Genomic DNA, 72,089 nt, shown 5'->3' with positions numbered 1-72,089 from the left:
CTGTTGCCTAAAATACAGAAACTTATTTTTTTTAAAGATTTTATTTATTTATTTGATAGAGATAGAGACAGCCAGCGAGAGAGGGAACACAGGCAGGGGGAGTGGGAGAGGAAGAAGCAGGCTCATAGCGGAGGAGCCTGATGTGGGGCTCGATCCCATAACGTCGGGATCACGCCCTGAGCCGAAGGCAGACGCTTAACCGCTGTGCCACCCAGGCGCCCCCAGAAACTTATTTTTAAAAAGGGAGGCAAGAATCAACTGCACCCTTCCATGCCACCCCAAATATTTCTCCTAGAAGGAAGGGTGGCACAGCAACTTCAGGAAGCTATTGCAAAGCTACGTGGCCTGGGAGAAGCTTTCACACCTGGCTTCCCCCTAAGGCAGCGGAACATACTGCTTAAGCACACAAACGCAGCAGCCAAGGCTGTCTGGGCCACTCGTCCTACCTGTGCAACCTTGGGCAAGACACTCAACCTCTCTGTAGTTAGTTTGAAGAGTCCTGATGAAGATTCACTGAGTGAACATATGGAAGGCTAAACAGTGTGCCTGGTATTCCTTAGAGGAAGCACACAGCAGTAATTTTATCTTTCCACTTAAAAAAAAAATCTCTTAAAGTAATCTCTATACTCAATGTGGCGCTCAAACTTATAAGCCTGAGATAGAGAATCATGTGCTCCCCGGACTGAGCCAGCCAGGCGCTCCTCTTTCCCTTCCAGTATGGAAGTTCTCACCTCCTCCCATCCAGACCCTCTCTTTGCCTATTCTGCCAGATCATTTGCTGCACTCTGGTTTCATCTTACTCCCAACAGAGCCTGGACTCTTGAACATTCACCAACAGTCACCAGCATTCCCCCAAAGACTTCACCCCTGGTTATCCCACACTACCTTTCTAGGCCAGTCCTCACTCAGCCTCAAATGAACCCTAACCAACTGCATTCTTCACCATGACTGGCTGGAAAAAACCTGCAAGGCCAAAGATCGCTGCAATTATAAATGAAGGATTTCTCTCTTAGCAAAGTCCTAAGAGCTGGTAGATGTTTCATGGTTTTCTTCCTTTTCTTTGGTGGTGGGGGTGGGAAGGCTGTTCCAAATGTTTTATCTCTTTATGCTCCCCTTTATCTGCTCAGACCTCATCTTCTGTTTTACAGAGAGGAGTGACTCCCATTCAGAGGTGAATGTCTCTCAAGGGAACTCCCTCAAATGTTCTTCCTTCTATTTCCAAATTTACTCTTCCCTCTCCAAGGCTAACCTGTCATATACGCAGCAAATCTCTTCCCACATCTCAGTTCTCTTCTTAGACCCTCCCCCCCATGTTCAAGTCAACTAACTGTACCAAAGGCCTACTGGGTGCCAAGTTCAGTCTGTGGATGATAAGGATACAGAGCTCATCTTACACTTTCAACCATTACCTCTCCACCTCCTCCTTCTCCTTAGCCTTCCGAATCATGCTTTAGGATGTAATCCTACAAGGGGAGGGATTTTTATCTATTTTGCTCACTGCTTTATCCATAGAGACTAGCATAGCTATTAGAACACATCAGGCACTCACACTCAATAGGTATTTATTGAGTTAATCCAAGTCATTCTTTTTTTTTTTTTAAATAAGATTTTATTTATTTATCTGACAGAGAGATTGACAGCGAGAGAGGGAACACAAGCAGGGGCAGAGGAAGAGGAAGAAGCAGGCTTCCCACTAAGCAGGGAGCCCGATGCGGGACTCGATCCCAGGACCCTGGGATCATCATCTGAGCCAAATGCAGATGCTTAACGACTGAGCCACCCAAGCGCCCCAATCCAAGTCATTCTTGATTCATTTCTTCATTCAACAAATGCTCAGAGAAAAGCAAAAGACCAAATAATCTGATCAAAAATGGGCAGAGGACCTGAATAGACATTTTTTCAAAGACCTACAGATGGCCAACAGACACGTGAAAAGACGCTCAACATATCTCATTATCAGGGAAATGTAAATCAAAACCACAATGAGGTATTACCTCACATAAGTCAGAATGGCTAGTATTAAAAAGGCAAGAAATAACAAGTGTTGGCGAGAATGTGGAGAAAAGGGAACCCTGGGGCACTGCTGGGAATATAAACTGGTGCAACCATTGTGGAAAACAGTATGAGGTTCCTCAAGAAAATAAAAATAGAAATACTCTACAATCCAGTAATTCCACTACTTTGTATGTTACCAAAGAAAACAAAAACACTAATTTGAAAAGATATATATATATATATATACACATATATATATATATATATCCCTATGTTTATTACATTATCTACATATCTGCGAAGATATGGAAGCAACCTAAGTGTCCACTGACAGACGAATGGATAAAGGTGTGGTATATACACAAATGTGGAATATTGCTCAGCTTCTAAGAAAGAATGGGATCTTGGGCACCCGGCTGGCTCAGTTGGTAGAGCATGTGACTCTTGATCTCGGGGTTGTTAAGTTTGAGCCTCATAATGGGTATAGAGATTACTTAAAATTAAATCTTTAAAAAAAAAAAAAAAAGGAATGAGTTCTTGCCATTAGTGAAAACATGGATGGACCTAGAGGGTATTATGCTAAGTGAAATAAGACAGAGAAAGAAAAGCACCACATGATTTTACTTATACGTAGAATTTCAAAACAAAACAAAACAAAAAACGAGAATCATAAATATAGCAAACTGGTGGTTGCCAGAGGGGAGGGGGCTAGGAGGATGGTGAAATAGGTGAAGGGGATTAAGAGGTACAAACTTCCAGCTTGAAATAAGTAAGTCATGGGGATGTAATGTATAGCACGCGGAACACAGTCAATAACATTTATAATAATGCTGCATGGTGACAGATGGTAGCGACACATATCATGGTGAGTATAGCATCAAGCATAGACTTGTCACATCATTACGTTGTACCTAAAACTTACACAACATTGTGGGTCAACTATATTTCAATTAAAAAAAAAAAAGGTGCACTGACCACTTGCTGCATGTCACAGTGCTGGGGTTTTAGAAGTGAGCACAACTAGTTTCTGGCCCACAGCTGCTCACTGTATTGACAGAAAAAGACCCCCAAATACATGGGGGAGACTCCTCAATGTGACAACAGGGGCAAACAGGATGACAAGTGCTGGGGCTGCTGGGCTCAACGGAGCCCTGAACCTGATGCACTGAGCTCCTCCAGGCCAATCTAGCTACCCAGATTCAGGGCTTATCTCGACTGACCCCCTGATGACTATCCTTCAGTTCCCTAACTCTTTCCTGTCTGGGTTTCTCTTGCAGCACCCTTTTTTCCTATCTTCACCTACTCTTCTGACCTAAGGGAACAGTCACTCTCATGGCCTAGATGACCATCTCTAGATGTAAACTGATGTCTGGGAAACTCTCTCATGCTCCAGACCCTTATTTCTACCTGCCCAGCTATATTAACTGTCCAGCAAACTCCTAAACTATGTCCAAAGCAAAACCACAACCTCTCAGACCCCATCCTCACCCTACTACATACTAAAAACCCCTCTTCTACCCACTGAACACCCACGCCAACTGATGGCATCACTCATTCTCCCAGCGTGGGCCTTACCTACAACTCCTCCATTTCTGATCATATCCAATGGATTGTACTTCAGAAGTGTCTCCAAAATCTGGTCTTTCCACTTTTACTATCACTGCCTTAACTTTATTTTCCGATTGCTCCTCTTGCATTGACTGGCCACAATCTCTCCCCCCTCATCACATCCTCAACCTGGAGATCAAGTGAGGCAAAGCTGATTTTTTAAACTGCTTTCTACAAGATGAAATCCAAATTTCTTAAAATACTCAAAGGCCAACCAAGCCTTCCACTCTCACCCAGACAGCCTGCCCTCGTGTCCTGCTAGTGTCTCACCATCTCCCACCCTCGCCCAGTCCCTAACTCATCTTTGCTGACGCTCTTTCTTCTGCCTAAAATGCTGACAATAAAACTAATGAAAACGGTAACTAACACTGACTCCAAGCGATATGCTGAACACTTAAAATGTGTTCTCATTTAATCCTCATAACTATTCTTTGAGGTAGGTGCTATTATTACTCCTCATTTTACCGGTGAGAAAAGCTGAGGCATACAGATAATACTTGCCCAACACTGGGCTGACCTAAGCACATGGCTGTCCGGACTTTAGAACCTGAGTTCTTAACCACTACACTACAGTGCCCCTGATTTACTGACCATCCTTTCCACCAAGTGGTTCCTAATTACCTCTTAAGACACAGCTCCAATGCTCCCTCTTTGGTGAGACTTCCCCAGTGCCCGAGGCCTCTCTTCCCATCCTCCAGGGTCCCCAGGCATCATGCTTTTATCTTTATTACAGGCAGCTTCCCTGGTTGAGTCCCAAAGATAAGTCAGGTTGTTTTTATCTTTGTATTCCCAGCACTAAACAGTGCCTGACACATAAACACTTAGGTAATAAACAAACTCTTCCATGTGCATAGAACCTGCAGTATCTCCTGCTCAAGCTCAAGTCTACCCTCCAGGTTACTGTTCCCAAACACCCTCCACTGTTAACAGCAACCCCTCCCCTTATCCTCACCCACCCCAGGCCTCCTCCATGCTGAAGAGGCAAAGCCCTTGCTGGGGCTGCCACTCCCACAACCAGCTGATAGCATTATCACTGCCAAGCAGGGCCAGTGAGCTGCTGGCCATGCACCCCTTGATTACAGAGTAAAGTGCACCTAAGAAGCACTTTCTCTGGCTGAAGAAAAGACAGAGGGGACATTTGATGTGGGGCTGCCAGATTTAAGGTCTGGGTCATTTAAAATGTACAAGTGGGATGGTGAACATAAAAATGTACATAATAGGGCAAAATGTGTCATGGCCATTGTTAATAACTGATAAAGAGCCAACAGGCTGACAAAAATGTACATAATATTATTTAGCTCTGTGATCTACCTGCCACTTTTACATAATCACCATCATTATACATTTCATTAACTCAGATAAACTTTGCTACAGGTTTTGATTACTTTAGATTCTACAACTGCTCAACACCTAATGGAACTGGCTTGGTTTCTTTTCTTAAAGTAGAATGGTTACTTGCTTACAGTGTATGCCGAGGGAACAAAGTAATTTTTTAAAAAGTAGGAGTCAATGAAATCATCACCACTGTAGCCAGTAAATAAGAATGAAGGAAGGCAGGGGCGCCTGGGTGGCACGGCGGTTAAGCGTCTGCCTTCGGCTCAGGGCGTGATTCCAGCGTTATGGGATCGAGCCCCATATCAGGCTCCTCCGCTATGAGCCTGCTTCTTCCTCTCCCACTCCCCCTGCTTGTGTTCCCTCTCTCGCTGGCTGTCTCTATCTCTGTCACATAAATAAATAAAATCTNAAAAAAAAAAAAAAAAAAAAAAAGAATGAAGGAAGGCAGTCCCAGAACTTGAAGTAAGGTTTACTCCTATGAGTGAGGCTAATAAAAACCAGGAAGTACACAGTTAATTGTAACACATGTTAAGAGATGGTCTATAATTAGGATGTGGTTCCCAAACTCTGAACTTTAGTACCTGTGCTGATATATATTTCATGTAATGGTTTTCATAAACCTATATTCAACTTAATGAGATGTCTCTTATTCTGAGACCTTCCATTCAACTGTTTGTTAAAATGTTTTTTTCTTTGAAACAATGGTAATAAATGGTGAGTTTAAAAAAAAATGCCTTTATCTGGCAAATTTAAAACTGGTAAACATGTTGGCTCCCACTACTGCTTTTATGTTACAGTTCCCTGCAACCCAAGTCTGGGAACCACCATGAGAGAGGGCCTGAAAGGACTTGGGCCAAATACAGCTTGTGTGACTAGGCCACAGTTTTAGAAAGGAATAACTAAAACTGAAAGCTAATGATGCATTTCCTCAAACTGTGTCTAAAAAAACCAAAAACCTGGTACTTTAAGATCTTATATATACACATTACTTAAGATTCCCCAATGTACATTAGCATCTTAAAGACTCCAAGTCCTATAGTGAGCAAAAACCAGTTTAATTCAGAATCAGGAAAGAACTTTTTATTTTTTCTTGCAAGCAAAGCTATCAGTGCCCCAACAAACAGTGGGAAATCCTGAACTTATAAAATGTATTAAAGTGTGTGTGAAAACAGAATGTGTTAATAGCGGAAATACATCTTTATGAAACCTGGAGAGGGGGCAGGGAAGTGTCCCCTGCCCCCTCCAAAGATGAGTATGGTAGTGTTTTCTGTGGGGCTTTTCCAAGAGAGAATATATAATCTGGTAAAAGGGTGTTTTCTACTTAAGCTTCTCTAAAATCTAGAGGAAAATCATATCTCCATTCTTCAATATGGATGGTCAACTCCTTTTTGATCTGAATGGAATGCTCTGGGCAGGGAGGACAACATTCTGGTCATCAAAAATATCCACCTCCCACACATTTGTTACTTCAAGTAACAAATTCAAGTAACAAATTAACATTTTAAAAAATCGCTTATGAATATGGTTGGTATGATAAACTGAGTGAACTGATACGTTTGATTCTCAAAATCAGCAAAACTGGAATATGATGTGTCACGTGTGGTTCCCTAAAACCTCTCCCAACCTCAGTGAGACAACCCTTAGTGGATCATTAAATCAAATTAGTGGGTTGGGATCAGCTTTTTTGGTTTGGGGTGTTTTTCTCTCTCTCTTTTTTTTAAATGATTTATTTATTTATTTAAGAGAGAGAACGCACGAGCAGAGGGAGGGGCAGAGGGAGAGGGAAAGAATCTCAAGCGCACTCCCTGCTGCTGGATCTCAGGACTCTGAGATCATGACCTGAGCCAAAATCAAGAGTCAGACACTTAACCCACTGCCAACCAGGCACCCTGGGTTGTTTGTTTGTTTGTTTTTAACAAAACAGACCTGAATATATCAGAATACATTACACATAGTAGCAGGAACTCAATAGTTTTGATTCTGTGTATACATTCACGTACGTACAGAGCCTCAACGCAAATGGTTTCTTACTGCAGAGCCAAACAAAAAGTTTGAAAGCCACTGTTTCAAGTTACCTAATTATCTATCTAACTTCAACTTATAAATAGGAATTTCTTGGCATAAAAAGAACAGCAATTATTTTCTGTAAGCAAAGGAGTAAAAGAAACAATGGCACCGAGAGGTTCAAGATGCTGCCCCGGGCTCCTGGGAGGGAGCGGGGAGGGGTCTTCAGCTAGGTCTCTGGCCTTATTACAGCAGTCTAAGGCATTACTTAAACCCACCACTGTTCAGTCAGGTTTTTACAAAGGCATAAATGGATAACCGAAATGCTCTTCTAAAGGAAAACAAAAATGTAAGGGATTAATTTCCATATTGATTAAAAACAAAACAAAACAGGGCTTCACAGAATAGCTGACATCTCAGACTCTTACAGGGCACTTCACAGAAAAATAAGCTCCCTTATGTCTGCTGAAATGAAACTGCAGCAACCAAAAACCACTGCTTACTCTCCAGTGTGAGCAAGGTTTGTCTGGTTCCAACCGCAATTCAAGATAATTTCTATCTTTACTGGTTATTACTTAAAAGGTCTAATTAGTAACTACAAAGCAATCTAAATCAATGAGATGATTAAATAGAAATCTTTGAACCTGCTTTTTACAAACCACTCATATTTAGTAAATATTACACTAGCCCAGGATGGCAAGAAATACAAAATGAGTATAAGAGAATTAAGGCCTAACAGCCTGCCTATCACTGAAGTGAGATACACGCACAAAATATTAGCCCTTTGGCTCTCCTTTCCCCCCTCAAACACCTCTACCTACGCTAGATGGCTGGGACCAATGACTGAAAGTTTCCAAGAATACTCAAATTCTAATTTCATACCTCCCTGCCTGGAGCCACCACCAACCCACTAACTCCAAAATTCGACAAGGTCAAAAAGGGGGCAGGAGGACTCCCATCTCTTCAACTGAATGAATCTGCTTTTCAATGTAAGTCTCTGCACCTAGCAATTCTGAAATACGACACAAATTGGCGTGTTTAAGAACTTCTACCAATATACCATCCTGTTGACCTTAGCCAAAACAATTTTGTAAAATTTGTTTTAAATTTTGGAACCTGGGGGCGCCTGGGTGGCACAGCGGTTAAGCGTCTGCCTTCAGCTCAGGGCGTGATCCCGGCGTTATGGGTTCGAGCCCCATATCAGGCTCCTCTGCTACGAGCCTGCTTCTTCCTCTCCCACTCCCCCTGCTTGTGTTCCCTCTCTCGCTGGCTGTCTCTATCTCTGTCAAATAAATAAATAAAAATCTTTAATAAATAAATAAATAAATAAATAAATAAATAAATAAATTTTGGAACCTGTGCACTCGCATAAAAATAAAAAGTTCATTTCCTCACATGCAAAGATAGCATTTGACCCTTCCAAATCTAAAAATTCTACTAGCAGAATCCAACATGTGTTCTAAGAAACACCGGTCCTATGAAATGCTTTGTGATGGTAATAATGCTTTATGATGCTTTGGCTATTTTCAAAATGCCCATCAACTGCAAGGTAACCCATTTACTTTGCAACAACCCCGCGCTGTCCAATACGGTAGCCACACATGGCCAGTGTGCACCTGTAGTAAGATTGGTGCGACTTAGAAATGGAATTGTCAATTGTCTATTAGTTCAAATATTTAAAATTTCAAGTTTATACTCATTTCCATTACTGGAAAATTTTTTGTATGTTTGGAAAAACTTGGGTATGTGGGTATACTTCAACTGTACAATTTCAACTGTAAATTTTATGAAATCTAAATACAGATCAAGTATTTCCAATGAAAATTTCATGTTCAAACTGAAATGTGTTGTGAGTATAAAATACGTACCAGATTTCAAAGACTTAGTATGAAAAAAAAAATGTCAAACATCTAATTTTAAGTATTTAAATATTTAAATACTTTAAAACTGATTTCATGTTAAATTGATAATATTTTGCATATATTAGGTTAAATAAAGTATACATTATTGAAATTATTTTCACCTGTTGTTTTACTTTTTTAATGTGACTCCTGGAAAATGTAAACTAACACATGACTTACATTCCATTTCTCTCTTTTTAAGTTTATTTTACTTAAGCAATCTCTATATCCAACATGGGGCTGGATCTCAGAACTCCAAGATCAAGAGCCACATGCTCTACTGGCTGAGCCAGCCAGGTGCCTTTCACGTTCCACTTCTACTGGATGCTGCCTGCTGGAGTAACCTATTGATTCCCAAACCTTTCCCACAGGAACACCTCCCAACGCTAGGTTTGGGAATGCTGCCGTAACCACATACTGTTCTTCCTGCTGACCACATCTGAGATTAAGAAGTCCTTCCGTCCTCTTCAGCGACGATTCCAAACTGTCCTACATAATCACCTTCCTTTTAATCCTTTCCCAGGTCCTCATTCTCTTCCTGTCCCCAAGGACCTATTCTCAGTTCTCTTTTCTATTCTCTGCACTTCCATGGTGAGCTCATCCACTCCCTCAGCATCAGCTATCATGTCTATGTGGATGTCTTCCAATCCTTTATCTCCACTTCTGACCTCTTTCTCAAGCTTCAGGTTCACACTGTCTGCTAAACAGCTGCCTCTGGGAGTCCCACTGCCTTCTTAAACTCAGGATGTCTGACCTGGAGTACATCTTCACTCCTCCTGAAGATTCCCACCATTCACCTTGAAATCCCAGAGTCCCTGGTCCCTCTTCTAGCCACACCACAGCAGTCTTACAGCAGACCCTTTCTTAGTCCCTTTTTACCAAAACTGGCCCGCCTGACTCTAAATTAGCCCCCAGTCCTCTGCCCGTTACCATTTAGCATTCTCAAAAACCACTCTGATCATACTGTTATCATATTTTCAACAAGTCCCCTCTGTCTGCCATCCAAACTACTAGGAATCCAAGCTACTGAGCAGGTGTCCCAGCTCACCTATACATCTCTGAGCTCCCATCAATCCTCCCTGGACATAACTAATCCTCTAGCTAGACTGCTCTACGCTCTACACAATTCTGACCACCCTTTTAGGCTTAGCTTAAATACACATCCTCATTAAGGCTTCAATGATCAATCTGACCAAAATTAGTCCTTCTCTTCCCTCAAACTCATTTGGTATTTCTAATGGCAACCATCATGGTAATGGGAGTATGCAGTCTTATCCTTTTTATAAAACAGTGTCCCCTTAACATCATCCAACAGCACCTTGCACTGCACGTTGCCATCTTTGGACATCTTACCAAAGAAATCAACTTAAAAAGAAAAATGCTGGAGGACTTGGGACTAATGACGATTCTCAAATATTTATCTTCAGACAGATATCTAACTGCTCCAGACTTACACTTGGATGTCTCAAAATTCAATTAACTCCAAAACTGAACTCATAATCTCAACCCCACACCTGTCTCCTGAAGGGTACCCCTACTCAGTGAATGATACCACCATCCCATCAGTAGACCAGAGACAGAGGCATCACATTTAATTTCCCCATACTCTGTGCTCAGGTCCTATGAAACCTTCTTCCAATATGTCTCTGGATTTACCTACTTCTTCTCAACTCTGCTGCCAGTTCAGGCCACCATTACCTATGATGCCTGCAATACTATCTGGTCTTATACTCAACTCTCCAGCCATTTCCTACAGTGCAACCAGAGTCATCTTTCAAAAATCCAATCTGAACAGGTGACATTCCTGCTGAAGACCCCTTTAACTGTTCTTAAGATCAAGACTTCCAAACATGGCTTACAGACCTTCTGCATCTGGCCAATGTACATCTTACAGCTTTGCTTCTCATTTCCCAGATCATCTCTTTCCTTATGTACATCATGCTCCAACGATGTCCAAGCACTCTATATGTAGTTCTTCAAGTACACCAATGTCCTCCCTTGCCACAGGGCCCTTGCACAAGCTGGTCCCTCTATTTGGGTTGGATGTCCCTCCCCTGTAATCATACAAAACTCTGAGCACTGGCCAGCCTCCTTGCATTTCTATTCTAACTTCAGCATCGGTACCTGGAGAAAATCTTCACACTACTACACTAGCACTTATCCCAATATCCAGAACGTAATAGGTACTCAATAATTATTTGCTGAATGAGTAAACAGATAAAAGTTCTCTGAGTTAAAAAAAAAAAATTCCAGGGGTGCCTGGGTGGCTCAGCTCATTAAGTGTCTGCCTTCGGCTCAGGTCATGATCTCAGGGTCCTGGGATCAAGCCCTGCTCTGGTGCTCCCTGCTCACTGGGAAGCCTGCTTCTCCCTCTCCCACTGTAGCTCCCCCTGCTTGGGCTCTTTCTCTCTGTCAAATAAATTTAAAAAAATTTAAAAAGTTTTTTTGGGGCGCCTGGGTGGCTCAGTCATTAAGCGGCTGCCTTCAGCTCAGGGCGTGATCCCAGCATTCTGGGATTGAGCCCCGCCTTGGGCTCCTCCGCTGGGAGCCTGCTTCTTCCTCTCCCACTCCCCCTGCTCGAGTTTCCTCTCTCGCTGGCTGGCTCTCTCTCCATCAAATAAATAAATAAAATCTTTAAAAAAAAAAAGTTTTTTTAAATTCCCAAGTCAATGAATGAAAGCCATTTCTAGGACATCTATATTTGACAGAATTGTATAAAGTGGGCAACTGACCTAAGTTTTTATTTTATCTGTCTATTGAATCAAACCTATTAATAGTTTCATTAAATAAACAGAATTTACAGGTACAGGCTCAGAATAATCACAATGAAGGAAAAAACACTGTATTTTATGTATTTTATGTTCTCCCTTGTCTTGTAAACTTGGGATGAACTCATCTGAAACTGTTGAGAACCTTTTGATGCAAAACACAGAATATATGAAAAGCGGCCAAGCAAATGTGGATACATCACAGAGACAAAGCCTGCAGGAAACTGGAGAGCATGAAGAGACGACATCAGACCCTAGGAATGTAGGTAGGGACTTTTTAATAAAAAGAAAAGGCTCAGGACTACTCTTGTCCTTATCCAGGCTGAAGCTCAGTGCAGTCAGTGCACACATTTCATGATCCTGTGAGCCAGGAGAAAGAATGGAGGCATCTGTGGGGCCATAAAAGTCTTTCTGGTTTATTTAACAAAGGGAGATAGAGCAAAGGGGAAGGAAATACTTACTAAGCAAGGCAACTAGGTGCCAGCTCTTACATACATTTCCTTTATGGTTCACAACAGTGTATTATCCCCATTTTACCGATGAAGAAACAGGGACTTACGGTCACATAGCTGGTCCTGGTGACCTTATAGTCCGGTCTAACTCAAACACGGTTTTATTGAACATTTACTCCTGTTAAGCGCAGTCCTAGATGCAGGGGATTGAGCAACAAGCAAAACAATATCTGCTCTCAGGAAAGCGGATGGTTTTGAGGGGAGTGATGCATCATATACAAATAATGTAATTTCAGACAGTGACACAATTAAGGGATATTAAAATAGTAAAAGTGAGGCAGAGTAACCAGGGAGGCAACTTAGGTTGCAAGGTTTGTGAGGATCATTTAAAAGACAATTTTGAGGGATATTTTTGCATGGCTAAAGAAAATGGAGAATAAAGTGACTATCTTGTCCAACTTTAAATGGAAATCTCTGGAGCTACCAGAATTACCATTCATTTCCTGATTCTCAGCAAAGAGACTATGAGGTGAAAGCAGCTATAGTGCTATCCTAGTCCTAACCCAAAGCAATTGGTTAGTTACCAGATGGTGAATATTTCCACATGAAGCATGGGTTGACCAAATTAATTCTTAGATCCCCCAGCACCTACAACAGCACCCAGCACACGCCAGGGCATAATAAATGACTGCTGAATGAATATATGAAGGAAGGAAGGAAGAAAAGAATATGTTAAAATGCACTGTTGTGGGTTAAATCCCTTTTCAGGACAACTGGCTTCAATATACCCCAGCCCACTCCACCACCAGCCTCAACCACGAGAACAGGGTGAGAGAAGGTGACTGGCGTAAATCCACGAACAATACTGTACTAGGAAACAATTAGCATATGCTGCCCCCTCCCCACCAAAGATGGTCGGAAACCCCATCTTTAAATCACGAGTTACACTTAATGAAAATCTAACATCCAAAGATGACTCAAAGTGAGTCACTACTTAGCTGCTTTAAGTAAGGGCTCTCCTAAAGCAGGTTCTCAGGATACTTCTGTATCAAGTACCTGCTCTAAGTACGGCACCCACAGCACCAAGCTGTGATGGCCTCTTTATCTGAGTATCTTCCTTGCTAGACTGGTACTTCTTGAGGGCAGAAACAAAGGACATTCATCTGTATTGCCTCAGGGCCTTGTCCAGTTTAAAATGAAGAACCATGATTATGCTAAGTTAGAAAAATTAAATTTCTCCGAAACGTTTCCGGCACGGGGCATATGGGTAACGTGAGGCCCACCCACTACCATTGTTATCTACCGGGCCTGCTCTGTAGGACCTGAAGGCCTCATCATCACACATCACTCCTTCAGTGTCTCTTGCACAGGTGAAGAACTGGAAAAGCCTTAGAAGTCTCTGCTTCAATTTTTAGAAGTTTATTTTTAAAAGATGGCCCTAGTGGTGACAAAGGACAAACAGCCATTCAAAGCTGAACAAGAGTTGAGCTTGCCACTAAATATCAAAGATGCCGATGCTTCCTTTCTGGCACCCAGATGGAAGGACAGAAACAGTTTAAAAATAAGATACCACTTATGATAGATTAGCGCTACCAACTTTTGTGATGTTTCAGTAAAATCTTAATAATGAATCTGTGACATTTCTTTCCGAGACAGAGCAGCATTGTAAATAATAACATTACTATAGTATCACAAGTAGACCCAGCATAAGGAAACATGGATGGCGGGGGGCGTGTTAAGTCAGAATCACACTCGTTTTCTCCAGTAAGAAACTTCCTCTGCATTCGCCATCTCATTTTTAAAAACCATAACATGCATGTTCTAATATCCCTGGGTTCTGCTCTTCGTAACATCAGCCACATCTCTCAAGTTTTTAAAGCTTCGTTTCACACTATCAACAGAAAGAAAACTTCAACAAAAGGCACAAATTAAATACTATCCATCTGCACACTTGATTTACTACTCATTTTTATTTGCTTCTGAATTACCATAGTTTTGGTGTGCCACCAGGATTGGCTCTGCAGGATCTTAGATCCAAAATGGCAGCTGAGCGTCTGAAACTCACCAGAGCCATAACGCTTAACATACGTGAAACCAGGTCTTATTTATCTCACTTTTCAACCTGTCTAGGAGAAAAGAATATTTATAAACACATTTCAAAGACTCAGATGGCATTCTGTTCACGTTCGTTAGATCACCCTCCTTCTTGCGGGAGAACAAGCACCCTGCTTTGGCTCCTCCGCTCCACAAACTGAATTAACCTGCTATTCACATGTTTACACAGTCCACAAAAACAAGCTAATGGCAAAATATGGAAAGCTTAGGTTTTTCTCACTCTTCTATAAGGCCAACTTAGGAAATGGGTGTAAAATGAATCATCTAACAAGTAAAGCCCCAAATAAGCGCTTTCATTTTCAGAAAAAACGAGAGCTTTAGTTTTCCTGAGGTCCACCACAAAGCAACACTCCGTATCACTATGGTAATTTCTATGTCTTTTCCTTTAAATTCAAGCTGTAAAAAAATTTTTAAAAGAGACAAGTTTGTTCCAGACTACCTCTTTAATATGTTTCCAATCCCCCTTACACAAAAGCTGAACTTGTATCACCAATAGATGTACATGGAATTTAAACTGTCACTTCTCTGCTTATTTCCATTAGTAATATAACATTAATTTTAGAAAAATAATAAAATACTTGCTCTTTAGAGATGGAGAACTTTAATTATCTTTATGTATTCAAATGCAGAGTCTTTTTGTTAAATTAGCGTGAAAGTCCCTTCATCTACACACAATTGGCCCAAAGAAACAGGCCATTTTCAGCACAAGGGGCCAATCCATTCGAACAGTGAATAAAGCTTTTGAAAGCACTACACACCCTCTTCCAGACTGTCAAATTTTCAAAACGGGCCAGCATCTTTTCCATTTTTTTTTTTAACACTTGCAGGCCCAGCAAGCATCTTATAATTAGATTAATTAAAAAGGAAACAAAAACACAGCTCCCTTCTGATCAAAATTATTCCATTTATGCTTAATTAGCTTTAATCCAAGTCTACATATTTAATGATGGGGATATGACAATTCCACCCATTTGCATATCTTAAATGCCTTTCTAAACTATACTTTGTAACAGATTTAGAAGAACAGTCTCTTTCTCATGCCAGTATGCCACGCATAAATCAGGAGGATACAAATTAGGAAAAAAAAGAAAAAAGAAAAGAAAACAAGGTCTCTCAGAGCCAGGGATGTGCTGAGGGGGTGGGGTAATTTACTCAGGGGTGGGGGCAATTTCCCCGCCACATCACAAACTACGATCCTTTCAGCCCACCAGACGAGAAGCATTACATCACACTCTTACAATGATAGGGGGAGGTGGCTCTGAGAAAGCAAGTTTTCAGCTTTCTTCCCTCCCTGCTCCCAAGCTTTCTAGAATCCTGGACTGGGAGTAATGGAATTTAACTTGAGGGCACCGCACGGTTTCGGGGGTAACTAACATACACATACATACGTACGGCTACCTATTTATATGACCCTAAATGACCACTTCAACAATGGATACATGGCCTAAAGAGGCAACCACACACACACACACACACACACACACACGCTGAATTTGTGCTGAAAAGCCCCGTTCGTCTGTATAAAATCAAACAAAAATTGTAACCCGTGAGAAATGGAGAAGGCCAGTCTACAGGGAGAAGCTGATAAAGAATTCATTCCTAATGGGGTGAATAGCTGTTTAGATCTTTAAAACACCATGTTTACAAGACAGTCCTACCATTTGGTTCAAACCACGATCAAAATAAAAGCGCATCTGGCTGCACATTTGAGAACACACACAGAGACCCAGTGCAAATGAGCGCGCGCAGAGAAGAGAGGGGTGATCCACACATTGCTTGGGAGGTTTTCAAGCAGGGGAATCTACAAACCCCAAGCCTCCTGGTGTTCACTCGCCCCCAGCCTGATGTTTAAAATGTATCAGGTCTTATTTTAGGTTCTACATCTCTCTAGGAAGGATGGCCTAGCTTTAAGGGAGGAAAAAAAAAAAAAAAAAGGAAAAAAAAAGGCTTTCCCGTGGTAGTGCTTGCCCTCCCAGATCCTTTGTCGGCCTTAGCAGCCGAAAGAATGCAAACCCATTTATATTTATGCAAATTTTTGCAGCAGATTTAAGGGGGCAGGGAGAGGTCTGTGTTTTTTAAAAACCTCTTTCTAAATATCAAATTTCCAGTTACTCGCAGTTTCATTTATTTGCAAGACAGAAATGATGATGAAAATCTGTATATAAATTAAAAGTGCAATTAAATCACTTCAAAATTTAAATATTCTACCAAGGCTTTTCCATTTCTAAAATGCCGAACCAAAAGTACATCACGGGTCTGATTTACACAGATTCACGAAATGTCTGAAGCCAGTCTCCATGCTAGACAAATGTCCATTTGCAACACCACTAGTGAAAACGGTTAGACAAGATCCATATAATCAATTGGTTTAAAAAAATTGAAAATATTTACCAACCTCATAAAGTGCAGCAGTGCTTAAATCCAGCAAATTGAGGCATACAAGGTAGAAATGGAAATGAAAAAAGGTCCAAAAAATGATTTCTTTTTGTCTATCTGTTTTTTTGTATTTTAAATATTCAGAAACCAGCAGAGACTCTGTCGGCCATTTTGGCTTGAACTAACTCTCTCTCACTCACTCTCCCTCTTGCTCTCTCTCTCCCCCTCTGTCTCTAAAGGAAGCAGCTTTTTGTGACCTTCAAATAGAGGCGGATCATGTGACTTCGGGTAGGTTTGTCAATCAGGAAAGGGGCGGGAGCTGGGGTTGAAACTGCCTTAAAGGGAAAGCAGCCCTTTTCCACTCACTTTCATTTGTGAAAGGCTGTTATCTCATACTTTCCGCCTACACACACTGAATGTGAAAGTGGCAACAGCATAAGGGTAACAGATGAACAAAATATAAAAACCTTTATTGGTTTATAGAAATATGCTCAGTTGCTAACGATTCTTGCAGATCCTGGAGCTTGGCTTGCTTGCTATAGTTATTCTCTAGTTGTTTGGGCAAGCATGGGCTGGCAAACTGCTCTTTAAAAGGGGGCTTAAACAATGCTTTAGCCAAACAAGAGACTAGTTTTTAAAGATTAAGGTGAAATACAGGGCACAACTGATCTCTGACAAGCTCCAAAAATGCACAGAAGACTAAAAGGAAATATACCCAAGTATAAACTGAAACTGGCAATTCAGAGAGGTTAAGTGACTTATTTCAAATCACACAGCTAAAGATAATACCTCACTAAATGGCTTTTTCATACAAACAAAAGAGAAAGATTATTTGACAACTAACTGTGGCAAATAGCACGTACTCATTTGAGAGAGTGTTTCAGGGAAATCTTTTGCCTACAGAATACTGAATCGAATGTTTGTATATATGTACATATTTATATATAAATATAATATACATATATAGAAATTGCTTTTTCTCTGTGCCTCTGGAAATCATTAAACATTTTCTCCAATGAAAAACAAAGCAAAAGAAAACAAAACAACAACAACAACAACAAATCACACAGCTAGACAGAAGCAGAACAGGGACTGGTTCCCCAACTGAAGTCCACATGTATCGTTTTGGGTTTATGTATGTTTGATACCTCCTCCCCCAAACCAAAATAAAAATGATGTTACAGCGTTAGCAATCTGACTTCCTCTAGGATAGGGCAGATTCCAGCCCCAGTAATCCCCTCTCCCGCCTGAGAAAGTAGCTCTACAGCTGACAAGAGTAAGCGTGAAATTTAAAACCTACCTGCTTTCCCCAACCCTAGGTCCCTTCTTCCGGCTGTAGGCATTTGCAGTTTATTCCCACCTAAGAAACCCATGCTGGGTTTGCTGTCTCTAGCCCTGGGGCAAACAGGCTGTGCAAGCTTAGTTAGGCAAATCCCTTTACCTCCCCAGGCTCAGATTTTGACTGGGATGTAAAGACTTGACATTACTAGATGGTATCTTTGGTTCCTTTCCGCCCCGGAAACTTGGCTTCTTTCTTTTAGCAGTTCTGTTCATCTTATCCTTGCCATCTCAAAAGTAAGTCATTACCCCAGGAAGGCCTTCTTGACCCTTCCAGTCCAGACCAGGCCTTCCTATTCAACATTCCCATAACATCCTTTACTACTTCTTTATAACATTGGTCAGAATTGCAATTTATAGTTTGCGTAAGAATTTGCCTATTGCTGATCTTCTCAGTGTGTATAAGGATGAACGCCTCATCTTCCTTCACTGCCCTGAGGCCCCAGATGAATTAGTAGGTGAATAAATGAATGAATGAATGACTTGGACTTCCATTCAGAAGTGCTGGGCAGGAGATCTGCCACGCAAATATAAAGAACGGAAATCACATCATTTCCAGAAACTCACCTCCGTCTATTTGTTCTAAGGACTGCTTTGGAAATAAAGTAACTAAAATGACAGAGAACAGGCAAAAGTGCCCTGTGACTGTCAAGATTCCACCTATCTCTATAAACCAAAAAAAGTGGGATCCACAGTATGAGTCTCCCAAATGAATAAGGCTCCCAAATGAATAAGGCTGACCAAGCGTACTCTGACATGCCACCCAGCAGAGAACCCATGGATTCCTTGTGCCTCGAAAAGGAGCCTATGAACCCTTCTGGGGACACCTGGGTGGCTCAGTTGGTTAAGCGACTGCCTTCAACTCCGGTCATGATCCCAGGGTCCTGGGATGGGGCTCCTTGCTCAGCAGGGAACCTGCTTCTCCCTCTCCCTCTGCTACTCCCCCTGCTTGTGCTGTCAAATAAATAAATAAATAAATAAAATCTTAAAAAAAAAAAAAAAAAGGAACCTATGAACCCTTCTAAATCCCACACATTTGTCATCCTGGCTTCTGGGTCTTCATACAGCCTTCCTCCCTTGCTTTTTCCACTCCGACAGAACAGGAAAGGAGCTGTTTCGGGGCAGGCGGAGCCAATGCCTCAATGATCTGGTGGCCTGAATATTTATGGTGTAAAAGGCTTCCACTGTCTTCTCGCAGCCCCGAGTGGAGCAGGAGCCAGGACTCAGACTGACAATTGAGATGTAGGCAAAAGCAGGAAACTCCTTGGATGGAAATTTTGAATATTTAGTCTATTTTTATCCTTCCAATACCTTCCAGATGAGTTACGGAAAGCTTACTTATGCGGAGCAGGCTCAACATGTTCAAATGCATGGAGATTGTACAGCCGCCTTGTTTTAATTTGTGATGGACATGGTTTCTTTATAATTTTGCTAAGTCTCCATTCCCCAATGCAGAATATTATCGTACAAATATATATATTTGTGTGTGTGTTACCTTGTGTTAAACAAGTTGCGTGAAAAGCCAGAAAACACACACACATTTGAAGCAAAATATTAATTCTATTTTCAAATAATATGATCAGTATTTTTCTTCAACCTCTAGACAGCTTTGTTTCGTGAGATACTCCCAACCTTAAAGCGATTAGCCCACTTGCTCATCTGAAGAAATAGCTGAAATAAACACATTATTTTCACTGTATTTCCATTTTGGACTTTGTGATTTATTTGCTCTACTTTTTCATATTAACCATTAAACAGTGTTTTTAAACTGTACCATTACAAGATGAGGATACAAAGTAACAAAAAAGTTTTTTTTTCTAAGATTTTATTCATTTATTCATGAGAGACAGAGAGAGAGGCAGAGGGAGAAGCAGGTTTCCCGCGGAGAAGGGAGACCGATGGGGGACCTGACCCCTGGAGCCTAAGGCAGATGCTCAACCAATTGAGCCACCCAGGCGCCTCAAAAGTTTACTTTTTTAAGCAAAACAGAACTCATACACTCAAATGTGTGTTATCTTTCAAAGTTGGCACCTTGGTGACAATGTACTAAAATATTTTTATTAAGAAACAAGATTAAACAATAATGAACTGGGACGCCTGGGTGGCTCAGTTGGTTAAGAGACTGACTCTTGGTCTCAGCTCAGGTCAGGATCTCAGGGTCATGAGATCAAGCAGGAGCCTGCTTAAGATCCTCTCTCTCCCTTTGCCTCCCCCCCCCCCCGCCCCCCCCCCCCGCCGCCTCTCTCTCTGTCTCTTAAAAACAAAATAAATAGGGATGCCTGGATGGCTCAGTTGGTTAAGGGTCTGCCTTTGGCTCAGGTCAAGATCCTGAGGTCCTGGGATTGAATCCTGCATTGGGCTCCTTGCAAAGTGGGGAGCCTGCTTCTCCCTCTGCCTGCCATTCCCCCCACCCTGCTTGTGTGCTCTCTCTCTCTCTCTCTGACAAATAAATAAATAAAAACTCTAATAAAAGCAAAGAAAGAAAGAAGGAAAGAAAGAAAGAACTGAACATTTAACTCAACAATCTAGAAAACAAGTAACCAAAAAGAAATTTATAATGATAAAAGCATATACATAAAGCAATAGTCAACGAAGAATAGGCTGAATCAAAGCAACACCTTTTTTTGCTCTAAAAAATATAGGTAGATAATCCTTTGGAAAATCTGATCAAATTTTAAAAAAGAGAGAGAGAGAAGTCATAAATTAACATTAGGGCTCAGAAAGAGGGCATTATAACTACAGATTTGGGGAGTATTACTTTTTTAAGATTTATTCATTTTAGAGAGGGGAGCATGTATGTGAACAGGGGGAGGGGCAGAGAGGGAGAGAAAGCAGCAGACTCCCTGCTGAGTGTGAAGCCTGACATGGGGCTAGATCTCATGACCCCAAGATCATGACCTGAGCTGAAATCAAGAGTCAGACACTTAACCAACTGAGCCACCCAGGTGCCCCACAGAGTATTTTTTAAATTGTGAGAGAATTACACAGAACTTCACATCAGTAAACTTGAAGATTAAACAAAATGGACGATAGTCAATGAAAATAAAGATTACTAAAATCAACTCAAGAAAAATTATGAAAATAACAAAAACCCACAGCAGAAATCTATAAGATATTCGAAGAAGTAGCCACTAAAACTACATCAAGCATAAATGGTTTTCTGGGTGAATTCCACCAAACTTCTATCAAACAGATAATTTTCATGTCACCCCTACTGTTCCCAAACTTATGGAGACAAAAGGGAAAGCTTCCTAATTTCTTCCATGTGGCTAACATATTCCTGATATCCATCTGGACAGAGATGGTACAAAAAATAAAACTATAGATCAACCTTCACTTGTGAAGACAAATATAAAAATCCTAAGTAAAATATCAACAAAAATAATTCAGCAGTTTTAAGAGAATAGTTCACTATGACGATGGAGAGTTTATACCAACAATGCAAGGATGGTTAAATTACAAAATCTATTAACATAACTTCGTTTTTCAACAAGCATGGGCTACATGCTTTCTGTACGCCTGACTCTGCATTAGTTGAGCTAGTACGCCATACCAGAAGGGTTCTTGTCCATATGGAGCCAACATCCTCATGGGAGAAGGAAATCACTGATAAGGAAATAAAGTGTTTTGATGGCATACAGAATAACTGTGTGAGGCTCACTTTAGATAAGGTGGTTAGGGAAGGCTTATCTCAGGCAGGACATTTAAGTTGAGTTGAAAAGCAACCCACTTGAGTTTTTAAAAGAAGAGGGAAGATCAGGAGGCTAGGACTTGTGAGCAGGGCAGAAGGTGTGAGATGAACCTGAGGCGGCAGGAGGAGCAGATCATACTGGGTCTTGCAGGCCACAGTAAAGATTTTCTTTTAAGAACAGTGGAAAGTCACAGAAGAATTTTAAAGCAGGAGACTGAATGGCACTATTTTATCCATTACTCATTTTCCACTTAATGACTAGAGTCTACCAGCTTGTCAGGGGCTGAGGAAAATATTTAGGATCTGAAAAAATATATTTACAAGTCAAAAATACAAAAAGAAAATTATAACCATAAAAATTAATAAATGCTTAAATGTCCTCAAAATATAACAACTCAGGATTTTTTTTTTTTTTCTTTTTAAGAAGGCTGCACACCCAGCATGGAACCTAACCAGGGGCCAGATCTCATGACCCTGAGATCAAGACCTGAGCCGGGATCAAGAGTCAGCTGCTTAACTGATTGAGCCACCCAGGTGCCCCAAACACAGGAATTTCATTCATCATTAAATTTAGGATTTATGAAATTTTTGTTACATTTGAAAACAATTTTCACTTTACAAAAATTCCTGAAAAATGCTAACTGTTAAAAAATCTTAATTATAAATTTGGTTATTTGTAGCCAAAGAATTTCAGTAGCAAAATTATTAATATTCTTTAAACATGTGATAGCAAAAATAAACAAAAGCACGTTTAATATGGACGTGGGTGCCTTTTAATAGATTTCCTATAAAGTGGGGCAAAGTCTCCAAACCCTCCCCAAGTATGCATTATAAGGACCCACAGAACTCTTACCACCACTTTAGCAGAGATGGGATCAGATTTATGTGTTCAAGTTCATCCTGGCTCATACATGGAGAACACACTATAGAGGACCAAGACCAGAAGCAGAGAGACAAATTGGAAGGCAACTGTGGCCATTTAGGTGAGGGAGGGACCAGGTGGAGGTGGGAGCGGTGGAGAAAAGTACAGAATATATTTAGAAGATACAAGTGTTTCTATCATAAGATAAATGGTTGTTGTTATGAATAAAATCTGTGACCATGAAATATAGTAAGGCCGATCAAAAATACGACTCCAAATTCCGGACTCACCATTCATTCACACAGTCAAGAACCTTTCTGGTTTTTGTATGAATTTTAAAGCTTCCACCATATATTATATACTGTGCTAGAATAAGGTACTGGGGGATACAAAGATGCTTTTTAACCCCCTCAAGGACAGAGGCATGCAAATCCATAATTAAAATACAGTATGGTAGGGGTGCCTGGATGGCTCAGGTGGTTAAGTGTCCAACTCATGATTTTTCATGATCTCAGGGTTGTGAGATTGAGCCCCATGTTGGGCTCCGCACTGGGAGTGAAGCCTGCTTAAGATTCTCTCTCCCTCTGTACCCACCCTTTAAAAAAATAGCATGGTAAGTGTCATAATTTTTTCTATTTTTTAAATACATTTTTTAAAGACTTTATTTATTTGACAGCGAGATAGAGAGCCAGCACAAGCAGGGGGAGCGGCAGAGGGAGAGGGAGAAGCAGGCTCCCCGCTGAGCAGGGAGCCCAATGTAGGGCTGGATCCCAGGAACCCTGAGATAACCCTTAACCAACTGAGCCACCCAGGCTCCTGTCCCTAGTGCCATAATTAAAGAACAGAGATAGACGATAGTTATGCCATAGGAACACAAAGAACTGACATAGGGAGAGTCACAAAAAATTTCACAGGGGATATGAGATTTTGAACAGAGTTTTTAGAATGAGTAGGAGTTTGCCATGGAGAGAACATGAAAAAGGTCACAATTTTCTAAGTTTATTAACTTCCAGTACTATCAAATGTTAGCAAACATGAAGGCTGACGAGAAACAATATAAACCTAAGAGTTAAGTTTTTCAGGATCCTTAATCCCAACAAAATGAGAAGGTGGAAATAGTAGCCAAAGCTACACTGGAGTCTCCAACGCAACTAGAATCCCAATATTTGGATTCTAGCTGGAAAACAGACTGTTAGCATTTATACTCTTACTACATTTAGAAATTAGAATGCTAGGAGACCTAATTTTAGGGAACATTAAAAAAAATTCGCAACTTCTTTAGAACCAACCTTCAAAAATCAAATTTGCATTTAGAGGAAGAATTCCTTGATACTCCAGGTTGAGCCTGGTGTCCTCCTCTGTGCTTCCTGGCTCCCCATAACACCTCTTGGGTAACACCTTCATGCCCTGTTGCTGTTGTCACCCATTTACTTCGTACTTCCCCTTCTCAACTCTGAGCTTCTAAATGGCAGACTATGTGGCTTTTACTTCTGGATCTAGTACATATAAGGAATTCAATTAATGTTTGCTGGATGAAGGACCAAACAAATAAGCAAAGGAGTAAATGGATGAACAGTATGAACCTAAATACTTAAGTATTTACAGGCTGCAAAAGAAGACAACACTTAGAAACCTCTAACTGGAAGAAGATAAAACATGTACACAGGATAGTCAACAAGGAAGGGTAAGATAACCTGTTAACTGCATGGTTCTAGCCTAAGAGACACAGGAGTTAGAAAACAGAGGCACGACAGATCCGTAGAAATGGACTTCAAAGGAAGGACAGAACCAGAACGGTCACAACAGGTGCTCAGTATGAGGCCAGCGAAGCTGAAGCTGCAGGACCGTCACTTTCATGCGGCTCTCCCAAAGCCCTGGGAGGGGTCCCGGCACCGTGCCCAAATGATCTTTCTCTCTCCTTTTTCCTGTTGCAAATTGTTTTTTCTTTTTCTTCTTCTTTTTTTTAATTGTGGTAAAATACACCGTATCCTAAAATTTACCATCTTAACCAGCTGTACAGTTCAGTGGTGTTAAGTATATTCATGTTGTTGTGAAACAGATCACCAGATCTCTAGAGCTATTTTACCTTGCAAATCCAAAATTCTTTTTTTAATAAAATATTTCTTTTTTTAATAATAATATTTTTTATTATATTGTTAGTCACCATACAGTACATTCTAGTTTTTGATGTAAAGTTCCATGATTCATTACTTGTGTATAACACCCAGTGCACCATGCAATACATGCACTCCTTAATACCCATCACCAGCCTATCCGAAATTCAATACCCATTAAACAACTTCCCTTTTTCCTCTCCCCCGGTCCCTGGTAACCACCATTTTATTTTCTATTTATATAAATCTGACTATTTTAGGGGCGCCTGGGTGGCTCAGTCGTTGAGCGTCTGCCTTTGGCTCAGGGTGTGATCCCAGAGTCCTGGGATCGAGCCCCACATCAGGCTCCTCCGCTGGGAGCCTGCTTCTTCCTCTCCTGATCCCCCTGCCTGTGTTCCCTCTCTCACTGGCTGTCTCTCTCTCTGTCAAATAAATAAATAAAATCTTTAAAAAAAAAATCTGACTATTTTAGATACCTCATTTAAGTAGAATCATCCAGTATTTGTCTTTTTGTGACTGGCTTATTTCACTTAACATAATATTCTCAAGGTTCATCCACATTGTAGCATGTAACAGGATTTCCTTCTTTTTCACGGCTAATACTCCATGGTATGTATATACCACCTTTTGTTTATCCATTCATCCGCCAGTGGACATTCAGGTTGCTTCTGCCTCTAGCTACTGTGATGAGTGCTTCTATGAAGATGTGTATGCAAACATTTCAATTCTTTTGGCTACATACCCAGAAGGGGGATTGCTGGATCATGTGGTACTTCTATCTTTAATTTTTTGAGGAATCTCCACACTGTCTTCCATAGCAGTTACGTTATTTTATGATCCCACCAACAGCACGCAAAGGTTTCACTTTCTCCAAATCTTTGCCAACACTTGTTATTTTCTGATTTTGGTGTTTTTGTTTTGGGGTTTTGGTTCTTTGGGTTTTTTTTTTTTTAAAGATTTTATTTATTCGACAGAGATAGAGACAGCCAGCGAGAGAGGGAACACAAGCAGGGGGAGAGGGAGAGGAAGAAGCAGGCTCACAGCAGAGGAGCCTGATGTGGGGCTCGATCCCATAACACCGGGATCACGCCCTGAGCTGAAGGCAGACACTTAACCGCTGTGCCACCCAGGCGCCCCAGGGGGTTTTTTTTGTTTTGATAGTAGTTATCCTAATGTATGTGAAGCAGTATCTCATTATGGTTTTGATTTGCATTTCTTTGATGATTAGTGATGATGAGTGTCTTTTCATGTGCTTACTGGCCATTTATATATCCTTGGAGAAATGTCTATTCAAGCCTTTTGCCCATTTTTTAGTCAGGTTATTTGATCTTTTGTTGTTGTTGTTGAGTTGTAGTTCTCTACATATTCTGGATATTAACTCCTTACCAGATACAAGACTTGCAGATATTTTCTCCCATTCTGTAGGTTGCCTTTTCACTCTATGGATTGTGTCTTTCGATGCACAAAATTTTAAAAATTTGATGTAGTCTCATTTGTCTATTTTTGCCTGTACTTTTGGTGTCACATCCAAGAAATCCCTGCCCAGTCCACTGTCATGAAGCTTTCCTCCTGTGTTTTTTCAAAGAGTTTTATAGTTTTAGATCTTAAAGCTTACGTCTTTAGTCCATTTTGAGTTAATTTTTGTATATGGTATGAGACAAGGGTCCATTTTCATTCTTTTGCAAGTGGGTAGCCAGTGTTCCCAAAACCATTTGTTGAAAAGACTCTCTCCTTTATTCCCCGTTGAATGGTCTTGGCACCCTTGTCAAAGATCACTTGACCTTATATGTGAGTGTTTATTTCTGGCTTTCTATTCTATTCTGTTGGTCTATTTGCCTATCATTATGCCAGTATCACACCGTTTTGATTACTGTAGTTATGTAATATATTTTGAAATTAGGAAGTGTGACTACTCTGACTTTGTTCTAAATGACCAATTATTTTTATAAAGTGTGCAAAGACAAGATATTTTCATCACTCTTAACCCATACTGTTAAAACCACGCCTCTTTCCATCTCAACTTTCCCTCATCATGATTCCCCCCTGTCAGTAGAGTTAGAGTGGCTGTGGGCATTTTAGGGATCTGTAAAAAGAAAGCTTTTTGGTGATATATTCATTTTGGGATTAGTGGAATATATTCATGTGGTTCTCAGTCACTTCTGTGTATGGTTGAGTTATTGTTAACCATCCTTGTATACAAAGATGTTACTGGACCAACTTACTCTGCAGCATGACAGAAGTGTGCAGGGCCAGACCATATCATGATGTAAATGTGTCAATTCAAAGAGTATTTCAAAGTAGCCAATGTACAAGAAAAAATGAAGCCTTGCAATATAAAGGATACTTGATAGAGATTTCCCCAAAGTTGATAACAATCTTAAAAATTTATATAATGCTATTCATAACAAGTTGTGAGGCTGAAAGGAACTTCGCTAATCTGGCAATATGAAAAATCATATTCTAGTCAACCATGTTATAATAAACAATGATTTACCTTTCTATTCTCTTTTTAGAAAATATCACAGAATTGCTATAATATGAAAGGGCAACAAAGACTATACAGCCAAAAAATGTAGAGAAAAAAGTTTCACAGTGATGTGTTAAGCAGTGAATACAAATATTATTGCTATTTTTCTGAATTTTCTATTTGTCAACTTCTTAAAAGTTGCCATTTTTTGTGATTTCTTTCCTCATTGTAAATAAATGTTCACTTTGTACAAATTGTTTTTGAAATTAATGCTCTTAAAGAGCATTCCCACAAAACCTTGATTTACTCCTGGTCAGAAAGAAGGGTCTCTGCCTGAACAAAGGCATATAGTGGGGAAGGAAATGAGACGTGCATGGAAGGCCTTATGGAGAGCCACTGGATGGGTGCAGAAAGATCCTTTAGTTAATCAGCTAATTAATTAATTAGGTTTTTTTTTTTTTTTTTAAAGTAAGCTCTATGCCCAACATGGGGCTTGAACTCATGACCCCGAGATCAAGAGTCACATGCTCTAACCGACTGAACCAGCCAGGCACACCAAGATCCTTTAAATAGAAAAAATACGCATAGGTAGGCTAAAGGCCACTTAATGGAGGCCCTCAGAAGCAAAGAAAAAGTTCAGACTTGGATAGAAAGGCATCTTATGCTAAACGAACAATAATCAACAATGGGCTTATAGGTAGAGATGCTGAAAGAATAGTGACAAAATCAGGTCTGTTGGAATATACTTAAGAAAGGATTGAATATAAAGTCAAACATGGTATGTTATCAATTCACTTCCCTTCTCCTAATAAAAAAATAAAATATTCTGAAGGTAGGATTTTTAATCACTCCACCTCAGGTTTTCAAAGTGAGTGTACAGAACAGGTATTCTTAGCACTCAGGCATCTTCATTCGTTCAATATAGTATATTTATTGACATTTTCTATGTGTCATTGGCAGTGACCAAGCTGACTCAGGTCTCTGTCCTTGCAGAGCTGAAGATCTAGCAAAAAGCCTCAGCCTGTCTGCCATCGTGTGCCTCCTCTCTACCACACTCTTCACCTCTCCTTCAGCCCGAACTTCGGGGCACAGACATTCGCAGCAGGAATAGAAACCCAGGCCCAGTGCTCAGGGCAGAGCTTGTCTCTACACCCTCTAGTGATCATAACATTTTGGAAAAACAAACACTAGCTTTTCTTCATGACACCCATGGAGATTCTTGCAGCAGAACTTGCAGTTCTTTACTGTAATCGCTACTTAAAACATTTCAAACCATTTTACAACTACATGATAATAATAACATCTCCCCAAAAAAAAAAGCCTTAAAACACCAATTTCAAGGAGCCGGACAAATACATCTTGCCTTTTGAGTAATGTTTTTCCATAAAGGCAGTTATTTTGTCCACCAGCAAAATATAAGCTAAATAATTAAGACTATTATAAAATTAACTTCAGTTTTCTAAGAACTGCATGATCTACCCTATTAATTGCTGGTTAAAGTCACCACTCAAACCTATAAGTAGTGGCAACCCAAGCAGTTTTTATCATTTTCAACTATGAAACACCCAGCTCCCGAAGTTACTCTTACTGTAATTAATCCATGGCCCAAACATCCAAGAAAAACCTCATGAAATAGAATTCAGAACTTATTATGTATGATTCTGAGACTTGGGGGGAAAAAGATGTTTTCAGAGAATTAAATTTTTTTCAATCACTTCAATGCAAATTACAAAATTTATTAGCAACTGACAGTTTCCCAAAGACTTAATACAAAATGGTTATGGTTATACTAAAATTCCCAGCAGCCAAAATTCCATGAGCATAACTATCATCTACTGAACCACTTTGTGGCATTTTCAAAATACCAATTAACTTGAAAATAAAACTCATTTCCTTTCTCTTAAAAACAATCTAAGAAGATTATATAGAAATCCAACTATTCTTCTAATGTCCAGTTTACTGCCGTGTAATAATGACTGAGTTTACACAGAATTCAGTTTGGTACTTCTTAGTAAGTTTATTTCAACATGTACATATTTCAATGGTTTAAAGAAGAAAAAACTGGTGAAAAACTGATGGTAGAACACAGAAAATGTTAAAATAAAAACACCTCTTTCCTATGGCCGAATACCAACGTTAGTGTTATGAAGACAATTATGTATAAAATAAGTGACTTGGAAATACTTTCTTTCCCTCTCTCTCTCTCTCCCTCTCCACACCCCCCACCGTGTGTGTGTGTGTGCGCCCACGAGCGCGCGTGTGCATTTAGGAAATACTATAGGAGCTGCTCCCATTTTTTTAAACAAGCACCCAAAACAATGGTTGCGAAAGAACTTAGTGTTAAATTTGGTGGTTAAATGTGAAACAAGCAATATCCAAATAAAAGGAATCCTTAGTATAGAGACTGGGGAAGAATAAACTTTTAAAAGTTGCACTGCAGTAAAATGAATCTGAGGAAGACAGAGCTGTAAGTTAATCCGTTAGAGGAGGAGCAGAAATAAAGATAAGGTAAGGACAAGCTGTTAGAATTAATGAAAGGTCTGTATCATTAATAATTCAGAAAAATTAAAAGGGCATTTTATAGCTAGACATTTAAGTTGGGAAGAATGTAATTAGTAAGAAGAGAATTTAATCAAGACATTGGAGTTAAGACATTTAAAAAAATAGCCCCTCAAGCGCAAAGCCATATTACCCCACACTAGAGTAAAAGAGCAATGTTGACTCCATAAATTACATTCTTTTCTCCAAATCAGTATAAAACTATCTTCAACACTTTGATTTCCATAGAGGTCTCCCATGCAAGCTCTAAACAGATTCTCCCTTAAAAAGGGAAATCAAGAAAGACGGCACCCCAAGAGTGTTGAAATACAGGAATTGATAAAATTAATTCTACCAACAATCCTAAAAACGGGATTCTGTCTATGTAACACATTATAAAATGAGATTTTTAAAAATTTAAATATGTATGCTTTATTTAATATATATAAAAGATTATCATTTCAACATAAAATCAATGTAAGTTATTAATTTTATATTCTTTTTTTTGGGTACTAAGTCTTTGAAATCCAGGCTGCATTTTGCATTTAAAGTACATTTAAATTTGGTTGCTAATTTTTTTTATTGTGGTAAAAACACACAAAATTAAACTGACCATCTTAACCATTTTTAAGTGTGTTCAGTAGTGTTAAGTACATTCTCATTGTTTTGCAACAGATCTCTAGAACTTTTTCATCTTGTAAAACTGAAACTCCATACCCACTGAACACCGATTCCCTCTCCTCCCTCCCCAGAGCCCTTGGCAATCTTCACTTTTCCACTTTCTGCTTTTATGATTTTTCACGTCACATACTTCATGTGAGTGGAATCATACAGTATTTGTCCTTTTGTGATTGGCTTATTTTGCTTAGCATAATGACCTTCAGGTTCATCTATATTGTAGCATGTGACAGGACTTCCTTCTTTTTTTTAAGGCTTCGTAATATCCCATTGTGGGTATATACCACATTTTTTCCCCACTCATCTGTCAATGGACATTTAGGTTGCCCCACGGTTTGGCTGTTATGATTAATGCTGCAATGAACATGCGTGTGCAAATATGTCTTTGAGATCCCACTTTGAGAGATTTGTTTTTAATGCTGAATTTTCATAAAATGAACCAAAAGACTCAAGAAAATTCAATCAACAAAGATTTACTAGAAAAATTGAGTAACTGTAGTATGTTAAAGGCAATATCTTTTGAGAATGTGAGTCAATTTAAGCATGGAGATTTAAAGCTTAGACTTGTTTGTAAATTAGATTTTAAAAAAAGAACTTAAAATGAAGCCAAACTAACTAATACAGATGATGTTTGAACTGTGTAGAGCTACTTAAATGCAGATTTTTTTCAGTAAATACAATACAGTGCTGTAAATGTACTTTCTCTTCCTTATGATTTTAAAACATTTTCCCTCTAACTTATTTTATTGTAAGAATATAGCACAGAATATATATAACATATAAAATAGCTGTCAATTGATTATGTTATCAGTAAGGCTTCCAGTCAACAGTAGGCTATTAGTAGTTAAGTTTGGGGGAATCAAGAGTTATATGTGCATTTTTGACTGTGTGGGGGTCAGTACCCCCGACTCTTGTGTTGTTCAAAGGTCAACTATACACCAACACTGATATTTGGCTGCAAATAATTTACAACAAATAATCTGCCTACAAACATCTAGACCATCATTTGTCTCATAAATAAAACCAAATCAAGAGCCTGTCTTGGGTGGAAACATTTTATGTAAAATGAGCTTTCAATAAACATAGTCAAACACAATCTATGAGCAACTATCTGCTTATGCTGCTTTTTGAAAAGCTGTTATAGTCTTATATTTACCCTGTGTTAAACACATTATGTGATTAATGCCGTGTGAGTTTAACATAGTAATTATATGGCAATAAACTTAGCTTGTCAGATTTGTTACAGTAGCTCATAAAGTAAATATCCTCAGAAAAATGATTATATTAGATATACTAATAGTTCATAAACCTCATTAAAAAGCAACAATACTGAAACAATATATATACACAATGTGTTTAAAGCTATATACTCTACTAAATCTTATTCACACATACATCAGAATTAAGTACAACTGATCTAAACATTAACAGATATTTCTCAATATCAAAAGTCAATTATTTTTTAAGAGGGTTTTCCACATGCATAACTACCCTAATCTGCCTGTTAACAGAACTTAGTTCCATTGAAATAAACATCACGGAAACAAAATAATTTTTTCAAAACTTCTAGCACCTATGGTAAAAATGTTAAATGATGAAGCAAGGAAAATGGCATAGATCAGCTAATAAAAATAATTTTAGTCTTAATCCTTACAAGAATTTGCTCTATGACCTTGACATTCTATTATACCTGTGTTCCATCTTCCTCCATAAATGAAACAGGCTATTCATACAAACTGAGAACAATGAATGAGAGCCATTTTGCAAATCAATTTGGAAAAAAATTAAGTTAGATCTCTGCCTCACATCATACACAAAAATGAGTACCAGTTCAATTAAGATATAAAGGTAAAGGGGGGCCTGGGTGTCTCAGTTGGTTAAGTGTCTGCCTCCAGCTCAGGTCATGATCCCAGAGTCCTGGGATTGAGCCCCGCACTGGGCTCCCTACTCAGTGGGGAGTCTGCTTCTCCCTCTGCCTCTGCCCCTCCCCTCACCCCACCCCCGCTCACGCATGTGTGCTCTCTCTCTCTCTCTCCTTCTCTGAAATAAATAAATAAAATCTTAAAAAAAATTTTTTTTAAAGCTGTAAAGGTAAAAAATAAAGCGGGAAAACTAAGGTATTTTATTACATTAGGGTAGGGACAACTTCTCTCAGCAAGCACAAAATATAGAAGCTATAAAGGCTGATTGATTTTACCACATAAAAATGTTTTAAGTTTATTAGTATGAAAAATACCCCAATGCTAAAAGATAAAGACTGGGAGAAAATATTGAAAACATCTCAAAAGACAAAGGTTAATATATACATTTTATAAAAGGCTCCTACAAAGCTATCAAAACAATCCAATAGAAAAACGGGAATAATATGCAAATAAGTGATACATAAAATTTAAAATCTATGGCCAATAAACTAACAAAAGATATTCCATCTCAGTAAGCAGGAAAGTGCAAATTAAAACAATAAAATATTAAGGGTGCCTGGCGAGCTCAGTCGGTGGAACACATGACTTTTGATCTTGTTGATTTTAAGTTCAAGCCCCATGTTGGGTGTAGAAATTACTTTAATACAACAACAACAACACACACAAAATATTAGAATGACAAAAATTTAAGGATAAATAATTTTATTGTCATCCAAGGTGAGGAGAAACGGGCATTCTCATACACTGCTGATGGAAAGCATCATGGGCAAAGCTTCTTTAGAAGGCAACTTGCTAGCAGCTACCTCCATGTTAAAAAAAAAAAAAAAATCCCATGAACCCACAGCTCCATCTCTAGAAATTTATTCTACAGAAATACACCTGTGAATAAAGATATAAGAATAAGGATGTTCAATAAAATATTATTTGTAATAATCAAAGAAGTAGAGAGCTCCAAAATATCTACTGGAGAAGAAATGACGATAGTCCATCCATTCAACAGAATGTTCTGCAGATGCTTAAGAGAATGAAATAGGCTGTGAAAGATGCCAAATTAAAAAAGCAAGTCACAGAAGAATTATGTTGGGGGAAAAAACCCTATTTAGTTATTTTAAGATATACAGAAAATGGGGTTCCTGGCTGGCTCAGATGGTAGAGCATGCAACTCTTGATCTCAGGGTTGTGAGTTCCAGCCCCACGTTGGGTGTGGAGCTTACTTAATTAAAAAAAAATATATATATATATCTATATATACACACATACACATAAAATAAAATAAAATATGTTTACAGTGTTTACAAAGATTAGGAGGCGAAGAAGCCTAAAAGAAGAGTCTCACTTTTATTTCTATATCTACAGTTACCATTTGAATGTTTTATGACAAGCATGTAGTTGCCCCTTGAACAACATGGGGGTTGGAGCGCCGACTCCTCCGTACAGTTGAAAATCTGCGTATTATTTCTGACTCCCCCAAAACTTAACTATGAATAGCCTACTGTTGATTGGAAACCTTACTGATAACATAAACAGTCAATTAACACCTATTTTGTATGTTATATGAATTCTATACTGCATTCTTACAATAAAGTATGCTAAAGAAGAAGTTTTATTTATTTATTTTAAAAGATTTCATTTATTTATTTGACAAAGAGTGAGAGAGCACAAGCAGGGAGAGCGGCAGAGGGAGAGGGAGAAGCAGGCTCCTCGCTGAGCAGGGAACCCAATGTGGGGCTCGATCCCAGGCCCTGGGGATCATAACCTGAGCTGAAAGCAGACACTTAACCAACTGAGCCACCCAGGCACCCCAAAAATGTTTTATTTTATTTTTTGTTTTGTTTCAAGTTTTTATTTAAATTTTAGTTAGTTAACATATATAGTGTAGGGGCACTTGGGTGGCTCAATCAGTTAAGTTTCCATTTCCTGATCTCAGGGTTGTGAGTTCAAGCCCCGCATTGAGCTCCACGCTGGGTATGGAGCCTACTTAAAAACAACAAACACAAACAAAAACCATAGTGTGATATTGGTTTCAAGAGTAGAACTGAGTAAAGATAATATTTTAAAATCATAAGGAAAAGAAAGTACATTTACGGCACTGTCCCATATTTGTCGGCTCAGTCAGAAAAGCATGCAACTCTTGATCTTGGGGTTGTGAGTTTGAGCCCCATGTTGGGTGTAGAGATTACCAAAAATAAACAAACTTAAAAAAAATTCCATGTATAAACGGACTTGCACATTTCAAACCTGTGTTGTTCAAGAACCAACTGCGTTATTTTTATAATTAAAAAATTAAAAGAGTAAGTGGAAAGTAAGAGTAAGTCATTTGGCAATGTGCCCACTTCTAGGATCTAGAATGTGGTACTCAGTTCCTAGATCCTACTCTCCAGGATTCAACCATCCTCTGCCAACCGCAGTTCTGAGATACCAAAATCATCATTGTCATCATCATCTTTTTATTTTTGTTGCCTCAACCAAAAGAACACATCGCTTTTGCCCCCCACTGCCACAGAAGAGGTAGACAGGTCTATGGAAGGAGCGTCTAGTGACAAGAGTCATTTCTGTTTTATCATTTCACTATATGACAGCAGACCAGGCTCAGGAAGAAAAACAAACCCAAACCAGAAATAAAACAGGATTCATCTGTGAAAAGGCAGTTTGAGATTCATGAAAACAAAACAAGTTAAGGACACAAAACACAAGTCCACGGGGCTGTCTGAAGCTCTTTAAAAGAAGCACCATTTGTATAACATAAAACTTGTGGGAGAATCTGCCCCAGCGATGCCTTCTGAATACCTAAAGAGGCTGATACAGGATAGGGGTTACTGGAGCAGGTTTTTAAAGATAAAGACTGGTTTGTTTGGGAAATGGATACCCTCTGGAGAACAGAACTTTCATCTGTGCTTTAAAAATAGGCTTAATGCCATTTTCATTGCTTCCCCCAACTCCCTCTTACTCATGAGACTTTGATCTTAACACCGGCATGGTTTTGTTAACCACAGTACTTCTGGGGAACACAGCTAAGGCTGGCAAAGGATTTGGGTTCAGGAGATATTATAAAACACTTTAATGTCAGAAAGATCCAGGTTCAAATCCTAACTTCCATTTCAAGTTGCATTCCCACGGACAAGTTACCTACCACGATCTCTGAGTAAAATGGTACACTGTCATGAATGAAGAGAACATACACAGCATCTAAGCAAAGTACCTTGTGCACAGAAAACCCTCAACAAATGGGAGCTATACTTTTCATATTATAAGACCTTTGACCAGAGTGTGGGGTTGGGGGAAGTGAGCAAGAGGATGGGGAGAAATACCTGAACTGTTCTATAATTCCACCGGGACTAGATGTTTGGCATTCTACTTTGCTAAAGATGAAATGATTCCATGAGCCCATGGAGAATATAAGCGCATTTGACAGAATACAGCAAAGTTAGGATTTATATTGTAAGCTATTTTTAAAACTGCCTGGTTAGCAAATTAAACCAGCTGTGAAAATATCCTGGTTTCCATTCACAACAAATACAAGACAAACATTCTCCGTTAATGAACCTGGCCTTGTGGCAGCACAGCATATCCTGCATAATTCATTCCTAAGGGTTCTGGAGACATCATTTTCATAAGACAGACCAAAGCTAAACTATTTTCTAGGGAAAAAAAAAAAAGATGAGAGAGAGGAGTTTCTTTCTACAGATTTTCAGTAAATTCCACGAATTGCTGTCCCATTTAGCTTAGGAGACTACTGTCTGAATAAAAGAAGTTATGTCCATACTTCAGGCCAGCCTTAACTGTGTTTCCTTTAAAAGGGCATATGAAACACCAGTCTTCTCTACAACACAATTTTTCAAGTTCTATGGCAAAGGGAGGAGAAAAATCCGCTCACTATCACCAAAAAACTATTCCGAGGACTCCCAATTTCAGATTTAAAACTGATCACTCTTTAGGAAGTCAGGGGAGAGACCCTGAATTATTTAGAATGTTGGCTAAGTTATATTATTTATGATTCCCGCTCCTTTAGGGAAACAATTTGTTATTTAAACAGAGAACAGAAGTATAAGTAACTAATAGAATTTCAGGAAGTACTATTCAAATAAATTCACACTTGGAATGCAGGGTAACAGTCTATTCATTTAGTGTACTTCATAAAGACATAGCTAAGAAAAGAATATACCGTTTTAAACTTTCTCTGGAAATCAACCAGACTGAATTAGTTCAATTTGGAACATCCTGAGCCTTAAAGCCTTTGCTAAAGTGCAACATAAATTTTGATTAGCCAAGTGTGAAAAACTACAAAGCCAACTTTCTTGTCCCTCCAGTTAGTCTGTCTATAAATAGCAGCAATGCATTAACAGCCACCAAAGCAACTGGTGAGTTCCACAATGTGCCCAACGTATACATGCTCTGCAAACACGCTCTCCGCATGTTTAACCAAAGTACTTCTGAAGATCTGTAATAGGACCCTTTTTAAATAAACTGTGACTCACTGTTTGCTTTCTTCACCAGGAGGTGGAGTCTTGCCATGCCCTTCCATTACAAAATCCTCCTGTTCCACCTGCAAAGGCAAGCACCACAGGTCAGCAGTAGTCAGTAATGAAGATGCAACTCACTCAAAGTTCCAAAGCCTGCCCTGTGCAGAACCACACAGCCACTGCACTCTATTGCGTACAGAAGCCTGGGCCAGCGACTTTCAATCTCCAGGTTTGCTCAAGGTATCTCTCTTTGCGTGACTAGATTTGTGGAACAGAAAAGGAAGCATGTTGACTTGCAACTCACACAACTGTAACAAAAAATTAACATCCAGAATATAATAAAGAACTGCTATGAATCAAGAAGAAAAAGACAATGTACCAGAAAATTTTACAAAATAACCAAGTAGGAATTTTACTGAAGGGGATGCACAAATGAAAAGATATTCAATCTCATGTCAACTAGGAAAATACAAATTAAAACCACAAAGAGATACCATTTCACGACTACCAGGTTGGCTAAAATTTAAAAGTTCGACAATACCAAGTGTTAGCAAGGGCACAAAGCGATAGCAACACTCATCTATTCCTGGGGGGAAGAAAAAATTGGTACAACCATTTTTCAAAGTTTGACACTATCTGGTACATTGACTATGTATTTACTTGTACTAACGAGTGGTTGCACTTCTAGATAAATACTCTAGAGAAATTTTTACACATATATAAAAATACTTTTTTAGAATTATTTTTAACAGAAAAAAAACAACAGAACAAACATCCACCAACTGTAAAATAAATAAAGATACTATGGTGTTTTCAGACAACAGAATACTATACTATATGAAAATGAATGAACTATAGTTACACACCGCAACCTAGATGAGTTACAAAAACACAATATTGGGTGAAAATGCAAATCACGAAAGAATACACACACGGTATAATTCCATTATATAATGTTCAAATATACACATTTTAAAACTGTATATATGTATGTGTATATAGACGTATATGTGTGCATACATAGTTTTAAAAAACTATTTTATTTTATTATTTTTAAAAGATTTTATTTATTTACTTGACAGAGCAAGAGAGCACAAGCAGGGGGAGCAGTAGAGGGAGAGCGAGAAGCGGGCTCCCTGCTGAGCAGGGAACCCAATGCAGGACTCGAACCTAGGACCCTGAGATCATGACTCGAGCTGAAGACAGATGCTTAACCTTATCTGAGCCACCCAGGTACCCCTAAAAACTATTTTTAAAAAATGAATGACATACAGAATTTAGGCTAGTGATATGTCTATTTCTTGGCCTATGTAGTAGGTATATGGGTGCCTGTTTCATTATTATTTTTTTAACAACGCATTTCTTTCTTTTATATATGTATGGTTTATTTCTCAGTACAAATTTCAAGGGGGAAAAAAAGCATTTTACTATTCCAAACAGTTGATCTGGAAGGTCAATGACAGAGACAGAGCTACCTCCACAAATGGTGATTGTCTGTCAGTCCTATGAAAATTCTCCCAAAAGGCATAAGTTTAAAAAATCAAACAGATGTATTCAAGGAAGTAGATAGGACTATTCCCAACTTACAAAAATAGTTATACGACCTAGTAATCTGGAAGACAGACAACAGTAACATAGACACATACACCACAATGAAACCCAAAGAAAACAAAAGGCTTTCCAATTCTGTCATCTTCTCCAGTCTTCATTTCTCAAGAATGCTAGAGAAGGTGGGACAATATTAAGAAGCTAAGTTTCAAAACGGACAAAAGTTAAGAGGTGTTCATAATTTCCATTAAAGAAATTGGAGGAAGCATACACAAGAATAATTAAAGACACATACTACGCATACTGTAAAATTCAAACAAGGTTTTGACTTTATTCCTAGGAACTTCCCGACTCTGCAGCCTACGGGACTTAGCCAAGGAGAGGATGTAAAAACTCTAGAAGGAAAAAACAGGATTGCAGAGGGAACCTTATGAGGAGCTAGAGATGCCCTGGTTGTGTTACAAGAGTGTTTACGTCCGTTTTTAAAAATCACTGTGTTGTGCGTTTTATGCACTTAACTAAATAAATGTTATGCCTTAATTAGGAAAAACAGGTGACAAACTGTTTGTTTGTTAAGCTTCTTGCAAGTGCAAGCATCGATCATTTTTTTAAGAATGGCTATTCTCTCATTTATATGTATTACAGAAATTTCTTGATCCTTCACCTTTAAAAATTCTCTCCAATTAAAGAGCTCTAAAAAAACAAAACTCTAAATTGTGCACCTTAGCCTCTGCTTAGTTTTTTTTTTTTTAAGGCTTATCTATAATCAATTTCTAGTTAAGTACAATAATGAGGATATCGAAGAACCCACAGCTTTGACAATCTCTTCTATGTGGGCTCCCAACCTTTAACTCCAGCCCCCAGGTTATGCATACTAGTCTTCACCACTTGGATGGCCCAGTAAGTTCCAAAATGAAACATCATCTTTGTCCTCAAATTTCCTCTCCTTTTTATATCCCCTATCTCTGCAAATGGTACCATCATTCACTAAGATTGGCAAAGAGGAAACCTATACAGGTATGTTGCACTTTTCAAAAGTCTGTTATACCACTTCACTTTTACAAAAGATCTATGTTAATACCTATTTTTGCTAACAATCAATCAATCTGAAGAGTATTTTCACTTTTTTTACAAAAAAAGGCAAAAAGCAAAGAAGCATTCAGCATTGGTTTTGCAGCCAGCCGTTACAGGGCAGTGCACCCTGAGCAGCGAGAGGGGCACCACCAATCTCCTTCCCTACTACACTCAGCATCTCAGCATCCAGCTGCCAGAGCTCTGAACTTCGTGAGCGTCTGTGCTTTATCTCAGGTTATTTTGTGCATCCATTAGCAAAATGTGTCCTAAAGTATCAGAAAAGCTAGGAGAGGTTATTTTCTGGGTTTGGGAATGATCCAGAGTCTTCCCATATAAAGAAATAGTCATTGTTTCTTGGTTTCATGCAACATTTGGACTTATGAAAGATCTCACAGGAACGCTCTACCTTCAGATAGCAGGGGAAGCTTGTCATCACACAAGAATCTAAGGTTCCCTCCTTAACCCCACATTCTATTAATCACCAAGTATTGTGGCTTTTACCTCTTAAATAGCTCTCACATCCATCACCCCTTCTTTATTCTCTTTAACTGCCATAGTTAAAAGCCAGCTTCTCTAAATCTCACGACTACACAAGCCTTCTCATTGGTCTTTGTGCTTCTGGGTCCCATCTCATTTTAATACATCCTCCAAACCACTTCCATCAAGTGGGCTTTGTAAATGCAAATCTGATTGCGTTGCTCTCCTTGAAATTCTTCAGCGGGTGCTCCATCACTTATTCTGAGGGATAAAAGTTCAGTTCCTTTCTCTAAACAATCTTTTCATCTGCCTCTGCCTCACCCACTCTGGACCCCTGGAGGAGCACACAACTCCTTAACCTCCTGAGAATTTACATGTACTGTTCGCTCTTGCCTAGAAGCCCTGGCCTTCTGCCCACATACAGTCCAAATTCCTACTCATTCCTTTAAGTGCCAATTCAAATGCCTTTCCCCAGAAGACACCATCTCCTGCAGCAGCGTTCACAACTCTTCTCGGTCTCCATCATCTCAGAAGGCAATAAAAATGGTCTAGAAAGGTCACTGCTCCTTATCGCCACTTCCTGTTTTTCTCACGTCCACTTCCAGTCCCTTCACATCCTTATTTCTTTTTTTTTTCCTACAAATTTCATGAACACTTTTGGACTTAATTTGATGATTTCTACCTCTCCTCCCCCTTGACTTCATTTTCAGGAGTTTCAAGGTTTTTTTTTTTTCCTTTTTTAAAGTAGGCTCCATGCCCAGCATGGAGCTCCATGCAGGGCTTGAACTCACAACCCTGAGATCAAGACCTGAGTGAGATCAAGAGTTGAAAGCTTAACCGACTGAGCTACCCAGGTGCCCCTCAAGATTTTTAGACATAAAATTTATACCATGTCTTCACCTTTTTCACTCCCATTCATCCATTCATTCAACAAACATTTACTCAGCACATACTACACGTTGGGTGCTGGGTGGAGATAAAGATGAAGAAGATAGTCTCTGCCCTCAAAAAGCTTGCAGATCAGTGAGAAAGACAAACAAAAACCAGTCAATTACCAGGATTGTATGGTGACAGATGGTAACTACACTTGTGGTGAGCATAGTAGCATAACCGTATAGACCTGTGGAATCACTTGAAACTAACATTGTGTGTCAACTACACTCCAATTAAATTAAAAAAAACAAAACAAAACATGACCATAGTGGGAGAAAGCAATGCAATGATACAGGAAGGGCGCTTGACACAGCCTAAAGGAGTCAGACACACTAAACCAACCCTAGGCAGGAGACTTTCCTCCTTCCTAATTCAGCTAGGGAACGGGCAGGATCCCAAATGCTCCACATCAAGGTTCCTCAATTCTGAAATACAACTCAGGCCACAAACTTCCTTTTGCACTCCCTCCCTCCATCTGAACCTGGGAAGAATAACTCTAAACTTCTAGTTCTGCTGTTTGTCCTCAGCGTCCATTTAGAGGCTCCCCTAACGGGCAATTCAGTAATTTTTCTCCTCAGTGCCCTAGATTTGCTCAACACCAACTTGTTTTTAGGATATTTCTGTCCTACCAATCCCTTAACTTTTTCTCTTCTGCTCCGGGAATAGAGCATAGCTGGAAAAAATTACAAAACTGGTTCCTTTTCAACTGTATGCCAATTAACTTCCACTCAGTGCTCACATGTCAGCACCTGGCCTGGAAGGGCCTTCTTCATCCTGCCTTTCTGATGAACTTCTACTCAGTCTTTGAAGACTGGTTCAATCATTACTTTCTCTAGGAGGCATTTTTGACAACTAACGCTTCTTCCTGGGAGCCTCCCAAGGTGCTCCTTCCCACTTACCCTGCAAGGCCCAGCAAGCAACTGTGATCCTTTGTTCACCCATTTCCCCTCTGCTGGTGAGCCTTGGAGAGAAACAATGCAATCTTTGTGCATCCCAGAATCTAACACAACCCTTCTTGTTGCTCATTCATTCAACATACCTTCTGAATGCCTTCTCTGTGCTATACACTGGGCTGAATAACTGAATGAATGTCTGACCTACACCACATTCTTCACTAATTCATTCTGTAACTTTTCCACTCTACAAGATTCCAAACCCATCCATCAGGCATCTTCCCTACCTGGCATTTCTGAAGATTATCCTGAAAGCCTATCTCACACAAATCTGCATCTTCACCCATTTTCCTCCACTCTACTCTTCTGCCAGACTCCCCTCACCATCTGCATTCTAAATGCATGACCTACAGCACACCACCTCCTCTGGGTCCTTACTATCTAAGGAAATCTTTCTTCCTTTTCAGTAAATCCATCCCCTCAACTGACAAATACTTTATAATCTCTTCTATTTCGAAAAATTATTTTTGGCCTTGTGATACTCTCCAAATACCCTCCTGTTTTTACCTTTCCCTTTACTATCCAAATTATTAAGAGAATAAATTAAACTCCATTACTTCCATGTTCTCATCAATGATCTGATAAAACACTGATTGATTAAATTTGAAGATTTTATTTATTTATTAGAGAGAGAGAAAGCACGCACATGAGGTGGGGAAGGGCAGAGGGAGAGAGAGAAGCAGACTCCCTGCTGAGCAGGGAGCCCGACTCAGGACACCATCCCAGGACCCAGAGATCATGACCCGAGCCGAAGGCAGGCACTTAACTGACAGAGCCACCCAGGTACCCCTATATGATTTTAAAAGTCAAATAATACCACCAGGCTTATAAACAAAAACAGCACTCTCCTCTGAGCCCCCCCTCCACCCCACAGACCTCTTCTTCCCCATCCTCCCAATATAAGTCCCATATTTGTTCAAATCAATATTCAGGGCTAATAGTGCTGTTACTAAGTAAATAACAGACACAGCTGAATCATACGGAATAGTATAATTAAATTTGCTTTTCTTGTACAATTTTTTGTTTTCCCTGGAACTAACAATAACTACTTTTTCCTTCTCTCAATTTGGCGGGGGGCAGGGGGGGCTTAGTATTTATTATGTATTTTTCACTAATTCATCCTCAAACTCTTCAACAGAGCTGTAAATCTCCTCTTAATAAATTCAAACACTTCAGGTAATCTATCAATTTCATTTCAGTCTTAGAGACATTCCTCAGGGGTTTTCTCCTGTTCCAGTCTAGATCGTTTGCTCTCTAGGCCACTAAAGAGCTGACACTTTGCCAGGGATGTCTTTTCCCCTTCATCTCTGAAATTCCTGGCTCTCTCTCCTACCCTGGAGCATCTGTTCCCCAGATCCTTTGCCTTCTTTTATGGTTTACTCCCTGAGTTAGGTGAAGCATATATTCCAGTGATTTCCTGATGAAAGGTATATGGGACATAAATTTTTTGAGATCTTGAATAACTAAAATGTCCTTATTTTATCCATGTATATAACTGACATACAGAATTTTTCTCTTACCCACGTACATAATTGAATTAGAAGTTCAAGTCAGCAAACCTTTTTCCCTCCATAATTTTGAAGTGATGCTGCAGTGTCTTCTAGTTCCCAGAGTTGCAATATAGAAATCTGACAGTATTCCAAATCCTAATGTTTTGGATAGAACCTGTTTCTTCTACAGAAACTCTTAGGGTCTTTTATTTCTCCTCTGTGTTCCACAAATGCAAACCACTAAGCATGGTTCTTTTTAAATTTATTGAGCTTCTTCTGAGTAGGCACTTGCAATCTAGAAACTCAGGGTCTTCAGGCTTAGGACATTTTCTCTACTTATTTGATAATTTTATCCCCTCCAGGAATTCCTTATTCAGTGTTGAATTTTCGGCATTGATCCATGAATTTTCTTCTTTTGTCTCCACTTGTATCTTTCTGATTTTTTCTTTTACTTTCTAGAGATTCTCTCAACTGTACCTTCCAATACTTCAGATTTTTTAAAGAATTTCTGTTACACAGACCTGGAAGCTAGAAGTGAGATATAAAGAAGAGCATTGGTTCCTTCAGAGGGCTGTGAAGGAAAGATTTGTTCCAGGCCTCTCCGCTCGGCTTGCAGATGGCCATCTTCATGCTCACATGGCATTCTCCCTCTGTTTGTGTCTCTATGTCTAAATTTCCCCCTTTTTATTTTATTTTTTTAAAGATTTTTCCATTTATTTGAGAGAGAGAGATAGAGAGAGAAATCACAAGTGAGGGGGAGGAGCAGAGGGAGATGGAAAAGGAGACTCCCAGCTGAGCAGGGAGCCCAACGTGGGGCTCATTCCCAGGACCCTGAGATCATGACCCGAGCCAAAGACAGACGCTTAACCGACCGAGCCACCCAGGCGCCCCTAAATTTCCTCCTTTAAAAAAGACACTAGTCACACTGGATTATGGCCCACACTAATGACTTATTTTAATTTCATAATCTCTGCAAAGACCCTAACTCCAAACAAGGTCATGGAGGTTAAGACTTCCAACAGACGAATTTGGGGGCAGGGGTTGGACAGGGAAAACAATTCAGCCTCTAACAATGGAACAGTTGGACCATATGGAGCTGTACGTTCTAACTTTTTAAGAAACAGTCTCTGAGTGTTTTCCAAAGTGGCTGCAGCATTTTATCTCCCCACCAGCAGTGTATGAGAGTTCCAGTTCCTCATATCTCACCAACACTTGGTATGGTAAGTCTTTTTTTTCCTTTTAAGATTTTATTTATTTATTTAACAGAAAGAGAGACAGCTAGAGAGGGAACACAAGCAGGGGGAATGGGAGAGGGAGAAGCACACTTCCCACTCAGCAGGAAGCCTGACGCGGGGTTCAATCCCAGGACCCTGGGATCATGACCTGAGCCAAACGCCGACACTTAACGACTGAGCCACCCAGGTACCCTGTTATGGTAAGTCTTTTTAACTTTACCCATTCTAATTGTGGCTTTAATTACATTGACATTGAACATCTTTTCACGAGCTCCTTTGCCATCCGTTCTCTGGTAAAGTGCTGTTCAAATTTTTGACCATTCTTTTAAGCAGCTTTATTTCTCTCTTTTTTTAAAGTAAGCTCTACGCTGAACATGGGACTTCAACTAACAGCCCCAAGATCAAGAGTTGCATGCTCTACCAACTGAGACAGACAGGCATCCCTAAGTACCTTTACTGGGTTATAATTTACATACCATAAAGTTCACCTGTTTAAAGTATACAATTCAATGGCTTTTAATATATTTACAGAATTGTGCAATTATCACAATCCAATTTTAGAACATTTCTATCATCTAAGAAGGAAATTCGTACTTACTGGCAGTCACTCCCCATTTTGCCCTCCCTTCATCCTCCTTTCCAGCACCAGATAACAACTAATCTGCTTCTGTCTCTACAGACTTGCCTATTTTGAACATTTCACATATAAATGAAGTCATACATAATGTGCTGTTTTGTGTTTGTCTGCTTTCCCTAAGCATAATGTTTTCAAGTTTCATCCTTATTGTAGCATGCATCAGTACTTCATTCTCTTTTATTGCTGAGTACCACCCCATTATATGGGTATACCGTATTGTTTATCTACAGTATCAGCTGATGGACATTTGGATTATTTCCACTTTTTTGCTATTATGAATAATGCTGTTATAAACACTTGTGTACAAATTTCTGTGTGGACGCATGCTTTCATTTCCCTTGGGTGAATACCCAGGAGTGGAATTGCTGGGTCATATGATAACTCTATGTCCAACTTTTTGAAGGACTACCAAACTGTTTCTCAAAGCGGCTGCACCATTTTCCATTTCCACTAGCAGTGTCCAAGAGTTCTAATTTTTCCACATCTTCACCCACACTTACTATTGTCTGTCCCTTTGATAGCAGCCATCCCAGCAGGTGTGAAATGGTATGTCACTGTGGTTTTGGTGTGTAGTTCCCTAATGAGTAATGATGTTGAGCATTTCTTCATGGGCTCACTGGCCATTTGTATATCTTTTTTGGATAAATGTCTTCCAATTCTTTGCTCATTTTCTAAATTGGGTTTTTTTGCCAATTACAGAGCTTTGAGAGTTTTTAATAGATTCTAGATACAAGTCCTTATTCAGGTAGATGCTTTTCATGTATTTTCTTTCAGTCTGTGGTTTATCTTTTCATTCTCATTAACAGCATCTTTCAAAGATCAGAAGTTCTTAATTTTGATGTAGTACAATTTACCAATTTTTATTTAGTTTAAAAAGATTTTATTTTTTTAAAGATTTACTTACTTATTCTAGAGAGAGAGCAAGTAGGGAGGGGCAGAGAGAGAGAAAGAAACTTCAGCAGACTCCATGCTGACTGTGGAGCCTGACACGGGGCTGGATCCCATGGGGAGAGAGAGAAACTTCAGCAGACTTCATGCTGACTGTGGAGCCCGACACAGGGCTGGATCCCATGATCCTGAAAGCATGACCTGAGCCGACCAAGAGTCAGATGCTTAACCGACTACGCCACCCAGGGGCCCCCCAAATATTTTATTTTTAAGTTATCTCTACACCCAGTGTGGGGCTCAAACCTACAACCCTGAGATCAAGAGTCACACACTCTGGGGCGCCTGGGTGGCACAGCGGTTAAGCGCCTGCCTTCGGCTCAGGGCGTGATCCCGGCGTTATGGGTTCGAGCCCCACATCAGGCTCCTCCGCTATGGGCCTGCTTCTTCCTCTCCCACTCCCCTGCTTGTGTTCCCTCTCTCGCTGGCTGTCCCTATCTCTGTCGAATAAATAAATAAAATCTTAAAAAAAAAAAAAAAGAGTCACACACTCTATGACTTAGCCAGTCAGGAGCCCCAGACAATTTATCAATTTTTAAAATTTAATGGTTGTGCTTTTGCTGTGGTATCTAAGAAATCTTTGCCCTAACCACATATTTTCTCTTATATTTTCTACTAGAAGCATTACGTTCTAAGCTTTACATTTAGATCTAAGATCCATTTTCAGTTAATTTTTATATATGCTATGAGGTCTAGATCTATGTTCATTTTTTTTTTTTTTGCATATGGATATCCAATTGCTCTAACACCATTTTTTGAAAAAATATCCTTTCTCCACTCTATTGCCTCCACAAAATGGCCTTTTTCAAAGATCATTTGTCCATATATGTGTGGGTCAGTGTCAGAATCTCTCTTCTTTTCCACTGGTTTAATCTTTTTCCCAGTACTACAAGGTCTTGACTATTGCAGCTTTATAGAAAGTTCTGAAATCAGGTAGTATTAGCACTCAAACTCTGTTCTACTCAAAAGCTGTTTTGATTATTGTTACAAGTTGAATAGTGTCCCCCCACCCCTCTAAAAACGATGCTGGAGTCCTAACCTCCAACTTCAGAATGTGACCTTATTTAAAGATGGGGTCTTTACAGAGGTAATCATAAAGTTATTGGAGCAGGCTCTAATCCAATATGACTGGCGTCCTTTTATTAAAAGGGGGAAATCTGGACACAGAGACAATGCCACATGAAGACTGGGTTATGCTGAGATAAGCCAAGAAGCTAGAAGCGAGACGCTAGAAGAAAGGCCTAGAAAAGACCCTCCCCTAGTCCCTTCACATGGAACAAGGCCCTGCCAACACCCTGATCTTGGACTTCTGGTCTCCAGAACCGTGAGACAATACATTTCTGCTGTTAACGCCACTCGGTTTGTGGTACTTGTTAGAGCAGCCCTAGCAAACTAATACAGCTGTTCTATGTCCTGTGCATTTCCATATGGATTTATAAGTCAACTTTTTCACTGCTACAAAAAAAAAAAAAGGCTGCTAAGATTTTGACAGGGATTGAACTGACTCTATAGATCAATTTGGGGAGAAGCAACATCTAAACAGTATTGAATCTTCTGACCTATAAACAGGTACATCTCGGGGCACCAGGGTGGCTCAGTCGTTAAGCGTCTGCCTTAGGCTCAGGTCATGATCCCAGCGTTCTGGGATCGAGCCCTGCATCCGGCTCCCTGCTCAGCAGGAAGCCTGCTTCTCCCTCTCCCACTCCCCCTGCTTGTGTTCCCTCTCTTGCTGCCTCTCTCTCTGTCAAATAAATAAATAAAAATCTTTAAAAAAAACACACAAACAGGTATATCTCTCTATTTATTTAGGCGGATTTTATTTTCTCTCAGCAATGTTTTGTGGTTTTCAGCGTATGTACAATGCTGAATAGAAGGGGGAACAGCAGACATCAGTTGTTCTTCGTCTTAGAAGTAAATCATTCAGTCTTTCACCATTAAGTTTAACTGTAGGATCTTCATAAAAGCCCTTTAACGGATCAAATAGTTCATTTCTATTCCTAGTTTGCTGACAGTTTTTATCAGGAATGGATGTGACATTTGTCAAATGCTTTTTCTCCATCTGTTGATCATATGGTTTTTCTTTTTTAATTTGTTAATGTGATGAATTACATACTGATCGATTTCTGAATGCTCAACCAACCCTGCATTCCTGGGAAATATCCCACCTGGTCATGTATTATCATATGCTCAAAGTTTGTTTAGAATTGTTGCACCTACTTCATGAGAGAGCCTATTCTGTAATTTTCTTTTCTTGCAATGTCTTTGGTTTTGATATCAAATTAACGCTGACCTCACAGAAGGAGTTGGGAAGTATCCCCTTCTCTTCAAGTGAAACTATACTAATTTACATATAACCTAGGAACCTTACGATAGTATTCTTCCATCTTCCCCCTCTTGGCCTTTAAGGGGATATTAGTGTACATTACACAGATATAAACCCACAATGCATTTGTATAACTTTTATTCAAACAATCAATTCTCTTTTAAAGAGATTTAAGTAATAGGTCTTCCGTATCTACCCATGTCGTTTCCATTTCCTGCTCTTCATTTCTTTGCATAGATTCGTATTTCCATCTGGCATCCCCTTCCTTCTCCCTTCCACATTTCCTATAGTAAGGAAGGGTATGTTTATGATGAATTATTTCAGCTTTCGTGTGTCAGAAACAGACTTTATTTAGCCTTCATTCCTGAAAGAAATTTCGCTGATTACAAAATTCAAGGTTAAGTTTTTCTTTCAGTACTTTATAAACCACTGTCTTCTTTTTTGCATTGTTTCCAAAGACAAATCCTTATCTTTGTTCCTCTGTTAACAGTGTCTTTCGTCCTCTGGTTTTAAGATTTTTCTCTATCACTGGTTTTGAGTAATTTGATTATGATATGCTTTGGTGCAGTTTTCTTCATGTTTCAGGAACATTTAACTTCTTGGATCTGTGGGCGTACAGTTTTTATCAAATTTGGGGCTGTTATTTCTTAGATTTTTTTTTCTGCTCCCTTCCCTCTTCTTCAGAGACTAAAATTACATGTATATTTGGTTCCCTGAAGTTGTCTATAGCACACTGATCATCTTTCCATATTTTGCTCTTTATTCTTTTTTCTTTCTGTGTTTTGTGATGGATGTTTTCTATTAGTATGACTTTAAATTCTCTAATCTTTTATTCTGCAATGTCTAATCTACCACTAATCTCATCCACTATATTTTTCATCTCAGACATTATAGTTTTCAACTCTAGAAATTTGAGTCTTCTTAAAAATGTCTTTCATTTTTCTACGTGATTTTTGAGTATCTGAAATATAGTTATAATAAGTATTTTGATATTCCTTTCTAATTTTAATCTGTGTCAGTTGTGGGTTGACTTCAATTGACTTTTTTCCCTTCACTATGGTCTGTGTTTTCCTGGTTTTTACACGTCCGATAATCTTTGCTTAGATACCAGACATTGTGAATTTCACTTTGATGAGTACTGAATATTCTGGATTCCTATAAATATTTTTAAGCTGTGTTCTGGGACACAGCTAGATTACTTTGAAACAGTCTGTTCCTTTTGTGTCTTGCTTTTAGGATATGCTAGGCTGGACCAAAGTAGTGTTTAGTTCAGGGCTAATTATTCCCTACCAATGAGGTAAGAACCCTGTTAGTACCACTACTGAGGGCTCTATCTAATGTTCCATGAATTATAAGGTTTCCCAGGGTGTAGAAAGAGGCAATATTATGGACACTGTTTCTTTTAATCCTCTTGGATGGGTCCCCCCACCTGCCGCAGCCATGAATAGTCTCCTCATATGCATGTGCCCAAAAGTATTCTGCTGAATACTCAGGATGAACCCTAGACAGATCTCCAGAGTTCTCTCTGTGTGTAACTCTTCCCTCTCCAGTATGCTGGCCAGATCTCTAGGTGCTGTAGTCTCTCCAGACCCTCAGCAGGGCTGCCTCAACTGAGAGGGTCCACTGGGCTTTGCCTGGGTTCCTCTTCCCTGCTCTGCAGCCTGGAAGCTCTCGCAAATCAGTATCCTGGTGTAGTCAGAGGACTCACTTTACTTGTTTTCCATTTCTCAGTGATCACTGCCCTTCACTACTTAATGTCCAATGTTTTTAAATTGTTGTTTCAGATACATAGATTCTTTTTTTGTCTATTTTTAAGTGATTTATTTCCAGTGGGAAGGTGAATTCTGTCTCTGATACTCCATCTTGCTCAGCAGCAGAAGTCCCAATAACTTTAAAAAATTGTGTTATTTTAGGAGCACCTGGCTGGCTCAGTTGGTTAAGCATCTGCCTTCGGCTCAGGTCATGATCCTGGGGTCCTAGGATTGAGCCCTGCGTGGGGCTCCTTGCTTAGCGGGGAGGCTGCTTCTCCCTGTCCTGCCCCCCCTTGCTTGTGCTCTTTCTGTCAAATAAATAAATAAATAAATAAATAAATTTTTTAAAAAGAGTCTAATTTTCAAACTTAGTACTACTTCATTGAACAAACATACTATAATTTATTTACTCATTCACCTGTTGATGGAGGGTTAAGCTATATCTGGTTTGGGGCTGTTACAAATAAAGATACCATGAATGTTCTCACTTAAGTCTTTTTGTGAACATATGCAGTCATGTGTATTGGGTATATACCTAGAAGTGGAATGTCTGGGTTATAGGTTAGGTATATGCTTAACTTTTTTTTTAAGATTTTATTTATTCATTTATTTTAGAGAGAGAGAGAGCATGGGGGGAGAGGGACAAGTAGACTCCATGCTAAGTGCAGAGCCTGAGGCAGGGCTCCAACCCACAACATGAGCTCACGACCTGAGCCAAAATCAAGAGTCCAACACTCAACTGACTGAGCCACCCAAGCACCCCACACATTTAACATTAAAGACTTATTTATTTAAATTAGAGAGAGAGTGTGTGTGCAAGCAGGGGAAGGGGCAGAGAGAGAGAGAGAGAGAATCTTCAAGCAGACTCCCCACTGATCATGGAGCCCAACGTGGGGCTTAGTCGCAGGACCCTGAGATCATGACCTGAGCCAAAATCAAGAGTTAGATGCTCAACTAACTGAGCCAACCAGGTGCTCCTGTTTAAACTTTATTAGAGATTTGAGAAACAGTTTCTAAAGTAGTTGTACCATTTTATACTCTTTTTAACAATGTATGAGAGTTCCAGTTGCTCCACATTCTTGCCACACTTGGTATGTTCAGTCTTTCAAACTTTGGTGAGTATGTAATATTACATTAGTTTTTTTTTTTAGAATTTGTTTATTTGAGGTGGGGGAGGGGCAGAGGGAGTGGAATAGTGAGTCCCAAAAAGACTCCATGTTGAGGGCAGAGCCTGACATTGGGCTTCACCTCATGACACTGAGATCACGACCTGAGCCGAAACCAAGAGTTGGACGCTTAATTAACTGTGCCACCCAAGCACCGCAATATCACATTAGTTTTAATTTGCATTTCCCTCATGAATAATGTTGAAAACCTATTTTATGGCCTTATCTTGTGAAATGACTATTTATGTCTTTTGTACATATTTTTCAGTTGTTTAATCTTTCTTACTGATTTTTAGGAATTCTATATATATTCTAGATATGACACAAAGCTTTATTAAATAAATGTATTACAGGTAGCTTTTCCACATTCTTAATGCTGTCAGCATATCAGCAGATGTTTAAAGTTTTTTAGATGAAATTCAACTGAACAACTGTTCTTTTTTATGGTTCGTGCTGTTTGCAATCTACCTAAGGTCACAGAGATATCTCTCTCTCTCTTTTTTTTTCACAGAGACATCTCTAATGTTGTTTTCCAAAATCTTCACAGTTTTAGCTCTCACATTTAGGTCTTTGATCTATCTGAAATTAGGTTTTATGTATGGTGTGTGGCATAGCAATCACGGTTCATGTATTTCCATATGGCTATCTGGTTGCTCTAGCACGATTTATTGAAAGATTTTCCTTTCCCTCATTGAATTACGTTAGTCTCTTGAAAAACCCTTTTTAAAATTCTGGGTTTAAAAGAATCAATTGTACATCTATAGGATGGGCAAGACCAGTATAATAGCAGCAGCATACTGGATAATGTGGTTGACTTTGAGACACAGAAGCACTTTCCCCTTAGCAACAGAATCTGTAAATTTTAGCTAACACATATTCTAACATCATTTGAAGTTTATTGTGGCCATGTTATTAAATTCTGATCAAAGAAATATAAAAGCACAGTTGAACGTGCAACTTTCATAAAGTCTTTCAAGGTAAGAAACAAGTTCTTTTTTGCTAGATGGAATACAAACGTGATGGTTCGGGCTGGAGAGAAAATAGAATTTTCTATTTTTATAAATTAGGGACATTTTTTAAGATACAGAAAAAAGTACAGAGAATAAAATAACAAACACACCCATGTAACCACTAAGATTTAACGTATTTGCATTATCATACTTGCTTCAGATTTCCCCCTCTTTTTTAAAGAAATACAAATACAGATACAGTGAAGAGTTGAGGCCCCCTGTGTAGCCAGCCCTTTCCAAACCCAATCTTTTTGCTCCCTCCCCAGATGCACCCCTACTCTGAAGTTTATGTATGTCTTACCTTTCAGAGACAACTATAAGAATTCACTGGTTCTGCCTCCTCTGAGTGCTCCTTAGTTCAGCTGTGGTCTGTGCACTACTGGCTTAGGGATCACCTGGGGCACTTGTAAAATATATATAGAGGTCCCAGGTTCCCAACTCTTGAGATCCTATTTCAGTAAGTCCAGAGTGGGGCCTGGTCACCTTCATCTTATTACTACTTTCCTATAATTTTTTCCTTACATTTAAAAAAGCATGCCATGGGGACAAATCAAAACCACAATAAGACAGTATTTCAAATCCATTAGAATAAAAAATACATACAATAACAAATAGTGAGGATATGGACAAATTAGACCCTCACACACTTCTGGTGGGAATATAAAATGGTGCAGCCACTTGGAAAACAGTTTGGCAGTTCCTCAAAAAATAAAACACAAAGTTACCATATGACCTGGCAATTCCACTCCTGGTTATTCACTCAAGAGAAATGAAGGCATGTGTCTGCACCAAACCATATAAGGAATGATGTTCACAGCAGCATTATTCGTATGCATGAAGCACCCACTCTCCTTGTATGCATTCTTCTATGCCAGGCAACCTTTCTAAGAAATTTCTCTGATATAAGTAAACAGAATCGATTACTCTGTGGAGGACTGAACTTAGCATGGACTTTGGGAGTCAGACTTGGAATCCAATCCAATTTATGTTGTTTGCCAGCTATGAAAACAAATGGGAAAAACACCTACCCTGCCTAGTTTCTTCCCCAGTCTATTCTTAAAATACCAAAGTCATAAAATCTTGTTATAATTTGCTAAATCAGATTCAGCCTCAGATAGAGATAACCTAAACTTAAGCAAAAGACTTGGGAAGCCTGGGTGGGTCGGTCGGTTAATCATCTGACTCTTGATTTCAGCTCAGGTTATGATCTCAGGGTCATGAGATCGAGCCCCACATCAGGCTCCATGATGGACTTGGAGCCTGCTTAAGATTCTCTCTCCCTCTTCCTGTATCCCTCCCCCTCCACTGGCCCCCTTTCTAAAAACAAGCAAAAGACTTAGTCCAAATCATCTCATTTAACTCTTTGATGTAAAGTCAATCAATAGATCACTTTATTTGCAGACAAAGACTATGGTTATTCATTTATTACCTCTGATAATAATACGGAGAACACTATAGCTAAAATGTTTGCTTCCTGATTCATTAAGCGTTTTTTATTTATGGTAATTAATAAAGACACATGGGCACTTAAATCCATAGCTATAATTCTTAAGCTCTAGAGCTTATTTGTTTTATTGTTTTATTATAAAATGCTTAGCTATACAAAGAAGTACAGAGAATGAGATCACAAACACTCAACTGCTCAGTTTTATGATAATTTTTACTATGCTTGCCAGATTTCACTTAAAAAATAAACATTCCAAGCCTATAGCTGCAGAATCTCTACAACTAGTAAGCCAACACCAACTCGTTTAGAATATCAACCTAAATTATACTAAATGTAAAGTGAGAAATAGCTGTGGAGTTGAAATTAAAAATTCTGATCCATCCTTGGTAAAAAATATAGTGGAAGATTATATCAGCATTGACTGGAGACTGTCCCGGGAGTGCTGGCTGCTGCTTCCTGCTTCATATGTCCTTTCATGGGATCTACTTCCTTGTCTGTGGTCTCTGATACCCAACTCGAGAACTCAGGACCTAATGGAAATCAGGCCACAGGCTGGGTTAGGCCAATCGGGTTCTCTTTCTTGTGACTTTGAGTGTTGAGATGCAGATATTCTAGTGTATCCTCTACGTTAACACTAGTTGTTATGAAAGCAAATCATAAAGTAAAATGCACATCTCACCTCCATGCTTTAGAAATCTGTTGCCTGTTCTTAAAACTCCTTAGCCAGAGATAATCTTAGATAATGGTCTCCGTCACTCCCTCCTCTTCAGCCGGCACGCAACACTCTAATCACTATTACAAGATGACCTCAAATTTTCTCCTTGTCCTCCTGCTGAGAGGTGCAATCTGTTTCTCCCTCCCTTGAATCTGGGGTAGTCCTAGGACTGACTCTAATTCACCAGAAGGTGGGGAAAGGAAAGCTGTTTGACTTCCAAGGCTGCAGCTTCTGCATGGTTGCAGTACTCCCTCTTGGATCCCAGTCGCCATGCTATGAGAAACCCAAGCCAGGTGCAGAGGTCATATGGAGGAGATCCTTGATGCTCAGGTCAACAGCCTCAAGCTGAATGGCCAGCTGCTAGCCATGTGAGTGAGCCATTCTGGATGTTTCTGGCCAGTTGGGCCTCCAGATGACTGCAGCCCCTCCCAATAACACTTTGGAGCAGAAGTGCCCTATAGAGCTCAGTGAATCACAGATCATGAGAGATAATCAAAAGTTGTGGTGGTGATCGTATTTATATATATATATTTTTCTCTATTATTAATATCTTATCTTAGTACCTTTGTCACCATTAATGAACCAATATTGACACATTATTATTAGCTAAAATCCATACTTTATTCAGATTTTCTTAGTTTTTACCTAACATTCTTATTCTATTTCAGGATCTCATCCAGGATATTGGATTACATTTAGTCATGATGTCACCTTAGGCTCCTTTTGGCTGTGACAGTCTCTCAGACTTATCTTGTTTTCCCTTGACAGTTTCGAGGGTAGTCTTGGTCAGGTGTTTTGTAGGACATCCCTCTCTCAGGATCTGTCTGATGTTTTTCTCATGATCAGAGTGGGACAACGGGTTTTGGGGAAGAAGACCACTGAAGTAAGGTAACATTTCAGCCCATCACATCAAGGGTACATACTATAAACATGACTTTTCCCATTGATGTAGAACTTGACCACCTGGTCGAGATGCTCTTTGCCAGATTTCCCCACTGTGTGAAGCCACACTTAAGGAATGGGGAGTTAGGCTCCACATCCTTGAGGGTGAAGTATCTACATAAATTATTTGGAATTCTTCTGCCCAAGAGATTGTGATAGTGATTTTAAACCATTAATTTTTGGCATGGTTTAATACACAGCATAATATCTGAAATACACTCAAATCTTTTCACCATCTCCTGTTAGACTTCACCACTTATATATGGGACATGTGCTTCATTCTGCTTATAATCCCCTTCCCACCTCCACCCACTCACTCACCAATCAACCAATTAAAACAAACAAAAACCCCTTATTGTTCCAACAAAACTCAAGTGTTACCTCCTCTATCATGAAGCTTCCATCCAGAAGGAATTCTTTGCTTTGACCTAGCTCTCAATACCACACAGTTAATACCACTATCATTGCCCTTATGGTATGGTTACCTCCCTCAACTAGACTACAAGTTCCCAACATGCAGAGACCCTGCCTTATGTAACTCTGCACGCCATACTTGGGACCATCAGCGCATACCAGGTGCCCCATAAGTGTTTGTGAATTAAATAATTAATTGAATGACTATAGAGGTATATTTTTTTATAATACCACAATTTAAAAGAATAAAAGGGACAGCATAAATAAACAGCGACAGTCCAAGATGTATCAGTAAATCCACACTAGAACTGGAGCCTCCCTCGTAATGCACAGTTCCACTGTGTAACAGCTAGCTAGACCAGGCACTAAGAAAACTGATCACTGCATTCAAAAAGTCAAAGCCACATATAACAGACAAAATGGTATCTGTTTTCAGATCAGCGTGACAACATAGGCATATAAATACTGAATAAATTAGATCACACGAGTCTCTTTCTAAGGGAATCAGGCCAATGAAGTCCATATCCTCGCCTTTGGATTTCCTGATATGTCATTAAAGACTTTTTACAGCACATAATTTTCATATTTAACTTCTAAAGTGTGGAACAATGAGGCAGATTCATGGGTAACTGTGTTAGTGCTATTCAATTTTCTCTTTTACGTACACAACAGGGAAATTAAATAAGCCCTGAAGTGGTCCCTGGGAAAAATATAAGGAATAGTCACTGTGTCTCCAAAGGATTCAAGGGCTTCTGAAGTTTTACATTAATACTAACTCTGTCAACTTGTCTTCCTTCAGTATTTACAATAGCGGCTTTGACTAAAACAGCAGAATGCTCTGCGAGAAAGTGATTAGGTCATACAAAACTGCATTCTAGTGACCAGGGGACAAAAGCCCTCCCACAGAGAGCACCAGTAGCGCTGGCAGCAGCAAAAAGACTCCCCTCACGAAGGTCCAGGGCAGCAGACTGGGCACTGTCCAGGACACAGTGTGAGATACCCTTAGAGTGCCCAGGAAGGACTAGAGATGACTTTGAAAGGAGAGAAAGACATGAAGGTGATACTGAGGGTCCCATATGACCAGGCAGAGAAAGAGCCGAGCAGAGTCAGGACGTGGAGCCAGATACAGAGATATACATAAACACACAGATAACAATTTATATACAGGATTGACAATGGTTAACATTCATTCAAGCCTTAGCTTGAAAACCCAAACCAAATTACCATTTAAAAATTTTTAATAAAAAATGTCTAAAAATTATTGATAATGTCTTTGTGCAGCAGGAATAAAGGACAGGATTTTTACTTTTTACTTTATACACTTCTGACTCATTTTAATTTCTTAAAATAAGAATACAGAACTTGCACAATAAAACATTGCACAAATGAAGCATAAAGTTCTCTATGAGTTCAGTAAAATTTGTTTTAAATTAGTCATGGAGCATAACAAAAATGACTATCAAGAAGAAAAAAAAAATCTTCTCAACCTTAGGTTAGGTTTTCATTTAAATCAAGCTAGTTTCTAAATTCACCTAAAACAAAACACCCACTCTACTTATCCACTGCCTGTTTTTAATTTCCACCCAAAGTGTTTGCATCTTTAGTAATTCACTGACCTTGGAACTGCTTTCTTCCGACACTTCTCCCTCATTGGTTTGCATGGGAACAGACTCTGTGCAAAACTCTGCAGAAACACACAAATACTGCCTAAAAGAGGTGAGAAGAGAGAGAAAAAAAAGGAATTCAGTGCAAAAATCAGTTTTTCAAAGATTGGATTGAAACTGGATCACCAAGACGACGACCTTAAGTAATGTGTGTGTGTGTGCGCGTGTACACGCATCTTCAGTAGGAAAGGAAGGAGGAGGTAAGAGGGAATTTTCCCTACCTAAAGGGAGGAGAGTTAGGAAAGGTTGAAGACATCAGGGTATTAAACAGTTATAGATTTCTTTCCTCTTTTGTCTTGATTTTTGGCACAGGTGACAGCGAAAATCTTTAGCACGGTACAAACGGTGATCCATCAGAAAGGATGCCCACCTATGAAAGCAGTGGGCCAGTTGTTACGCTGTAGCAGGTCATACTGCCTGCATATTACAATAGGCTATTGAAACCGGCTGGGTTTCCTGGGTTTATCATTTATGTTCAATATTTGTGGTCTATTTTATAACTGAAATTACGGTACACGCTCATGGCGGATCCCACTTTTTCAAGAGGATTTGCTTAGTAAACTAAGTATCAGTTAATTCATTTTTATGTGAGAACAGGCTGTCCTAGGGCAAAACAATAAAAAGTAGTAATTTCCCCCCCAAGAATAAAATGAGTTCAGTTAGTTAAAATTTTATGAATTAAAATGTACCAAAAGGAAACTACTAAAAGTGTATGTAACGTTCAAATTTTCATTTGATATGTCATTATTGAGGAATAATTACTCAAACTGACACAAAACGAATCTCCATTACATTACAGGTAACCAATGTTTTAAAACCTTTCTAATACTTTAAAAGGTTCATACCTCCAAAATACAAAAGCTAAAAAAGATGCTTGCCAGGATGTGTGTGTGCAGAGAATCTCTTTATAAACGCAGCAGCCTGGAGGTCTGGTGTGGGAATCTGTTTTCTCATCTGTTGGGCGGGAAAGGAGTATCAAAATATGTACTGTGCTCACCTAATGGAGGCTTTTTGGGAACCAGTGTATATTTATGTGACATGAAATGTAAAACTGGTACAGTGGAAGCTCTGTTAATCAAGCCCCATTCACTCGCTCCAGATGAAGCGACACCGCCCATTCTTGCTGAAGCAGATGCTCACAGCAAGGAAAACAGGCTTTCTCTAGCTGGTTTTGCTTCTCATCCGTTTATGACAGTTGTGCAAAAATAAACTTGCTCTTTCTATGAAAATTAAGTTGATAGCACTAGAAAAAGTAAGCTACCTAGAAGGATGTCGTATGCAAGCTGCTTCACCAATGTCCTCAAGTTCTCATTCTACTTTACAGAAATAGAGACCATATTTCATAAATGATGCATTATATGGACAGTGGACAAAGAAAGACACCCCAATGATTTCTGTGCCATTTCCATTGGAATGTGCTAGGAAAGAGGAACCGTCTTTCACCTCTCCCGAGGTTTCCCTCCTGGCTCTTCTCTACATGCACAAGCTCCACCCCGGAGGATCCTGTCTGAATGGGGAGATCAGAAGGAGAAACAAGGCATGTGAGCACAGCCCTTTCCTCTGCTCTAAATGCAGATCCCTCACAGTTACCTGGGACTAGGTAAGCACGTTGAATATTGAGGTCAGTGCTAGGAAGTTCACTTGTCTACAGATGTAAGCCATATTCTCCAAAATAGCTTAATTAATGACAGATGATATTTTGGTCTCTCAAATACCCTACTCCTTTATTTCTCAATTGGTGTAGAACTCAGTAAAGGGACAAAGAGTGCTATTTATTGAGTATCCCAAAGACCCTAATATCTGGTACATGAGACTAACATTTTAATAAATATACATGAAGGAAAATTTGGGGGGTAAAATGCATGTGGACTTTATAAGGCAGGACTTTGGGCGGGCTTTGGCCTCCAGTGAGGGAGCAACATGTTTCAATCTTGCAGAGATTTACATGAGGCCGCCTGAGTTTTTACTGTCATACACCAGCTTTACACTATCGAGGCCGAATTAGAAGTTTATAAACCACAGGCCACACTGTATTTTGACATTAGTGATGACTGTAGTTATGGTAACTTTGTCTTCAGGTAAGTGGCTGTTTCTATAGAAACAAGACTGAATACACCAGGCACACAAGCCTTAGCACAGGCTTGGGGGCTTTGCTGGCGACAGCGAGGGAAGAAGCAACAGTCAGTGGTGGTGGTGGCGGCAGCCGTGGTGGTGGTGGTGGTACTGAAGGCTCATCTAAATGTCAGCTGTGCAAGTGGCCTCAGCATACATTGGCCACTCCGGCCTAGCAAGCAAATGCCAACTGTGCTGGCCTCAGCAAACGGAACAGGGCATTAGCAGGCTTGGTTGGGTTCAAAGTACAGAAGGCTGCTGCCTGACCTTGAATTCTGCAGGCACAGCTTTTCCTAAGCAGACATGGCTAAGGCAAAGATTAGACTTCAGGGAAAAGAGACTTTCTTCATACAGGCCTTTTAGATATTAATGAGTGGAACAATTATTTGCTGCACATAAGCTACAAGGCAGCTGAATTTCAAACAGCACACGTGCTACAGAACCAGTGAAGTTCTATGTTTCAATTGTTTGTGCTTGGCTTACACAGGCAATCCAAATGGGAAATGGAAATTAAAGAGGTGTCTCACTATACTCACAGAAGGCAGGGAGGCAGGCAACTTAGAGGAAGGGAAGGAACTTGGTAACTGGGGCTGCCACTAGTATAAATCTCTAAATATTGCAAAAAGAAAGTGATACTTCAAGTATTAATCTTTAAAGAAGAAGACAGTGTACACTGGTTGGGTTTTTTCGAGATATGGTAAAGGCCCAGTTCCAAATTTAACCTCCTGCTGGCAGATTTTTCCAAATTAGGTGGAAGTGTCCAAGTAATGAATTCTGTACACTGGCATGGGCTAACTAGTAACCTGGAGAGGCTCAAACCAAGAGGACCTCACCCATCCTCCCTCCGTCAGATACCAACGTGGCAAGACTGAGTACAATGTTCTGAGAACATACTTTTATCAGAAATTACTGCTCATGGGGGGCATCTGGGCGGCACAGCAGTTAAGTGTCTGCCTTCGGCTCAGGGCATGATCCCGGCGTTAAGGGATTGAGCCCCACATCAGGCTCCTCCGCTATGAGCCTGCTTCTTCCTCTCCCACTCCCCCTGCTTGTGTTCCCTCTCTCGCTGGCTGTCTCTATCTCTGTCGAATAAATAAATAAATAAAATCTTTTTAAAAAAAAAGAAATTACTGCTCATGGGCAGGAGGTAGGCTTACTTTCTGAATCTGGTAGGCTATGGGGACAGTGCTGAAACAGTTTTGTTTAGCCTTGGAGTTCATATAATTTATATACTGTTCTGATCCATTTTAGGATCAATTTTGCCAAAGAAAATACCCAAGAGAAGAGTGGGTGGTAGTGGGGGTTTGTCCTCTTCAAAGTGGGAGGAGGACTGTCCTGAGACGCCCTCTGCCCTAGAGGGGAGGGACACACCCAATGTGACCTGGATTACTACTTAAGACCAATGTGCTAGGAGAAAAGAGCCCTTGTGTGTTAGGGGAGGAAAACTTGCCCACTCTGGATGCTTCCTTCCATGTGAGGCAATATCCCTCCAGTACTATTGGCCTTATATGCCTGACACATTCTGTCAGGGTGCAGTGACTTGTCCAGTCAGTGAGTCTGGAAGGGGAAACTAGGCTTCCATAGTCCAGTACCCCCCAACTCCTTTCCTGTGGGGCACTTATCCTGCTTTGCTGCTTCCTTCTTCCAGGAGGCGGGTCTGTCCCTGGCTAGTACTGCTGGGTGAAGAAACCTGTTAAGTTTCAGAGCTGAATATCAGAAAGATGACCTGCTGTTAGACACAAGCCAGTTCTATGTCAACTTAGTAATAAAAGTGAAAATCTGTTCTCCACCTGCCTTGCTCCTTTATCCTATATGGATATATAGGATATATATGTGGGAGAAAATGTTTTTTATCAGGTCCTCTTCAATTCCAGGTTATATCTGGAACATCTCCTCTTCAGAATTAAGTTTTCTGCATTGGTCTTATCTTCCCAATTACCCCATTACCATAATACGAATAGCAGACTTTTACTTTATAATCTTTTCAACTCTATTTCTAGCTATTCCCCATGCACACACTATCCCCCACTTCACTCAGGCAAATCTTCTCTCGATTCTCTCCACACAATTTGCTAATTGAATTTCTTTTAAAAAATTTTTTTATTTAAATTCAATTTAATTAACATATACTGTATTATTAGTTTCAAATTTAATTTCTATCTATGCAATTCATACCCATTTGAAAGCCCTTCCCCTCACCACCAATTCACGTCTCTATCCTTGTAATATCCAATTTTTATTTCTAAAAATCTTTCCTGATTAATACCATATAGTTTGCCTACTTACTGTACGTCATATCATACCTATTTTTCTATCTGTCCTTTCTTTAATTTGCCCTTATTTGTGTGTGTGTGTGTGTGTGTGTGTGTGTGTGTGTGTGTGTGGTTTTGGAACATTCTTAATATTTTTTAAGGTGTTTCTTGAAAAAGCCTTGATGACATTCTTGTGAAGCCACAGCTTATACTTGTCTAAGGGTCTAAGTGAATTTTACTGTCCTTCTGACAAAACGGAAGGAGGATAAAGTAGGCCATGCAAAAGCATATGGTTGAGCTAGGGGTTCCACTTGGGAAGTGACAAAGGGGTCAGCGTATCAGTGCTAAGAGAGTGATGAAAAATCAAGGCAAAGTCCACTTATGTGAAAATTCACTGGAGGGGTGAACAAGTGGTAGTAAAGCTGTCACAGATGACGTGACAACACAAGCATCTGATTTCTGTTCCAGCACATGATTTCACCTCAGAGCTATCACCAGCTTGCCGTACGTGGTAAGTGACCTGCAGTCTTGACCTGGCAGTGCTTCAGCACACATGGAACAGGACTCAACAAATGTTAACGACAAACATGAGTAAAACCGTACATCATACCACACCCATGCTTGGTCTTCTGTAAAAGTTGGCAAATACATTCGTATCTTCAAAGCTCTCCAGGATCTAGCCCTTACCTGTCTCTCCGGTGTCACTGACCAGACCCCTTTTTCTTTGATCCAGTCACAACAAACTACTTACAGTCTCACAAATATGCCAGATTATTTCTGATTTCCATGTCATACTACTCCTTCTGCCTTTCCCTCCCCTGGTACCACCAGAGAACACCCTACTCTTATCATTCAAGACTCAGCTTTTGCAAAGTATTTCCTGATCCATCTCTAGGCAGAACTGGCGATTCCTTCCTCAGTGTCCCCAGTGGATCTTGTCTGAATTCTATTATATGATCTGTAACCCTCTACTGGCTTTACTTGCTTACATAGATGCCTCCCTTATGACACCGTCAACTCTTTGACACCAGACACTGTATCTCGTTAATGTCTATAGTCACAGTTTACTTAGAACTGTATACCTGGAATTTAATAGTCAATAATTTCTATGTAGGAATGACTGAATTAATCAACTAAAGTCCTTTTTATTTAAATTACAATAGATAATCAATTAAATAGCTATTTCCTGGGCTCCTACCACACACCAGATGGTGCTCGGCTAGAATGCTGTAGTAGAACAAGCTTTGGCTTTGAAGGAACGGAGTCATTCATTCATAATTCTTTGTCAGTTATTAGCTGTGTAAGCTTGGGCACTTAGCATTCTAATCTTCATTATTTTCATCCATAACACTGGTCAGGAGGAGGTTATAAGGATTAAATGAAATAACATATGCACAGCGCTCAGCAAGGTGTCCAGGAGCAGCCAACAGGCACTAAAAAACCTGTGAGTTCCTTCCCAAGAAGTCTCAAAGGGTTTACAGACTAGTAAAGGAGACAGAGACAAGTAACTCTAATGTAAAATACTGAATGCCTTATTATGGTCATAGTAATGGGTGCACCTAGAACACAGATGAGAAAGAAATTCTGCCAAGGTGGCCTAGAGGAGGGGACAACAGGTAAGATACGAGAAAGAGCAGTGATAGCTGCATTCTTCTCCCCTCTTCCAAACCCCAGGTGAAGAGAAAAGCATCAACCAAGGCACAAAGGTACGAAAAAGAACTGTATGTTTGGGAAACAGAAAATGGTCTGGTATGGCTTACAACAGGTAGGGGTGCACTAGAAAAGCAGCCAGAAACACTGACTGGAATTAGGTTCTCAAGCAGTTTGTAGAATGGCATCTGCAGCAACTGAGAGCCATGAGAGCTGTTTGAGTAAAGGAGTGACATGAGTAAATACATCATTTTGAAAGCTCGTCCTGGCAGTAATGTGGACGACAGCCTGGAGTTAGGACAGACCAGAGGCAGAGAAGCTAGGAATACACTCACAGAAAACTGTGGAATTGCTAAATCCTAATAACAAATTCTAGCTTTATAAAAGGATGAGGCACCACATGTCACTATCAATCATTGGACTGATGTGCTTTTTAAAGGGACCTACTGAAGTAGAAATGCAAAGAACTGATGTGATGGCCACTTTAAACACCCTCGTGGAACAACTTGGGAAAGGAGCAATAACGTCAAAATGTACTTTTCTTCCTTTTAAGATGAAGACTCTCCCATTTCACTGCCAATACACGGTGGATTGAAATTTTAAAAACTTACCTCTGACAGTATCCTGGGGCAACACAATCCCGTGACGATGAGTCTAGACTACATTCAGTGCAAAAAACCAAAACCCTGAAAAGAGAGAAAAATCACAATGAGCTGGGCACTCATAGCAAGATGCCACGGGAAGCGGCGGGGCACAGTTCTGCATCGGGCAGCCTAGTAAATACCAGGCTCTTCCGTCTAGAAGCTGTTGACTGTTGGGCCAGTGGCCTAACCTCTCCAGGAGCCTCAGCTTCCTCACTCAACACCTAAAACAACAGCAGCACCTTCCTCATAGGGTTCTTTGGAAGTTTACATGGAATATGTATAAAACAGTATAGGGCAGGGCACCAACCACATGCTAGGTAAAGGTGAGTGGTTATTAAGAGTTTGAACTGAGAGGTGCCTGGATGGCTCAGTCGGTCGAACGTCCGACTCTTGATTTCAGCTCAGGTCATGATCTCAGGGTTGTGAGGCTCCATGAGCAGTGCTGAGTCGGCTTGAGATTCTCTCTCTCCCTCTCCCTCCCCATGCTCAAGCTCTAAACAAATTAATTAATTAATAAAATCTTAAAAAAAAAAAAACCCAAACAATGTGAACTGAAATACCTTCTGAAGAAACACTAAAACCTATATTAAACTTCTATTATTGATTTTACCTTATCTGTTCTACCAGAAAAATGCCAAGTTGCCTTTTCAACTTCTCCATTTGACATGAGGATGTCTCATAATCACTTTAGATTCAATGCATCCCAAATGGTACTCTTCATCCCCTGCCCGGACGTCATTCTCCCGTCCCCGCTGCCTTATCAAGGATACCATCCCCGCCCAGTTGCTTGGGTCAGAACCTTGGGTTTATCCTGGATTTCTCACCCTATCCCAGGCCTCTCACAGCCCCACCAGCAATCCTGTCATTTCTGATTCACAGCATATGAATTCTTCACTTCCACTGCCATTATCATTCCTTGCTAGTGGAGGCCTCTTAGCTAGTCTCCTGCCCCTACTCTTGCTCCTCCCCAGTCTGTTCTCAAATAATGGCTGGAATGGCCTTTTCAAAATCAAATTGGATCAGATCAAGTTGCTAATAGATGCAGTGAAAACTGTATTTGGTTCATGATGGAATGCCTCTCTCTTTATATATATGAAATACATACTTACATATGTGAACATACAGATACATGAATATATATGAAATGAAAGGCACTTAATATTAGACATCTAGAGGTCCCAAGTCAGTCCTTTCATTTTACAATGGCAGAAACAAATGCCAGAAGGAGATCCTGCTCAAGGCTGGACCTCGGTGTGTGTGCAGAAGTGGTCAAAACAATGCTGGACAAGCCCTACAGAAACTCATCTGTGATCAGCATCCGTACTGCTGTCAGAAAGCCTGTCACTATTTGGAAGTTGGGCCCTTAGTTTCACAATCAATTTAATGTTTCTGTCCAAGAAAGTGCATTCCATTCCCCACAGCTGCAGATTATGAGTTACAGCTTTAGTTCCACATCATGTCTTAGTGTTTGAGGGGGTGCTTCAAGGAAATCTTGAAAGCATCTTGTTGCCCTCTTATCTGTCATCACCTCTCCCTCTGCTTGTTTTTTAACAGTGTTTGGATAAATAAATCTCAGATGGTTGGACTATGATGAGTATTAGTGATATTTTATTATCCCTATCCTCCTACTATACACACCGTTGTCCCAGCCATCTTCCTTTCTAAAAAGCAAATGTGACCTCTGAGTAGACTGCTGCCAAGATTCAGTCAATAATTACCCATTACTTTTAGGGTAAAATTCAAGATCTCTCTAGCCCCATCATCACTTCATATCCTTCTCATGGGGATTATGCGTGGTTTCCTTGCCTGAAATACACGCACTGATGTCTGCTGAGTGCCCTTGGCTTAATTCCCATCTACTCCTCTTGTAAGATCGGCCTCAGGAATTATCTCCTGAAAGTTTTCTGTACCCTCCTTGGCTGCACTAAGTGTCCCTCCTCTAAGATATACCACATAATACTGGTAGTGTCTGAGGGTCTGCTTTCTACACTCAATAGGGGCTTCTTGACAACAAGGGCTCTCTGTGTCTTACCCATCTTAGAATTTGGTATCCATCAGGAGTTCAATAAACAAGCTGAACTGAATCCTGACATGCTCCTGATAACTCAGTAATTCAGTGTGGAGCCTTCCCCATTAAATGGCACCAGGGAAAGCTGAAGATGCTAGCTCAAACTTTGCAGATGGGTCTGGCCCTTGTGGAGAATGTGAGCTACGTGGTTATGTGTGACTCTCAGTACCTCGGAGAAAGATTCAATTCTTTCATTTTTTGTCACCTACAGATTATCAAGAGAACAACCCTAATTTTCAGTTCTCTATTCTGATTAGTTTCTGCCCTGGCTAAACATGACTTCTGTGGACTTACCAGTTGTCTAAATTCTGTATCAACTTCATAAAGTAGCCCATCATTATATATCTTATTAATAGACAAGCTTAGAAGGACACAGTGGCCAGCTCAGTCCCTTGCCTGCTTGGCAAGTGGGCTCAGACACTTGCCTGTGTTCAGTGAGGGGGAAAGGAGTTGAAGCAGAGGAGGGGCTGGAGAAGGAAACTGGGCAATTTCCAAGCACTCTGGAAACCAGTTTTTACAGAACAGCTCCCCTAGTTTCTCTGCAGGGCTGTGAGCCTCTGTTATCAGATGCACTTGTACTCAAGATAAACATAACATTTGATTTTAAAATCAACATTTGGAATTATCTAGTTGAAGTTATCTACAGCACTATTTTCCTTCTAAGGTATGAGTAATGACAAATTCCTTCAAAACGTCATTTTGAAATGTTCCAAACTACACTGTAATCCTACCATCTGATCGTATATAGCCATAGCAGTAAACTATTTAAAGCATTCCAGTTTTCTCTGTTCTCTTGCAGAGTAACCAGACTGGGCTTGAGATTCATAGCGGTTGGGAAGGTTTCGTGGGTCTTGGACTAAATCACTACTAGGCCCTGCTAAACTGCAAGTAGACCTCAAGAGCTCCTCCAAGCGCAGCACCTAATCTAACTCATGGGATGTAATCAGACCTACATCTTTTCTAGGAAATATGGCAAGTTGAAAGAAGGACATTTCCAATAAATTATATTCATTTTACTACTCTAATATGGCATTGTTTTAATTTTGAAACTTGATTATTCAGCCTGATTCTTTTAGGCTTAATTTTAATTCTCATTTTAAAAACTTCAAGTAATGCGGATAAGGCCCTTGATCACGGTCCCCTCTCCCCCATCCTCAGCCAGGACTCACCACTGTTATCAGTTTAATTTCCAGGCATAATTCTGGGATGCAGATTATTAAGAATATATAGTTCAGGGGCACCTGGGTGGCTTAGCTGGTTGAGTGTCTGACTCTTGGTTTCAACTCAGGTCGTCATCTTGGGGTCATGGATCAAGCCCTTCGTCGGGCTCCATACTCAGTGGGGAATCTGCTTGGGATTCTCTCTATCTCCCCCTCTGCCCCATCCCCCACCTTGCTCACGCATGCTCTCTCTCTAAAATAATAAAATAAATATTAAAAAAAAAAAGAGGGATGCCTAGGTGGCTCAGTCAGTTAAGCATCTACCTTCAGCTCAGCTCATGATCCTGGGATCAAGTCCTGCATTGGGCTCCTAGCTCAGCGGGGAGCCCGCTTCTCCCTCTGCCTGACACTCCCCCTGCTTGTGCTCTCTCTCTGACAAATAAATAAATAAAATATTAAAAAAAAAAAAAGAATACATAGCTCATCCTTGAACAACATGGGTTTGAACTGTGTGGGCTCATTTCTATGCAGATTTTTTACAGGACAGTTCTATAAATGTGTTTTTTTCCTTATGATTTTCTTAAAAACATTTCCTTTTCTCCAGTTTACTTTATTGTAAGAATGCAGTAGGAAATACATATAAAATACAAAATATGTGTTAATCGACTGCTTATATTATTGGTAGGGCTTTCAGTCAACAATAGACTATTTGTTAAGTTTTGGGGGAGTCCAAAGTTACACACAGATTTTCAGCTGCACAGGGCGTCAGGCACCCCTAACCCCTGCGTTGCTCAGGGGTCAAGCATACTATAAACTTTTAACTGAGTCACAAGTAACACTGAAAGCCCTGACTGCTTACGTCATTGGCAACTGGCCTGACTTCAAGCAAGATGTCCGGAAGAGGCATCTTAAGTGAAGCAGCAGATGTGAGGGTGGAGCAAAACACCAGCAAGGGAGCTGGGAAGGCCTTTCCAGGAGGCGAGCATGGATGCCAGGAGAACTGGGGCGGATAGGAGGGTACCACACGTCCAGCTCTATAAGCAGGGCACCCAGCCCAAGTGGGCAAGAAGGAACCTATTTAATTAACACAAATAATACTATTGAAAGCCCAAGCAGCACAGGTGGAGGGAGATACCCTCACTACAGGCAGATGGGCCTATTTAGCTGCCAATACACAAGCATTATGATTGTTCCAAGATCTGGAAACGTTACCTGTGCAGTTTCAGGGCACCTCTACTTAAGCTCAACACTTTCCAAGTTCTATAAAATGTTCCAGTCTGCACTTTCCGAAAACCATCTCCTTTAATCCTAAAATCTCCTCTAGCTTTTGCGCCCTCCTTCCCCTTTCCTGTCCTAATCAAGTTTAAGTTTATATTTGTGGTCACAATGCCCTTACCTCTCATTCACTTACTAATCATTGCAATATGATATCTTTCCCCATCAATCCCGGTACCAAATACAATGGCTATTATTCAATTGTTTTGTTTTAACCTCTTTTTCACATTTAAAAATCAGAATGACCTGAAAGCCTTATCATTTGGTTGCTCCTTTCCTATCTTGGTATCAAGGATACTGTAGATCCAGGGGCACCTGGCTGGCTCAGTCAATGGAGCATGAGTCTATTGACCTCAGGGTTGTGAGTTTGAGCCCTGAGTTGGATGTAGAGATTACTTAAAAGGTAAAATTTTTAAAAATTAAAATTAAAAAAGACACTGCAGATCCAGTCACTAAGCCAGGGGCACCGTGCTTTAGTTGCTGGTCTCTTAGCTGTGTCTGGGTCCTCCTGTCTCCCTAGGTTTGCAGCCAACCTAAGGCCTCTGTCAACGCTGTTGATTTCCAGATTCACAAATGAGCCGAGTGGTGCTGGGTGAGGATCTGCTGCCTCTGTACATGGGGTATGGGGGACATGGGTTGTGGTGAGGGAACCAAACTCAACTCCTGGCTTCAACGGCTGAACCTAGTTCTGATGCCCAAATTGTCATGGATCATGTCTAGCCCCTTTACCCTACAGAAGGAGCCAAATTCATTCCTTGTGCCACCTCTCAGGCCATTTCTTTGCAGACTCTTACTCGAGAATCTTCCTCTGCTTGTCCTTTCATTACTGGTATGTTCCTTGGGAGTTATACCCTTCCTATTCTCTTTCAATTATATACACTGCCCTTATCTTCCCCCATAGATTCAACTACCATCTATGCCTTGGTGACTCCCAAATCTCTCCAGTACTGGCCTTTCTTACAATCTACAAAGCTTCCTATAAACTGCCTAATGTCAATGCACTTCACCTCATGTTCCACAGGTCCCTAAAATGCAACACATCTAAAACTAAATAATCTTCCCTCAAACTGTGTTCTTCCCCTTCTGCCTCACTTGGGAATACTACCATCCCACTCAAATAAAAAATCCGGCACCATCACCAGCATCTTCCTCTCACCAAACCCTGTCAGTTCTAATCCCCAAATATTTCAGTAGGTACTTTCTTCCCTATTCCTACTGCCACTGCTTTAGTTCTGGCAGTTTCTCGCTCAAGTTATTCTATTTTTTTTCCACTGGTTTTCTTACCCTCAAGACCCTCCCACCCCCACTCCCATCAGAATTGCCTTTATAACGTGCAATCCCACACAGCCTTTGCAATGTCTCCGTCCATCTTAAGATAAAATCTAATTCTCACTACACAGTATACAAAGCCCGGTACCTATTCACCTCTCAGCTTCATCTCACAAAATCACATTGCTTTCAGTTTTCGTTAAACACCACGTGGCTTCATGTGCCAGTGACTTTGTAGATGCTGTTTCTACTTGGACTGTCTTCCTACTCACAGGGCAAATTTCTTCCCCACCTTCAAAATGCAGGTGTAGGGAAACCTTCTCTATGAAGCCCTTCTTAATGCCTCTCTCTTTCCCACACACGGTCTGGATGGGTCCTTCCTCTGAGTTAGCGACTATACTTGGTATATATTTCCACCAGGCTTGTTTATGTTGTACATAGACTACTGAAGGCAGGGTCTAAGTCTTACTACTGTATCATCATTTAAAACAGTGCTAGTGCAAAGGACATTCTGATAAACTCTGATGGAATAAACACAAACATTTTTGGGAAAAAAATAAGGTCAACTCAGTACAACATTCTTAGTTTACTCCAGTAAGGATGCTGTTTATCAGTTATAATAGTATATCCAAGGCCACAGTATAGACTCCATGCGTGCATGCATTCATTCAGCAATTGAGCCAACTGCCAGGTATCATGCTCTGCTCTAAGGAACACCATGGTAAAGTAATGCTGGCCTCTCAGGGCAGAGTGCTACTTAAGTGGGACCCCCAGACTTCCAGAGAGAAGCTGTGAAGGAAACTTTGGGACTGAGAGCAGGTCCCTGGCACAAAGATATCACATTTATTCATGTAGGTAGAGGTTGGTTGCCTAAGGAAAACAAACTAAGTCTGAAGCAGGGATAAAGAAAAGAGTATGTGCTCACTTTCAGATACTTATTCAGTTTGGTCAGCTAATGCCTTCTACCTTAGTCCAGGATGACCTGTCAATTCTGTAACAGAAATGGCTTCAGAAAGTACCTTCTAAAGACCTAAACACAAGCGCAGACCACTTGGGTGTGGGGGTGGGGATGGTAGGGAATGATGACTGCTGGCTACAGGAACAGCAGAGGCAGCTCCTGAAACAGCAGAGTCAACGCGGCCAGCTTTACTGAATGCTTACTAAGCGCCCAGCGTGATGCTTGTGTTTTCAGAGCAAGGGCCTATGGCCAGGTTTTACTGCCATTGTTGATCACATAAGAATTAAACAGATTAACATGTTCAGCTTTTGTACCCAATTTATTGATGACCCATGATCAAAAAGCCTTTATTATTTTTCCATATTGTATATTAATTTTATGTAGGTTTTTAAAAATCAAATACCTATTTCTATTAAAGTTCACAAAATTTTAAATGCATATTGGCTCACCAATAAAAACAGTGAGTTGGGAAGTTTTAATATTTATATTGAAGATGATAGCAATATGAATAACCATTAACCAATAACCACCATTTTTGTTGCACTCAGCAATTTACATCATGGACACCTCAAAAAACTCTCATTTAACAGATGATCCCTGTCCTCAGAGGTCTTACACTATTGATAAGGAGAAGAAAATCAGCACAGCAAGCAATTCCACAAGAACTGAAAGTACTAAGCTGTGTGGCACAGAAGCTGGGACAGTGCAGAGAGAACAGTGGGCTAGACAATCAGGACAGCCTTCAGAAAGAAACTAGGATTCCAACAGAATCGACAGGATTTAAAGCAGTGACTCTCAAACGTTTTATAGTCTCAGGATCTCTTTACAATTCTTAAAAATTATTAAAGACCCCAAAGAGCTCTTGTTTATGTGGGTTATAAATATCAATATTTACCCATACTAAAAATTAAAGCTATGAAAAATTTAAGATATTTATTCATAAATATCCATTTAAAAATATTAATACAGGGGCGTCTGGATGGCTCAGTCGTTAAGCGTCTGCCTTCGGCTCGGGTCATGATCTCAGGGTCCTGGGATCGAGCCCCACGTCAGGCTCCCTGGTCAGCGGGAAGCCTACTTCTCCCTCTCCCACTCCCCCTGCTTGTGTTCCCTCTCTTGCTGTATCTGTGTCAAATAAATAAATAAAATATTTTTAAAAATATTAATATACTATTACATGTTAACATTTTTAAATTAAAAATAATATTTAGTGGATAAAAAATCTGAGAAAAATACTATTTTACATTTTTGCAAATATCTTTAATGTCTGGCTTATGAGACGGCAGCTGTATCCTCCTATCTGCTTTTGCATTCAGTCTTTTGCAGTATCGTATGTCACGAAGCCTCTGGAAA

The 72,089-nt window shown here is 39.9% G+C and overlaps 1 long non-coding RNA gene across 2 annotated transcripts; it reads right to left on the bottom strand.

The window, feature by feature from the left end:
• Positions 1–32,316: 32,316 nt before the first annotated feature.
• On the bottom strand, positions 32,317–64,460 carry LOC117796458. 2 transcript variants are annotated; one of them, XR_004620984.1, is made up of 4 exons: positions 63,974–64,460; positions 57,301–57,391; positions 36,640–36,707; positions 32,317–32,967 (listed from the first exon to the last, which is right to left on the bottom strand). It is a non-coding gene; the product is annotated as an uncharacterized LOC117796458 (long non-coding RNA). The 2 variants fall into 2 exon arrangements; XR_004620985.1 differs by having other exon boundaries at positions 32,317–32,963.
• Positions 64,461–72,089: the final 7,629 nt, after the last annotated feature.

The sequence above is a fragment of the Ailuropoda melanoleuca genome, chromosome 15 (genome assembly GCF_002007445.2).
Source record: "Ailuropoda melanoleuca isolate Jingjing chromosome 15, ASM200744v2, whole genome shotgun sequence".
Lineage (NCBI taxonomy): Eukaryota > Metazoa > Chordata > Mammalia > Carnivora > Ursidae > Ailuropoda > Ailuropoda melanoleuca.
Note: the sequence above shows the minus strand (reverse complement) of the source record. Positions and strands in the feature narration are given on the sequence as shown.